The following is a 72,089-nucleotide window of genomic DNA, read 5'->3' on the forward strand; positions in this document are numbered from 1 at the left end:
GAACAACGTTGAGTCCATGGATTATACGCACTCTCACCTTTCCGCCATTGCTAGCCTCTCTAGTACCGCGCCACTTTTGCCGGTACCATAAACCCACCATATACCTTCCTCAAAACAGCCACCATACCTACCTAATATGGCATTTCCATAGCCATTCTAAGATATATTGCCATGCAACTTTCCATCGTTCCATTTATATGACACGTTCCATTATTGTCATATTGCTTTGCATGATCATGTAGTTCACATCGTATTTGTGGCAAAGCCGCCGTTCATAATTCTTTCATACATGTCACTCTTGATTCATTGCACATCCTGGTACACCACTGGAGGCATTCATATAGAGTCATATTTTGTTCTAAGTATTGAGTTGTAAGTAAATAAAAGTGTGATGATCTTCATTATTAGAGCATTGTCCCATGTGAGGAAATGATGATGGAGACTATGATTCCCCCACAAGTCGGGATGAGACTCCAGACGAGAAAAAAAGAGGCCAAAAAAATGAGAGAAGGCCCAAACAAAAAAAATGAGAGAAAAGAGAGAAGGGGCAATGCTACTATCCTTTTACCACACTTGTGCTTCAAAGTAGCACCATGATCTTCATGATAGAGTGTCTCCTATGAATCACTTTCATATACTAGTGGGAATAATCATTATAGAACCTGGCATGTATATTCCAATGATGGGCTTCCTCAAATTGCCCTAGGTCTTCGTGAGCAAGTGAGTTGGATGAACACCCACTTAGTTTTCGTTTTGAGCTTTCATAAACTTATAGCTCTAATGCATTCGTTGCATGACAATCCCTACTCACTCACATTGATATCTATTAATGGGCATCTCCATAGCCCGTTGATATGCCTAGTTGATGTGAGACTATCTCCTTCTTTTTGTCTTCTCCACAACCACCGTCTATTCCACCTATAGTGCTATGTCCATGGCTCACGCTCATGTATTGCGTGAACGTTGAAAAAGTTTGAGAACATCAAAAGTATGAAACAATTGCTTGGCTTGTCATCGGGGTTGTGCATGATTTGAATATTTTGTGTGATGAAGATGGAGCATAGCCAGACTATATGATTTTGTAGGGATAAGCTTTCTTTGGCCATGTTATTTTGAGAAGACATAATTATTTTGTTAGTATGCTTGAAGTATTGTTGTTTTTATATCAATATTAAACTTTTGTTTTGAATCATACAGATCTGAACATTCATGCCACAATAAAGAGAATTACATGGATAAACATGTTAGGTAGCTTTCCACATCAAAAATTCTGTTTTTATCATTTACCTACTCGAGGACGAGCAGAATTAAGCTTGGGGATGCTTGATATGTCTCCAACGTATCTATAATTTTTGATTGTTCCATGCTAATATATTATCTATTTTGGATGTTTTATATGCATTAATATGCTATTTTATATGATTTTTGGGACTAACCTATTAACCTAGAGCCCAGTGCCAGTTCCTGTTTTTTCCTTCTTTTAGAGTTTCACCGAAAAGGAATACCAAATGGAGTCCAAATGGAATAGTTTAGTCCTAGACGGGGCTTCTTCTGGTCCATAAAAAATCACCATAAATTTTCGGCTCATTTGGACTCTGTTTGATATTCCTTTTCTACGAAACTAAAAAACAAGGAAAAAACAGAAACTGACACTGGGCTCTAGGTTAATAGGTTAGTCCCAAAAATCATATAAAATAGCATATAAATGCATATAAAACATCCAAGATAGATAATATAATAGCATGGGACAATCAAAAATTATAGATGCGTTGGAGACGTATCAAGCATCCCCTGCCCATGGCTACGACAATGTTGTGTGTGCTTGTGTGGCGCCCCTACCCATGTATATATAGGTGGGAGGGGAGGAGGCAGACCCTAGGGCACCCCAAGAGACCTTGCGGTACCCTAGGGCTATTGCCTTGCCCTGCGCCCCCCTTTCCTTGTAAGAAGAAGGGGGGAGGAAATAGGGGGGAGAGGGAACGATCGGGGAGTCCTACTCCACGCTTTCCTTTCCCTCCCCTCTTTCCTTCTCCTTCTCATAGGGCCGGCCTGTATAGGGGTGAAGGAAATATGCCCTAGAGGCAATAATAAAGTTATTATCTATTTCCTTATTTCATGATAAATGTTTATTATTCATGCTAGAATTGTATTAACCGGAAACATAATAGATGTGTGAATACATAGACAAATAGAGTGTCACTAGTATGCCTCTACTTGACTAGCTCGTTTATCAAAGATGGTTAAGTTTCCTAACCATAGACATGAGTTGTCATTTGATAAACGGGATCACATTATTAGGAGAATGATGTGTTTGACTTGACCCATTCCGTTAGCTTAGCACTTGATCGTTTTAGTTTACTGCTATTGCTTTCTTCATGACTTATACATGTTCATATGACTATGAGATTATGCAACTCCCGATTACCGGAGGAACACTTTGTGTGCTACCAAACATCACAACGTAACTGGGTGATTATAAAGGTGCTCTACAGGTGTCTCCGATGGTACTTGTTGAGTTGGCATAGATCGAGATTAGGATTTTTCACTCCGATTGTCCGAGAGGTATCTCTCGGTAATGCACATCACTATAAGCCTTGCAAGCAATGTGACTAATGAGTTAGTTGGGGGATGATGCATTACGGAACGAGTAAAGAGACTTGCCGGTAACGATATTGAGCTAGGTATGAGGATACCGACGATCGAATCTCGGGCAAGTAACATACCGATGACAAAGGGAACAACGTATGTTGTTATGCGGTTTGACCGATAAAGATCTTCGTAGAATATGTAGGAACCAATATGAGCATCCAGGTTCCGCTATTGGTTATTGACCGGAGATGTGTCTCGGTCATGTCTACATAGTTCTCGAACCCGTAGCGTCCGCACGCTTAACGTTCGATATTATGAGTTTATGTGATTTGATGTACCGAAGGTAGTTCTGAGTCCCGGATGTGATCACGGACATGACGAGGAGTCTCGAAATAGTCAAGACATAAAGATTGATATATTGGACGGCTATATTCGGACACCGGAAGTGTTTCGGGTGGTTTCGGAGAAAACCAGAGTGCCAGAGGGGTTATCGGAACCCCCCGGGGAAGTATTGGCCTTAGTGGGCCTGAGGGGAGAGAGAGGGCAGCAGCCCAAGAGGTGGTGCACCCCTTCCCATGAGGAGTCCGAATTGGACTAGGGGAGGGGGGCGCGGCCCCTCTTTCCCTCTCCCTCTCCCTCTCTTTCCTTCCCCCTTCCCTCTTCCTAGTTGGACTAGGAAAGGGGAGTCCTACTCCTACTAGGAGGAGGACTGATATGTCCATCTTTCATCATGCTTTTATATCGATATTTATTGCATTATGGGCTGTTATTACACATTATGTCACAAATACTTATGCATATTCTCTCTTATTTTACAAGGTTTACATAAAGAGGGAGAATGCCAGCAGCTGGAATTCTGGGCTGGAAAAGGAGTAAATATTAGAGACATATTCTGCACAACTCCAAAAGTCCTGAAACTCCACGGAAGTTATTTTTGGAAATAATAAAAAATACTGAGCGAAGAAAATACCAGAGGTGGCCCACACCCTGGCCACGAGGGTGGGGGGCGCGCCCTACCCCCTGGGCGCGCCCCCTGCCTCGTGGGCCCCCTGGTGGCCCTCCGGTGCCCATCTACTGCTCTATGAAGTCTTTCGTCCGAGAAAAAATCATAAGCAAGCTTTCGGGACGAGACTCCGCCACCACGAGGCGGAACCTTGGCGGAACCAATCTAGGGCTCTGGCGGAGCTGTTCTGCCGGGGAAACTTCCCTCCGAGAGGGGGAAATCATCGCCATCGTCATCACCAATGCTCCTCTCATCGGGAGGGGGCCAATCTCCATCAACATCTTCACCAGCACCATCTCCTTTATAACCCTAGTTCATCTCTTGTATCCAATCTTTGTGCCAAAGCCTCGGATTGGTACCTGTGGGTTGCTAGTAGTGTTGATTACTCCTTGTAGTTGATGCTAGTTGGTTTATTTGGTGGAAGATCATATGTTCAGATCCATTATGCATATTAATACCCCTCTGATTATGAACATGAATATGCTTTGTGAGTAGTTACGTTTGTTCCCGAGGACATGGGAGAAGTCTTGCTATTAGTAGTCATGTGAATTTGGTATTCGTTCGATATTTTGATGAGATGTATGTTGTCTCTCCTCTAGTGGTGTCATGTGAACGTCGACTACATGACACTTCACCATTGTTTGGGCCTAGAGGAAGGCATTGGGAAGTAATAAGTAGATGATGGGTTGCTAGAGTGACAGAAGCTTAAACCCTAGTTTATGCGTTGCTTCGTAAGGGGCTGATTTGGATCCATATGTTTCATGCTATGGTTAGGTTTACCTTAATACTTCTTTTGTAGTTGCGGATGCTTGCAATAGGGGTTAATCATAAGTGGGATGTTTGTCCAAGTAAGCACAGGACCCAAGCACCAGTCCACCCACATATCAAATTATCAAAGTACCGAACGCGAATCATATGAACGTGATGAAAACTAGCTTGACGATAATTCCCATGTGTCCTCGGGAGCGCTTTTCTCTATATAAGAGTTTGTCCAGGCTTGTCCTTTGCAACAAAAAGGATTGGGCCATCTTGCTGCACTTTATTTACTTTTGTTACTTATTACCCGTTACAAATTACCTTATCACAAAACTATCTGTTACCGATAATTTCAGTGCTTGCAGAGAATACCTTGCTGAAAACCGCTTTTCATTTCCTTCTGCTCCTCGTTGGGTTCGACACTCTTACTTATCGAAAGGACTATGATAGATCCCCTATACTTGTGGGTCATCAAGGACTCCCCCCTCCTTGGCGTGCCCCAAGGGCCGGCCGGCCTTCCCCCTTGCTCCTTTATATACGGGGGCGGGGGGGCACCCTAGAACACACAAGTTGATTGTTCCAAGCCGTGTGTGGTGCCCCCTCCACCATAATCCACCTCGATCATATCGTAGCGATGCTTAGGCGAAGCCCTGCGTCGTTAGCAACATCATCACCGTCATCACACCGTCGTGCTGACGGAACTCTCCCGCAAAGCTCTGCTGGATCGGAGTTCGTGGGACTCATCGAGCTAAATGTGTGCTGAACTCGGAGGTGTCGTGCGTTCGGTACTTGGATTGGTCGGATCGTGAAGACGTACGACTACATCAACCGCGTTCTCATAATGCTTCCGCTTACGGTCTACGAGGGTACATGGACAACACTCTCCCCTCTCGTTGCTATGCATCACCATGATCTTGCGTGTGCGTAGGATTTTTTTTTGAAATTACTACGTTCCCCAACAGTGGCATCAGAGCCAGGTTTATGCGTAGATGTTATATGCATGAGTAGAACACAAGTGAGTTGTGGACGATACAAGTCATACTGCTTACCAGCATGTCATACTTTGATTCGGCGGTATTGTTGGATGAAGCGGCCCGGACCGACATTACGCGTACGCTTACGCGAGACTGGTTCTACCGACGTGCTTCGCACACAGGTGGCTGGCGGGTGTCAGTTTCTCCAACTTTAGTTGAATCGAGTGTGGCTACGCCCGGTCCTTGTGAAGGTTAAAACAACACTAACTTGATGAAATATCGTTGTGGTTTTGATGCGTAGGTAAGAATGGTTCTTGCTCAGCCCGTAGCAGCCACGTAAAACTTGCAACAACAAAGTAGAGGACGTCTAACTTGTTTTTACATGGCATGTTGTGATGTGATCTGGTCAAGACATGATGCTAAATTTTATTGTATGAGATGATCATGTTTTGTAACCAAGTTATCCGCAACTGGCAGGAGCCATATGGTTGTCGCTTTATTGTACGAAATGCAATCGCCATGTAATTGCTTTACTTTATCGCTAAGCGGTAGCGATAGTCGTAGAAGCAATAGTTGGCGAGACGACAACGATGCTACGATGGAGATCAAGGTGTCGCGCCGGTGATAATGGTGATCATGACGGTGCTTTGGACATGGAGATCAAAGGCACAAGATGATGATGGCCATATCATATCACTTATATTGATGCATGTGATGTTTATCTTTTATGCATCTTATTCTGCTTTGATTGACGGTAGCATTATAAGATGATCTCTCACTAAATTTCAAGGTACAAGTGTTCTCCCTAAGTATGCACTGTGGCCAAAGTTCGTCGTGCCGAGACACCACGTGATGATCGGGTGTGATAAGCTCTACGTTCATATACAACGGGTGCAAGCCAGTTTTGCACATGCAGAAATACTCGGGTTAAACTTGACGAGCCTAGCATATGCAGATATGGCCTCGGAACACTGCGACCGAAAGGTCGAGCGTGAATCATATAGTAGATATGATCAACATAATGATGTTCACCATTGAAAACTACTCCATCTCACGTGATGATCGGACCTGGTTTAGTTGATATGGATCACGTGATCACTTAGATGATTAGAGGGATGTCTATCTAAGTGGGAGTTCTTAAGTAATTTGATTAATTGAACTTTAATTTATCATGAACTTAGTACCCGATAGTATTTTGCATGTCTATGTTGTTGTAGATAGATGGCCCGTGCTGTTGTTCCGTTGAATTGTAATGCGTTCCTTGAGAAAGCAAAGTTGAAAGATGATGGTAGCAATTATACGGACTGGGTCCATAACTTGAGGATTATCCTCATTGCTGCACATAAGAATTACGTCCTGGAAGCACCGCTGGGTGCCAAGCCCACTGCAGGAGCAACGCCAGATGTTATGAACGTCTGGCAGAGCAAAGTTGATGACTACTCGATGGTTCAGTGTGCCATGCTTTACGGCTTAGAACCGGGACTTCAATGACGTTTTGAACATCATGGAGCATATGAGATGTTCCAGGAGTTGAAGTTAATATTTCAAGCAAATGCCCGGATTGAGAGATATGAAGTCTCCAATAAGTTCTATAGCTGCAAGATGGAGGAGAATAGTTCTGTCAGTGAACATATACTCAAAATGACTGGGTATAACAATCACTTGATTCAACTGGGAGTTAATCTTCTGGATGATAGTGTCATTGACAGAATTCTTCAATCACTGCCACCAAGCTAAAAGCTTCGTGATGAACTATAACATGCAAGGGATGGATAAGACAATTCCCGAGCTCTTCGCGATGCTAAAGGCTGCGGAGGTAGAAATCAAGAAGGAGCATCAAGTGTTGATGGTCAACAAGACCACCAGTTTCAAGAAAAAGGATAATGGAAGAAGAAGAAGAAGGGGAACTTCAAGAAGAACAGCAAACAAGTTGCTCCTCAGGAGAAGAAACCCAAGTCTGGACCCAAGCCTGAGACTCGCCACTGGAAGCGGAACTGCCCCAAGTATTTGGTGGATAAGAAGGATGGCAAGATGAACAAAGGTATATGTGATATACATGTTATTGATGTGTACCTTACTAAAGCTCGCAGTAGCACCTGGGTATTTGATACTGGTTCTGTTGCTAATATTTGCAACTCAAAACAGGGACTACAGATTAAGCGAAGATTGGCTAAGGACGAGGTGACGATGCGCGTGGGAAATGGTTCCAAAGTCGATGTGATCGCCGTCGGCACGCTACCTCTACATCTACCTTCGGGATTAGTTTTAGACCTAAATAATTGTTATTTGGTGCCAACGTTGAGCATGAACATTATATCTGGATCTTGTTTGATGCGAGACGGTTATTCATTTAAATCTGAGAATATTGGTTGTTGTATTTATATGAGTAATATCTTTTATGGTCATGCACCCTTGAAGAGTGGTCTATTTTTGATGAATCTCGATAGTAGTAATACACATATTCATAATGTTGAAGCCAAAAGATGCAGAGTTGATAATGATAGTGCAACTTATTTGTGGCACTGCCGTTTAGGTCATATTGGTGTAAAGCGCATGAAGAAACTCCATTCTGATGGACTTTTGGAATCACTTGATTATGAATCACTTGGTACTTGCGAACCATGCCTCATGGGCAAGATGACTAAAACGCCGTTCTCCGGAACAATGGAGCGAGCAACAGATTTGTTGGAAATCATACATACTAATGTATGTGGTCCGATGAATGTTGAAGCTCGCGGCGGGTATCGTTATTTTCTCACCTTCACAGATGATTTGAGCAGATATGGATATATCTACTTGATGAAACATAAGTCTGAAACATTTGAAAAGTTCAAAGAATTTCAGAGTGAAGTGGAAAATCATCGTAACAAGAAAATAAATTTTCTACGATCTGATCGTGGAGGAGAATATTTGAGTTACGAGTTTGGTCTTCATTTGAAACAATGTGGAATAGTTTCACAACTCACGCCACCCGGAACACCACAGCGTAATGGTGTGTCCGAACGTCGTAATCGTACTTTATTAGAAATGGTGCGATCTATGATGTCTCTTACTGATTTACCGCTATCGTTTTGGGGTTATGCTTTAGAGACGGCTGCATTCACGTTAAATAGGGCACCATCTAAATCCGTTGAGACGACACCTTATGAACTATGGTTTGGCAACAAACCAAAGTTGTCGTTTCTTAAAGTTTTGGGCTGCGATGCTTATGTGAAAAAGCTTCAACCTGATAAGCTCGAACCCAAATCGGAGAAATGTGTATTCATAGGATACCCAAAGGAGACTATTGGGTACACCTTCTATCACAGATCCGTAGACAAGACATTCGTTGCCAAGAATGGATCCTTTCTAGAGAAGGAGTTTCTCTCGAAAGAAGTGAGTGGGAGGAAAGTAGAACTTGATGAGGTAACTCTACCTGCTCCCTTATTGGAAAGTAGTTCATCACAGAAATTTGTTCCTGTGACTTCTACACCAATTAGTGAGGAAGCTAATGATGATGATCAGGTAACTACAGATCAAGTTAGTACCGAACCTCGTAGGTCAACCAGAGTAAGATCCGCACCAGAGTGGTACGGTAATCCTGTTCTGGAGGTCATGTTACTAGACCATAACGAACCTACGAACTATGAGGAAGCGATGATGAGCCCAGATTCCGCAAAATGGCTTGAGGCCATGAAATCTGAGATGGGATCCATGTATGAGAACAAAGTGTGGACTTTGGTTGACTTGCCCGATGATCGGCAAGCCATCGAGAATAAATGGATCTTCAAGAAAAAGACTGATGCTGACAGTAATGTTACTGTCTACAAAGCTCGACTTGTTGCAAAAGGTTTTCGACAAGTTCAAGGAGTTGACTATGATGAGACTTTCTCACCCGTAGCGATGCTTAAGTCTGTCCGAATCATGTTAGTAATTGCCGCATTTTATGATTATGAAATTTGGCAAATGGATGTAAAGACTGCGTTCCTGAATGGATTTCAGGAAGAAGAGTTGTATATGATGCAACCTGAAGGTTTTATCGATCGAAAGGATGCTAAAAAAGTGTGCAAGCTCCAGCGATCCATCTATGGACTGGTGCAAGCATCTCGGAGTTGGAATAAACGTTTTGATAGTGTGATCAAAGCATATGGTTTTATACAGACTTTTGGAGAAGCCTGTATTTACAAGAAAGTGAGTGGGAGCTCTGTAGCATTTCTGATATTATATGTGGATGACATATTGTTGATTGGAAATGATATAGAATTTCTGGATAGCATAAAAGGATACTTGAACAAGAGTTTTTCAATGAAAAACCTCGGTGAAGCTGCTTATATATTGGGCATCAAGATCTATAGAGATAGATCAAGACACTTAATTGGACTTTCATAAAGTACATACCTTGATAAAGTTTTGAAGAAGTTCAAAATGGATAAGGCTAAGAAAGGGTTCTTGCCTGTGTTACAAGGTGTGAAGTTGAGTCAGACTCAATGCCCGACCACTGCAGAAGATAGAGAGAAAATGAAGATGTTCCCTATGCTTCAGCCATAGGCTCTATCATGTATGCAATGCTGTGTACCAGACTTGATGTGTGCCTTGCTATTAGCTTAGCAGGGAGGTACCAAAGTAATCCAGGAGTGGATCACTGGACAGCGGTCAAGAACATCCTGAAATACGTGAAAAAGGACTAAGGATACATTTCTCGTTTATGGTGGTGACAAAGATCTCGTCATAAATGGTTACGTCGATACAAGCATTGACACTGATCTGGACGATTCTAAATCGCAAACCGGATACGTGTTTTTATTGAACGGTGGAGCTGTCAGTTGGTGCAGTTCTAAGCAAAGCGTCGTGGTGGGATCTACATGTAAAGTGGAGTACATAGCTGCTTCGGAAGCAGCAAATGAAGGAGTCTGGATGAAGGAGTTCATATCCGATCTAGGTGCCATACCTAGTGCATCGGGTCCAATGAAAATATTTTGTGACAATACTGGTGCAATTGCCTTGGCAAAAGAATCTAAATTTCATAAGAGAACCAAGCACATCAAGAGACGCTTCAATTCCATCCGCGATCAAGTCTAGGTGGGAGGCATAGAGATTTGCAAGATACATACGGATCTGAATGTTGCAGACCCGATGACTAAGCCTCTCTCACGAGCAAAACATGATCAGCATCAAGACTCGATGGGTGTTAGAATCATTACTGTGTAATCTAGATTATTGACTCTAGTGCAAGTGGGAGACTGAAGGAAATATGCCCTAGAGGCAATAATAAAGTTATTATTTATTTCCTTATTTCATGATAAATGTTTATTATTCATGCTAGAATTGTATTAACCGGAAACATAATACATGTGTGAATACAGAGACAAATAGAGTGTCACTAGTATGCCTCTACTTGACTAGCTCATTTATCAAAGATGGTTAAGTTTCCTAACCATAGACATGAGTTGTCATTTGATAAACGGGGTCACATTATTAGGAGAATGATGTGATTGACTTGACCCATTCCGTTAGCTTAGCACTTGATCGTTTTAGTTTACTGCTATTGCTTTCTTCATGACTTATACATGTTCCTATGGCTATGAGATTATGCAACTCCCGATTACTGGAGGAACACTTTGTGTGCTACCAAACGTCACAACGTAACTGGGTGATTATAAAGGTGATCTACAGGTGTCTCCGATGGTACTCGTTGAGTTGGCATAGATCGAGATTAGGATTTGTCACTCCGATTGTCGGAGAGGTATATCTCGGTAATGCACATCACTATAAGCCTTCCAAGCAATGTGACAAATGAGTTAGTTGCAGGATGATGCATTATGGAACGAGTAAAGAGACTTGCTGAAAGTGCAACTATCCCTGGGTGGTTTTGGTAATTCCTAACAACATATAGCTCATTGGGCTAATGCTATTTCAAGATAAATATTTCTGGAAAGCTCAATGATTGGCATGGCATGGATTAGAAAAGTGGACCCCTCAAAATGCCAAGGACAAAAGGATTGGCTCAAGCTCAAAGAACAAGACTCTACATTTTTCATTTTAGTGATCCAAGATCACATTGAGTCCATAGGAAAAGCCAATACTATCAAGAGGGGGTGAGGTGTTGCTTAAATAGTTTCTTGCTCAAAATGCTTAGTGATATGCTCCAAAAACCCTCAACTACTTTCTCATATCCACATATGTCTCAAACCAAAAGTCAAACTCGGCCCCACCAAAACTTTCTATCCGGCGCTACCGAGTTTTCTTGACATAGCCACTGCCAGAAACCCTAGTCTTTTCGGTCTCACCGATAGGGATCTCGGTCTCACCGAGATGGGATTGTAATCTCTCTGTTTCCCTTCATAACGTTTCGGTCAAATCGAGATGAGCGATCGGTCCCACCGAGATTGCAATGCAAACTCTCTGTTTCCCTTTTGTAACGTTTTGGTCCAACCGAGATGAGCGAATCGGTCCCACCGAGTTTGCCCGACCAACTCTCTGGTTAGTCTATTACCAAAATCGGTCTCACCGAGATTACGTTATGCCCTAACCCTAACGAAATCGGTCCCACTGAGTTGACATGTCGGTCCCACCGAAAATCCTAACGTTCACATTTTGAACTAAATTGGTCTGACCGAGTTTCATGATTCGGTCCCACCCAGTTTGGTAAATTGTGTGTGACGGTTAGATTTTGTGTGGAGGCTATATATACCCCTCCACCCACTCTTCATTCGTGGAGAGATGCATCAGAACATGCCTACACTTCCAACATACATTTTCTGAGAGAGAACCACCTACACTTGTGTTGAGGTCAAGATATTCCATTCCAACCACATAAATATTGATCTCTAGCCTTCCCCAAGTTGCTTTCCACTCAAATCTTCTTTCCACCAAATCCAAATCTTGTGAGAGAGAGTTGAGTGTTGGGGAGACTATCATTTGAAGCACAAGAGCAAGGAGTTCACCATCAACACACCATTTGTTACCTCTTGGAGAGTGTTGTCTCCTAGATTGGCTAGGTGTCACTTGGGAGCCTTCGTCAAGATTGTGGAGTTGAACCAAGGAGTTTGTAAGGGCAAGGAGATCGCCTACTTCGTGCAGATCTACCCGAGTGAGGCAAGTCCTTTGTGGGCGACGACCATGGTGGGATAGACAAGGTTGCTTCTTCGTGGACCCTTTGTGGGTGGAGCCCTTCGTGGACTCGCGCAACTGTTACCCTTCGTGGGTTGAAGTCTCCATCAACGTGGATGTACGATAGCACCACCTATCGGAACCACGGATAAAAATCTCCGTGTCAACATTGCGTTTGCTCCCTCAAACTCCTCCCTTTACCTTCATATGCAATTGTTTTACATTCCGCTACTATACTCTTAGAATTGCATGTGTAGGTTGATTGCTGGACTTGTGCAAAGTTGCTAAAATCTGCCAAGAACTAAAATTGGGAAAAGGCTAGATTCTTATTTGGTCAAGTAGTCTAATCACCCCCCTAGACATACTTTCGATCCTACAAGTGGTATCAAAGCTTTGGTCTCCATTTGCTTTGATTTCATAGCTTTTGGTGGTCACAGCCTTGGTTTCACAACCTAGGAGAGTATGGCGTCTAGCGAGGGAAATTACCACCGTAGATGTCCTTACTTTGATGGTACAAATTTTGCTAGTTGGAAGCATAAGATGAAAATGCATATTCTTGGACATAACCGTTTGGGCTATTGTGTGTATTGGCTTGCAAGGTGAATTCTTTGATGGGAGAGAACCAAACCGTGAAGCTACCGCGGAAGAGTTGAAGATGCTTCAATACAATGCTCAAGCTTGTGATATTCTCTTCAACGGATTGTGCCCCGAAGAGTTCAACAAAATCAGTCGTCTTGAGAATGCAAAGGAAATCTGGGATACTTTGATTGATATGCACGAAGGTACCGACTCCGTCAAGGAATCCAATTTGGATGTGCTTCAAAGTCAACTTGACAAGTTCAAAATTAAGGATGGTGAAGGCGTCGTTGAAATGTACGCTAGGCTTGCTCTCATCACAAATGAGATTGACGGCTTAGGAAGGGAAGAGATGACCGATAGATTCATCATCAAGAAGATCCTAAGAGCCTTGGATGGAAAATATGATACCGTGTGCACATTGATCCAAATGATGCCCAATTACAAAGATCTCAAGCCAACGGAAGTCATTGGAAGAATTGTTGCTCATGAGATGTCACTCAAGGATAAGGAAGAGCTCCACAACAAGTCAAGTGGTGCTTACAAAGCCTCATGTGAAGCTCCCACATTATCAAGTGAGAAGCAAACCTTAAATGAAGAATTGAGTCTAATGGTGAAGAAATTCAACAAATTCTACAATATAAGGAGCAAGGAAAGAAGCTCCAAGTCAAGATCCTACAATGACAAGAGATCTTCAAGTCGCAAAAGAAATTGCTACAATTGTGGAAGACCCGGACACTACTCCAATGAGTGTATGGCTCCCTACAAAAGAAGAGAAGATTCTCCCAAAAGAAGGAGTAGAAGAGAAGAATCACCACTAAGAGAAAGAAGGAGTAGAGATGATCGTTATGAATGAAGACCCTCTTGGAGAAGCAAGGATTCGGAAACGAAGGATAAGTCATCAAGGAGCTACACAAAAGGAAGACATCAAGCTCATGTTGGTGAATGGGTATCCGGTCCCGACTCCGACAATCACTCCGACTCCGAATATACTCAAGATGAAGGTGTTGCCGGACTAGCACTTGTGACAACCAACTCCTATGACATATTTGACTCACCAAATGAAGGAATTGGGAGATGCTTCATGGCTAAAGGTCCAAAGGTAACACACCCCGAGTATGTTGATTTCAATAGTGATGAAGATGATTTGCTAGGAGATGATGATTTACTTGTTGACAACTCTAGTTATGAAAACTATGATGAACTTGCTATTAATCATGCTAATCAAGATAAAACGAATGACGATGATAAGAAGGAGATTGAGCGTCTAACTAAAGAACTAAACACTCTTAAGTTAGCTCATGAAACTACCTTGGAAGATCATCGAGAACTTTTAGAGACTCATGATAAGCTACGCTTTGAAAAGCTCAACCTTGAGCAAGAACATGAGTTTTTAAAGGCAATCAATGATGATCTTCGTAAGAAAACTTCTTCTTACATTGCCAAGCGTTTACTCTTGTCTACTTACATGCCACAAGTTAAATCTAGCAACAAGGAAAGATTCTTCACCTAGTAGTAACAACAATCATGCTAAATCCAATGTTGTTGCTTCTAGTAGTTCTCTTGATTCCACTAATGATTCTCTTAGCCAAGTTACACTTGAGCAAGAAAATAGCTTATTGAAGGGAATTATAGAGAAAGGTGTTTACAAGAGCCTTGCCGGAAGTAAGCAATTTGAGCAAATTGTACGCAAGCAAGGAAGGCACCGGAAGAATCAAGGTGTTGGTTTTGAATGAAAGTTCAATGCCAATGGAGTTGAGTGGGAAGAAGATCAATACCCCAAGACGAAGTTTGTTCCTCAACAAGAGAAGTATGATCCTACTTCTTTCCAAGGAACACAAGCTCAAGATGATCTTCCACCACAAGACCACAAGCAAAAAAGGCAAGGACAAGCTTCAAGAGGAGATTGATGCATTTGAAGAAGCACCTAAGGCCTTGGTCAAGTGGGTTCCCAAGATTACATCAAGTTCCACTTCATCAAGTATGACTACAACTCCAAGGATTCCCATCAAGATGGTGTGGATCCCTAAGAAGAAGAACTAGAGAGTTCTTGAGGGTGACTCCGCCAACATACTTCACTCTTATCGTTTTGGCAAGGACAAGTGCAAACATCTTCCATATCTTGCACTAGTTCATGGAGTCACAAACCCTCTTGTTGGTAAGACAAGGGACAAGGTAACCTAATGCTTTCATGGACATCATCCTATGTGAACATCACTCTATGTCTATGGATATCCTTGTTTGTTCCTTGTGGGACTAACCCGTGTAGGTATTGAAAGTGCAACTCACTCCAATGGATTGCTCCGAATGATCTACATCAACATTGAGCATCCACATCTTCATTACCTACATGAAGTCATCATCGACAAAACCCAAGGTTAGTTCATCCCTCTTAGGGAGGATATCACATCTAGGGGGAGCTTTACTCTAAGAATTGAGCTAAAGAAACTCTAATGGTGTGAGCACAACCATGCTTTATGTAAAAGTGGTAACCCCACTTGTGCTTAAACGATGAGTATGACCTATGATCAAATGTTCTCATTTGACTCCTAAGTCAATATACTCATATATAGATGACCTAGTCATCGCCAATTGCTTGATAGATGCTAGAGTGTTTGTGCATGCTTTGTCACATATTTCATTTGCCATTTTATTGTGTGAGCATGCTGGATGCATATTTTTCTCATTCGAGGACATCCATTTGTTGCTTTGATTGTTTGGCTTTTTCTCTTTTGCCAAATGGATGGACAAGAATGCCTAAGAACTCCCTCTAGCTATCTATGCTTTCCTCGTCTCAAACTCTATTCATGCTACATCACAAAGTTTGATCTAGTCGGATTCGAACCACTCTGTGTGAGGAGCAATCGGAGTCCCCGATTCTTCATAGACTTAAACTTCCAAAACCTCTTTGTGATTTTCGGTCTGACCGATTCATCCTTTTCGGTCCTACCGATATCACTTAATTGATCTAGGTTTTCAATCTCGGTGCAACCGATTAGAACCTTTCGGTCACACCGAGCATCTCGGTGCCACCGAGTTGTTCCACTCGGTCACACCGACAGGGTCAGGTTATATATACTGACGAGTCAAATTTTGGAATTTTTTCCGAAACCCTTCAACCGTGTGTGACCTGCTCTGCCTCTTCAGGTCTCCGGATCGTCCTCTCGCCACCAGCGACCTCCCGCCACTGGTCTCTGCCGCCGTCAACGGCAATCTGCTCCGCCGTTGCCACCGTAGCGAACACTCGCCGCTCTAGGGTAAGTGTTCGACCCCTTGTGCTGTCTTTGTCACTCCGATTCCTAGCACAAGGACAATGTCGTGTTTCCTGCCATGATTGAAATTGATCCATCCAGCTAAAACTTCCTTAGGTCTAGATTGATTCGAAAATTTTAGGGTTAGCTCTCCGCAGAACTCATCTCGGACCGATCGAAATGTAAAAATCGGTCTCACCGATTCGGCCTTGGCCATTGCACATGCGCTTTTCGGTCTGACCAAAACGTGCAAATCGGTGTGACCGAGTTCAAGATTCTGTGAAACCCTAGCAATCTCGGTGCCACCAAACTGTGACTCGGCCCAACCGAGTTCACTAGTTTAGGTTCCAAGTGTTGCTTCGGTATCACTGAGTTTGTCAATTCAGTAGCTCCGAGATCACTTCTGTAGAGAACTAAAACTAAGCTTTTTGACTCAATTGTTTTGCAAAACCTCTGCACTTTGTGATGCTCATCTACTCTACCTCATCTACAACCTATTCACAGGGTCTGCTGATAGTTTGCCTGAAGATGTCTGATCAAAGTGACAGTCAGAACAAGTCTGAGGAACAGGTACAGTTGAGTGAGGGCACTAGTCCCTCCAGCAGCTATGATGAGGGCAGCAGGAGCACACCAAGTAACTTGCCAAAAGCAGCCACCAGGACAAGGAAGAAGAGAACCTCAGATTCTGAGGATGAGGATTATGTGGCTGTTGAGGATGAGGCCACTTCAAAGAAAAACGTGCTGAAAAAGGAATATGGCACAGCTGCTGCAAGTAAGCCAGGACTGAAAACAAAGGCTCTAGCAAGGAGAATGATAATGTCAAAGCCAAGGAAAGTTGCCACAGGTGAAACTATGAAGTTCACCATTGAATCTATAGAAGAGACAGCTGGTGAGGACAAGAAGAAGAACAGGGCAAGAACCACTACTGCCAGAGTTCTTGGCAAGCCCTCAATGAAGAGATATTCTGAAGGAGAAGAGGAAGAAGAAGAGGATGCTGCACCAGCACCCAAAGCTCAGAAGCTTATGGGAGATGCAATCAGATCAGGGGCTGCTCCATCTAAGCCCAAGTCTGCTCCCAAAGCTCCAGCTCAAAAGTCTGCACCCAAGAGAAGCACCAGGAACATCCCTGTTGAGGAGAAGAACAAGGCCCCAGTGCCTCAAGTTGAAGAAGAAGATGATGAAGCCCAAGTGCTAAGGAAGCTCAAGCCCAAGATCCCTGACCACAATGATGCACATCCTGTTGCGGAAAATATGAAGATCAGGAAGGATTCAGGACTGAGATTGTGGAGACAGTCTGATCCGTATGCTGTCAGGAGGAGAACTGTTGTGGATTACAGGTTCCAGACAAAGGAACAACAAGACTTTTATGAGACTATCCTGCTTGACAAGAAGCACATAGTGTGTGACATGAGATGGGTTGATTGGGAATACATCAAGGAGAATGAAGATCACTTCCCAGGAGTTTATGACAGCTTCAAATCATGTGGAGTTGATAAATTTGTGGCTCGGAAGGTCACCAAGTGGAATGATGAGCTGATCATGCAGTTTTACTCCACTGCCCACTTCTACCCAGATGGGAAGATCATTTGGATGTCAGAAGGTACTTGGTACCAATCCTCTATGGAAGAATGGGCTCAGTTGATCAATGCCCCAGAAGAACATGAGGATGACTTGGATGTCTATGCCAAGAAGAAGAAGGATCACAACTCAATGGCACACATGTACAAGGAGATTCCTGATGCAGACCTAGAGTGTCATCAATTTGGTTCTGTAAAGCACTTACTGTTAGGCCTGCCTACAATCAATTGGATTCTAAGGCACACTTTGCTACCAAAGTCAGGAGATCACATAATGATCAGAGGACATTCCATCAACTTGCTGCATATATTTGATGTTCCTCAAAAGTTCAAAGTCATGAGTCTGATTGTGGAAACAATCAAGAGGATAGCTGCAGATCAGAAGAGATCTTGTGGGTATGCCCCACAAATTCAGGAGCTCATCAACTCCAAGATGGGCACAGGCAGATATCTATTGGACAAAGAGCATTTACCCCTCAGGCCAGACTTTGAGGACAACACTATTGTCATGACTGAGGAATATCCATCATCAGTGCAAGCACATGAGAAGAGAGAGAAGGCAAGGGCAGAGAAAGCTGCAAAGATGTCAACTGCTGAAGAGGCATCTCAAGTGTTCTTGAAGAGTAAGCAAGACCAGCTTGCCTATCTGATCCAATCCACTTTGAGGATTGAGAAGGGCTTGGCCACCCTGACTCAAAACCAGGAGAGCTTGGAGAGGATTATTGAGCAGAAATTCTATGACCTTGATGTCAAGGTAACTGAGATTCAAACAACAGTTGAGCAGCTTCAGGAGGAAGCAGAGGAGAAGAAGGGCAAGTCTACTACAGATGCTTTTGCTAGAGTGCCCAGAGGACAGAGATCAGCTGCAGTGCCAGTCATAGATACTAGAGCTACAGCATCAGCACCAGCAGCTACAGCTCCAGTGCCACCTCCAGCAGCCACTCCACCAGCTCCACCTACATCAACAGATGCCTTCGTCCTTGGAGTTCTCTCTACACCACCTCCCGAAGATCAAGCCTGAGAGACGTTTAGCAATATGCATTTTTGAACTTTTTGGTAACTTGTTGCCAAAGGGGGAGAAAAATGTATAGATCATAGGCTTCGAGAGAGAGAGTGTTGCTTTTTATCTCTCTTGTTTTTGGTTGAACTTCTTGATTGTGTCCTTGTGAGATATTTGTTTGATCATGTGTTTGATCATATGCTACCTTAATGCTTGTTGGATGATAGTATCTTTCATATCTTTATATGATCATTCACTTGCTTGGTGATGAGTGCATGCTTTCAATTTCTATCATTTTGAGCGCTCCACCAAGATGTATGTGACATGGAAGAGTAACCCATGATCCTAATCGATTGTGCATTTGCATTCAAAAGAAAATTTTAAATAATGCAGAAATTTAGGGGGAGCTCTTGTTTATCACATATTTCTCAAAGTGACGATGTTTTTCAATCTTATTATCATTTGTCAAAGCTTTGATCTATATGCTGTCATCAATTGCCAAAAAGGGGGAGATTGAAAGTGCAACTATCCCTGGGTGGTTTTGGTAATTCCTAACAACATATAGCTCATTGAGCTAATGCTATTTCAAGATAAATATTTCAGGAAAGCTCAATGATTGGCATGGCATGTATTAGAAAAGTGGACCCCTCAAAATGCCAAGGACAAAAGGATTGGCTCAAGCTCAAAGCACAAGACTCTACATTTTTCATTTTAGTGATCCAAGATCACATTGAGTCCATAGGAAAAGCCAATACTATCAAGAGGGGGTGAGGTGTTGCTTAATGAGTTTCTTGCTCAAAATGCTTAGTGATATGCTCCAAAAACCCTCAACTACTTTATCATATCCACATATGTCTCAAACCAAAAGTCAAACTCGGCCCCACCGAAACTTTCTATCCGGCGCCACCGAGTTCACTTGACATAGCCACTGCCAGAAACCCTAGTCTTTTCGGTCTCACCGATAGGGATCTCGGTCTCACCGAGATGGGATTGTAATCTCTCTGTTTCCCTTCGTAACTTTTCGGTCAAACCGAGATGAGCGATCGGTCCCACCGAGATTGCAATGCAAACTCTCTGTTTCCCTTTCGTAACGTTTTGGTCCAACCGAGATGAGCGAATCGGTCCCACCAAGTTTGCCTGACCAACTCTCTGGTTAGTCTATTACCAAAATCGGTCTCACTGAGATTACGTTATGACCTAACACTAACGAAATCGGTCCCATCGAGTTGACATGTCGGTCCCACCGGAAATCCTAACGTTCACATTTTGAACTAAATCGGTCCGACCGAGTTTCATGATTCGGTCCCACCCAGTTTGATAAATTGTGTGTAACGGTTAGATTTTGTGTGGAGGCTATATATACCCCTCCACCCACTCTTCATTCGTGGAGAGAGCCATCAGAATATGCCTACACTTCCAACATACATTTTCTGAGAGCGAACCACCTACACTTGTGTTAAGGTCAAGATATTCCATTCCAACCACATAAATCTTGATCTCTAGCCTTCCCCAAGTTGCTTTCCACTCAAATCTTCTTTCCACCAAATCCAAATCCTGTGAGAGAGAGTTGAATGTTGGGGAGACTATCATTTGAAGCACAAGAGCAAGGAGTTCATCATCAACACACCATTTGTTACCTCTTGGAGAGTGGTGTCTCCTAGATTGGCTAGGTGTCACTTGGGAGCCTCCGTCAAGATTGTGGAGTTGAACCAAGGATTTTGTAAGGGCAAGGAGATCGCCTACTTCATGAAGATCTAACCGAGTGAGGCAAGTCCTCCGTGGGTGACGGCCATGGTGGGATAGACAAGGTTGCTTCTTCGTGCACCCTTCGTGGGTGGAGCCCTCCGTGGACTCGCGCAACCGTTACCCTTCGTGGGTTGAAGTCTCCATCAACGTGGATGTACGATAGCACCACCTATCGGAACCACGGATAAAAATCTCTTTGTCAACATTGCGTTTGCTCCCTCAAACTCCTCCCTTTACCTTCATATGCAATTGTTTTACATTCTGCTGCTATACTCTTAGAATTGCATGTGTAGGTTGATTGCTTGACTTGTGCAAAGTTGCTAAAATCTGCCAAGAACTAAAATTGGGAGAAGGCTAGATTCTTATCTGGTCAAGTTGTCTAATCACCCCCCCTCTAGACATACTTTCGATCCTACACTTGCCAGCAACGAGATTGAGCTAGGTATGAGGATACCGAAGATCGAATCTCGGGCAAGTAACATACTGATGACAAAGGGAGCAACGTATGTTGTTATGCGGTTTGACCGATAAAGATCTTCGTAGAATATGTAGGAACCAATATGAGCATCCAGGTTCTGCTATTGGTTATTGACCGGAGACGTGTCTCGGTCATGTCTACATAGTTCTCGAACCTGTAGGGTCCGCACGCTTAACGTTCGGTGACGATCAGTATTATGAGTTTATGTGATTTGATGTACTGAAGGTAGTTCGGAGTCCCGGATGTGATCACGGACATGACGAGGAGTCTCAAAATAGTCGAGACATAAAGATTGATATATTGGATGGCTATATTCGGATGCCGGAAGTGTTCCGGGTGGTTTCGGAGAAAACCGGAGTGCCGGAGGGGTTACCAAAACCCCCCGGGGAAGTATTGGGCCTTAGTGGGCCTGAGGGGAGAGAGAGGGCAGTAGCCCAGGAGGTGGCGCGCCCCCTCCCATGAGGAGTCCGAATTGGACTAGGGGAGGGGGGCGCGGCCCCTCTTTCCCTCTCCCTCTCTTTCCTTCCCCCTTCCCTCTTCCTAATTGGACTAGGAAAGGGGAGTCCTACTCCTACTAGGAGGAGGACTCCCCCCTCCTTGGCGCGCCCCAAGGGCCGGCCGGCCTCCCCCCTGTTGGGGATCGTAGCAGAATTTTAAAATTTTCCTATGCTCACCAAGATCCATCTATGGAGTATACTAGCAACGAGGGGAAAGGAGTGCATCTACATACCCTTGTAGATCGCGAGCGGAAGCGTTCCAATGAACGTGGATGACGGAGTCGTACTCGCCGTGATTCAAATCACCGATGACCGAGTGCCGAACGGACTGCACCTCCGCGTTCAACACACGTACGTTGCAGCGACGTCTCCTCCTTCTTGATCCAGCAAGGGGGAAGGAGAGGTTGATGGAGATCCAGCAGCACGACGGCGTGGTGATGGACGTAGCGGGTCTCGGCAGGGCTTCGCCGAGCTTCTGCGAGAGGGAGAGGTGTAGCAGGGGAGGAGGGAGGCGCCCAAGGCTGTTATATTACTGCCCTCCCTCCCCTCCTTTATATAGGCCCCCTGGGAGGGGGGGCGCCGGCCAGGGGGGTGACTTGCCCCCCAAGGCAAGTGGGGCGCCCCACCACCCTAGGGTTTCCAACCCTAGGCGCAGGGGGAAGGCCCATGGGGGGCGCCCCAGCCCACTAGGGGCTGGTTCCCTTCCCACTTCAGCCCATGGGGCCCTCCGGGATAGGTGGCCCCACCCGGTGGACCCCCGGGACCCTTCCGGTGGTCCCGGTACAATACCGGTGACCCCCGAAACTTTCCCGGTGGCCGAAACTTGACTTCCTATATATAATTCTTCACCTCCGGACCATTTCGGAACTCCTCGTGACGTCCGGGATCTCATCCAGGACTCTGAACAACTTTCGGGTTTCCGCATATTCATATCTCTACAACCCTATCGTCACCGAACCTTAAGTGTGTAGACCCTACGGGTTCGGGAGACATGCAGACATGACCGAGACGCCTCTCCGGTCAATAACCAACAGCGGGATCTGGATACCCATGTTGGCTCCCACATGTTCCACGATGATCTCATCGGATGAACCACGACGTCGAGGATTCAATCAATCCCATATACAATTCCCTTTGTCAATCGGTATGTTACTTGCCCGAGATTCGATCGTCGGTATCCCAATACCTTGTTCAATCTCGTTACCGGCAAGTCTCTTTACTCGTACCGCAATGCATGATCCCGTGACTAACGCCTTAGTCACATTGAGCTCATTATGATGATGCATTACCGAGTGGGCCCAGAGATACCTCTCCGTCACACGGAGTGACAAATCCCAGTCTCGATCCGTGCCAACCCAACAGACACTTTCGGAGATACCCGCAGTGTACCTTTATAGTCACCCAGTTACGTTGTGACGTTTGGCACACCCAAAGCACTCATACGGTATCCGGGAGTTGCACGATCTCATGGTCTAAGGAATAGATACCTGACATTGGAAAAGCTCTGGCAAACGAAACTACACGATCTTTTATGCTATGCTTAGGATTGGGTCTTGTCCATCACATCATTCTCCTAATGATGTGATCCCGTTATCAATGACATCCAATGTCCATAGTCAGGAAACCGTGACTATCTGTTGATCAACGAGCTAGTCAACTAGAGGCTTACTAGGGACACGTTGTGGTCTATGTATTCACACATGTATTACAATTTCCGGATAATACAATTATAGCATGAACAATAGACAATTATCATGAACAAAGAAATATAATAATAACCATTTATTATTGCCTCTAGGGCATATTTCCAACAGTCTCCCACTTGCACTAGAGTCAATAATCTAGTTACATTGTGATGAATCGAACACCCATTGCGTCCTGGTGTTGATCATGTTTTGCTCTAGGGAGAGGTTTAGTCAACGGATTTGCTACATTCAGGTCCGTATGTACTTTACAAATATCTATGTCTCTATTTTGAACACTTTCACGAATGGAGTTGAAGCGACGCTTGATATGCCTGGTCTTCCTGTGAAACCTGGGCTCCTTCGCAAGGGCAATAGCTCCAATGTTGTCACAGAAGAGAGTCATCGGGCCCGACACATTGGGAATCACCCCTAGGTCGGTAATGAACTCCTTCATCCAGACTGCTTCCTGTGCTGCCTCCAAGGCTGCCATGTACTCCGCTTCACATGTAGATCCCGCCACGACGCTTTGCTTGCAACTGCACCAGCTTACTGCTCCTCCATTCAAAATATACACGTATCCGGTTTGTGACTTCGAGTCATCCAGATCTGTGTCGAAGCTAGCGTCGACGTAACCCTTTACGACGAGCTCTTCGTCACCTCCATAAACGAGAAACATATCCTTAGTCCTCTTCAGGTACTTCAGGATATTCTTGACCGTTGTCCAGTGTTCCATGCCGGGATTACTTTGGTACCTTCCTACCAAACTTACGGCAAAGTTTACATCAGGTCTGGTACACAGCATGGCATACATAATAGACCCTATGGCCGAGGCATAGGGGATGACACTCATCTTTTCTCTATCTTCTGCCGTGGTCGGGCATTGAGCCGTGCTCAACTGCACACCTTGCAATACAGGCAAGAACCCCTTCTTGGACTGATCCATATTGAACTTCTTCAATATCTTGTCAAGGTATGTACTCTGTGAAAGACCAATGAGGCGTCTTGATCTATCTCTATAGATCTTGATGCCTAATATATAAGCAGCTTCTCCAAGGTCCTTCATTGAAAAACACTTATTCAAATAGGCCTTTATACTTTCCAAGAATTCTATATCATTTCCCATCAATAGTATGTCATCCACATATAATATGAGAAATGCTACAGAGCTCCCACTCACTTTCTTGTAAACACAGGCTTCTCCATAAGTCTGTGTAAACCCAAACGCTTTGATCATCTCATGAAAGCGAATGTTCCAACTCCGAGATGCTTGCACCAGCCCATAGATTGAGCGCTGGAGCTTGCATACTTTGTTAGCATTCTTAGGATCGACAAAACCTTCCGGCTGCATCATATACAACTCTTCCTTAAGGAAGCCGTTAAGGAATGTCGTTTTGACGTCCATCAGCCATATCTCATAATCATAGTATGCGGCAATTGCTAACATGATTCGGACGGACTTCAGCTTTGCTACAGGTGAGAAAGTCTCATCGTAGTCAACCCCTTGAACTTGTCGATAACCCTTAGCGATAAGTCGAGCTTTGTAGATGGTCACATTACCATCCGCGTTCGTCTTCTTCTTAAAGATCCATTTGTTTTCTATGGCTCGCCGATCATCGGGCAAGTCAGTCAAAGTCCATACTTCGTTTTCATACATGGATCCTATCTCGGATTTCATGGCTTCTAGCCATTTGTTGGAATCCGGGCCCGCCATCGCTTCTTCATAGTTCGAAGGTTCACCGTTGTCTAACAACATGATTTCCAGGACAGGGTTGCCGTACCACTCTGGTGCGGAACGTGTCCTTGTGGACCTACGAAGTTCAGTAGTAACTTGATCCGAAGCTTCATGATCATCATCATTAACTTCCTCCCCAGTCGGTGTAGGCACCACAGGAACATCTTCCCGCGCTGCGCTACTTTCCGGTTCGGAAGGGGTGACTATCACCTCATCAAGTTCCACTTTCCTCCCACTCAATTTTTTCGAGAGAAACTCCTTCTCCAGAAAGGACCCGTTCTTGGCAACGAAGATCTTGCCTTCGGATCTGAGGTAGAAGGTATACCCAATAGTTTCCTTAGGGTATCCTATGAAGACGCATTTTTCCGACTTGGGTTCGAGCTTTTCAGGTTGAAGTTTCTTGACATAAGCATCGCATCCCCAAACTTTTAGAAACGACAGCTTAGGTTTCTTCCCAAACCATAATTCATACAGTGTCGTCTCAACGGATTTCGACGGAGCCCTATTTAAAGTGAATGCGGCAGTCTCTAAAGCATAGCCCCAAAATGAGAGCGGTAAATCGGTAAGAGACATCATAGATCGCACCATATCCAATAGAGTGCGATTACGACGTTCGGACACACCGTTTCGCTGAGGTGTTCCAGGCGGCGTGAGTTGTGAAACGATTCCACATTTCCTTAAGTGCGCACCAAATTCGTGACTTAAATATTCTCCACCACGATCTGATCGTAAGAATTTTATTCTCCTGTCACGTTGATTCTCAACCTCACTCTGAAATTCCTTGAACTTTTCAAAGGTTTCAGACTTGTGTTTCATTAGGTAGACATACCCATATCTACTTAAGTCATCAGTGAGAGTGAGAACATAACGATATCCTCCGCGAGCCTCAACACTCATTGGACCGCACACATCGGTATGTATGATTTCCAATAAGTTGGTTGCTCGCTCCATTGTTCCGGAGAACGGAGTCTTGGTCATCTTACCCATGAGGCATGGTTCGCACGTGTCAAATGATTCATAATCAAGAGACTCCAAAAGTCCATCTGCATGGAGCTTCTTCATGCGCTTGACACTAATGTGACCAAGGCGGCAGTGCCACAAGTATGTGGGACTATCGTTATCAACTTTACATCTTTTGGTATTCACACTATGAATATGTGTAACATCACGTTCGAGATTCATCAAGAATAAACCATTAACCAGCGGGGCATGACCATAAAACATATCTCTCATATAAATAGAACAACCATTATTCTCGGATTTAAATGAGTAGCCATCTCGAATTAAACGAGATCCAGATACAATGTTCATGCTCAAAGCTGGCACTAAATAACAATTATTGAGGTTTAAAACTAATCCCGTAGGTAGATGCAGAGGTAGCGTGCCGACAGCGATCACATCGACCTTGGAACCATTCCCGACGCGCATCGTCACCTCGTCCTTTGCCAGTCTCCACTTATTCCACAGTTCCTGTTTTGAGTTACAAATATGAGCAACCGCACCGGTATCAAATACCCAGGAGCTACTACGAGTACTGGTAAGGTACACATCAATTACATGTATATCACATATACCTTTGGTGTTGCCGGCCTTCTTGTCCGCTAAGTATTTGGGGCAGTTCCGCTTCCAGTGACCACTTCCCTTGCAATAAAAGCACTCAGTCTCAGGCTTGGGTCCATTCCTTGACTTCTTCCCGGCAACTGGCTTACCGGGCGCGGCAACTCCCTTGCCGTCCTTCTTGAAGTTCTTCTTACCCTTGCCCTTCTTGAACTTAGTGGTTTTATTCACCATCAACACTTGATGTTCTTTTCTGATCTCCACCTCCGCTGATTTCAGCATTGAATATACCTCGGGAATGGTCTTTTCCATCCCCTGCATATTGAAGTTCATCACAAAGCTCTTGTAGCTTGGTGGAAGCGACTGAAGGATTCTGTCAATGACTGCGTCATCCGGGAGATTAACTCCCAGCTGGGATAAGCGGTTGTGCAACCAAGACATTCTGAGTATGTGCTCACTTACAGAACTATTCTCCTCCATTTTACAGCTGAAGAACTTGTCGGAGACTTCATATCTCTCGACCCGGGCAGGAGCTTGGAAAACCATTTTCAGCTCTTCGAACATCTCATATGCTCCATGCTTCTCAAAACGCTTTTGGAGCCCCGGTTCTAAGCTGTAAAGCATGCCACACTGAACGAGGGAGTAATCATCAGCACGTGATTGCCAAGCGTTCATAACGTCTTGGTTCTCTGGGATTGGTGCTTCACCTAGTGGTGCTTCTAAGACATAATCTTTCTTGGCTGCTATGAGGATGATCCTCAGGTTCCGGACCCAGTCCGTATAGTTGCTACCATCATCTTTCAGCTTGGTTTTCTCTAGGAACGCGTTGAAATTGAGGACAACGTGGGCCATTTGATCTACAAGACATAGTGTAAAGATTTTAGACTAAGTTCATGATAATTAAGTTCATCTAATCAAATTACTCAATGAAATCCCACTCAGATAGACATCCCTCTAGTCATCTAAGTGAAACATGATCTGAGTTAACTAGGCCGTATCTGATCATCACGTGAGACGGACTAATCAAGATCGGTGAACATCTCCATGTTGATCGTATCTTCTATACGACTCATGCTCGACCTTTCGGTCCTCTGTGTTCCGAGGCCATGTCTGTACATGCTAGGCTCGTCAAGTCAACCTAAGTGTATTGCGTGTGTTCCGAGGCCATGTCTGTACATGCTAGGCTCGTCAACACCCGTTGTATGCGAATGTTAGAATCTATCACACCCGATCATCACGTAGTGCTTCGAGACAACGAACCTTCGCAACGGTGCACAGTTAGGGGGAACACTTTCTTGAAATTATCATAAGGGATCATCTTACTTACTACCGTCGTTCTAAGCAAATAAGATGCAAAAACATGATAAACATCACATGCAATCAAATAGTGACATGATATGGCCAATATCATTATGCTCCTTTGATCTCCATCTTCGGGGCACCATGATCATCTTCGTCACCGGCATGACACCATGATCTCCATCATTGTGTCTTCATGAAGTCATCACGCCAACGATTACTTCTACTTCTATGGCTAACGCGTTTAGCAACAAAGTAAAGTAATTTACATGGCGTTATTCAATGACACGCAGGTCATACAAAATAATAAAGACAACTCCTACGGCTCCTGCCGGTTGTCAAACTCATAGACACGCAAGTCGTGATTCCTATTACAAGAATATGATCAATCTCATACATCACATATATCATTCATCACATCTTCTGGCCATATCACATCACAAAGCACTTGCTGCAAAAACAAGTTAGACGTCCTCTAATTGTTGTTGCAAGTTTTTACGTGGCTTGTATAGGTTTCTAGCAAGAACGTTTCTTACCTACGTAAAACCATAACGTGATTTGCCAATTTCTATTTACCCTTCATAAGGACCCTTTTCATCGAATCCGTTCCGACTAAAGTAGGAGACAAACACCCGCTAGCCACCTTATGCAACTAGTGCATGTCAGTCGGTGGAACCTGTCTCACGTAAGTGTACGTGTAAGGTCGGTCCGGGCCGCTTCATCCCACAATACCGCCGAAACAAGATAAGACTAGTAGCGGCAAGAAGAATTGGCAACATCAACGCCCACAACTGCTTTGTGTTCTACTCATGCATAGTAACTACGCATAGGCCTGGCTCATGATGCCACTGTTGGGGATCGTAGCAGAATTTAAAAAATTTCCTACGCTCACCAAGATCCATCTATGGAGTATACTAGCAACGAGGGGAAAGGAGTGCATCTACATACCCTTGTAGATCGCGAGCGGAAGCGTTCCAATGAACGTGGATGACGGAGTCGTACTCGCCGTGATTCAAATCACCGATGACCGAGTGCCGAACGGACGGCACCTCCGCGTTCAACACACGTACGGTGCAGCGACGTCTCCTCCTTCTTGATCTAGCAAGGGGGAAGGAGAGGTTGATGGAGATCCAGCAACACGACGGCGTGGTGATGGACGTAGCGGGTCTCGGCAGGGCTTCGCCGAGCTTCTGCGAGAGGGAGAGGTGTAGCAGGGGAGGAGGGAGGCGCCCAAGGCTGTTATATTACTGCCCTCCCTCCCCCCCCTTATATAGGCCCCCTGGGAGGGGGGCGCTAGCCAGGAACCCATCTGGATGGGGGGGCGGCGGCCGGGGGGGTGACTTGCCCCCCAAGGCAAGTGGGGCGCCCCCCCACCCTAGGGTTTCCAACCCTAGGCGCAGGGGGAAGGCCCATGGGGGGCGCCCCAGCCCACTAGGGGCTGGTTCCCTTCCCACTTCAGCCCATGGGGCCCTCCGGGATAGGTGGCCCCACCCGGTGGACCCCCGGGACCCTTCCGGTGGTCCCGGTACAATACCGGTGACCCCCGAAACTTTCCCGGTGGCCGAAACTTGACTTCCTATATATAATTCTTCACCTCTGGACCATTCCGGAACTCCTCGTGATGTCCGGGATCTCATCCGGGACTCCGAACAACTTTCGGGTTTCCGCATACTCATATCTCTACAACCCTAGTGTCACCGAACCTTAAGTGTGTAGACCCTACGGGTTCGGGAGACATGCAGACATGACCGAGACGCCTCTCCGGTTAATAACCAACAGCGGGATCTGGATACCCATGTTGGCTCCCACATGTTCCACGATGATCTCATCGGATGAACCACGATGTCGAGGATTCAATCAATCCCGTATACAATTCCCTTTGTCAATCGGTATGTTACTTGCCCGAGATTCGATCGTCGGTATCCCAATACCTTGTTCAATCTCGTTACCGGCAAGTCTCTTTACTCGTACCGCAATGCATGATCCCGTGACTAACGCCTTAGTCACATTGAGCTCATTATGATGATGCATTACCGAGTGGGCCCAGAGATACCTCTCAGTCACACGGAGTGACAAATCCCAGTCTCGATCCGTGCCAACCCAACAGACACTTTCGGAGATACCCGCAGTGTACCTTTATAGTTACCCAGTTACGTTGTGACGTTTGGCACACCCAAAGCACTCCTACGGTAACCGGGAGTTGCACGATCTCATGGTCTAAGGAATAGATACCTGACATTGGAAAAGCTCTAGCAAACGAAACTACACGATCTTTTATGCTATGCTTAGGATTGGGTCTTGTCCATCACATCATTCTCCTAATGATGTGATCCCGTTATCAATGACATCCAATGTCCATAGTCAGGAAACCGTGACTATCTGTTGATCAACGAGCTAGTCAACTAGAGGCTTACTAGGGACACGTTGTGGTCTATGTATTCACACATGTATTACGATTTCCGGATAATACAATTATAGCATGAACAATAGACAATTATCATGAACAAAGAAATATAATAATAACCATTTATTATTGCCTCTAGGGCATATTTCCAACACCCCCATGCTCCTTTATATACGGGGGCGGGGGCACCCTAGAACACACAAGTTGATTGTTCCAAGCCGTGTGCGGTGCCCCCTCCACCATAATCCACCTCGATCATATCGTAGCGGTGCTTAGGCGAAGCCCTCCGTCGGTAGCAACATCATCACCGTCATCACGCCGTCGTGCTGACGGAACTCTCCCGCAAAGCTCTGCTGGATCGGAGTTCGTGGGACGTCATCGAGCTGAACGTGTGCTGAAGTCAGAGGTGTCGTGCGTTCGGTACTTCGATCGATCGGATCGTGAAGACGTACGACTACATCAACCGTGTTCTCATAACGCTTCCGCTTACGGTCTACGAGGGTACGTGGACAACACTCTCCCCTCTCGTTGCTATGCATCACCATGATCTTGCGTGTACGTAGGATTTTTTTTGAAATTACTACGTTCCCCAACAAGGGGCGCACCAGCCCCTTGTGGGCTGGTGTGTTCCCTCTCTTGGCCCATAAGGCCCATATCTTTGCCGGGGGTGCCCGAAACTCCTTTCCGGTGACCCAATAAGTACCCGGTACCCTCCGAAACACTTTTGGTGTCCGAATACCATCGTCCTATATATCAATCTTTACCTATCGACCATTTCGAGACTCCTCGTCATGTCGTGATCTCATCCGGGACTCCGAACAACATTCAGTCACCAAATCACATAACTCATATAATACTATATCATCAACGAACGTTAAGTGTGCGGACCCTACGGGTTCGAGAACTATGTAGACACCTCTCCGGTCAATAACCAATAGCGGAACCTGGATGCCCATATTGACTCCTACATATTCTACTAAGATCTTTATCGGTCGAACCGTTATGACAACATACGTTATTTTTTGTCTATTGGTATGTTACTTGCCCAAGATTCGATCGTCGGTACCTTCATACCTAGTTCAATCTTGTTACCGGCAAGTCTCTTTACTCGTTCCGTAATACATCACCTCGTGACTAACTCCTTAGTCGTTTGGTTGCAAGCTTATGATGTGTATTACCAAGAGGGCCCAGAGATACCTCTCCGATACTCGGAGTGATAAATCCTAATCTCTATCTATGCCAACTCAACAAACACCTTCGGAGATACCTGTAGAGCATCTTTATAATCACCCAGTTACGTTGTGATGTTTGATAGCATACAAGGCATTCCTCCGGTATCCGGGAGTTGCATAATCTCATAGTCGAAGGAATATGTATTTGACATGAAGAAAGCAATAGCAATAAAACTGAACGATCATTATGCTAACATAACGGATGGGTTGTGTCCATCACATCATTCTCCTAATGATGTGATCCCCTTATCAAATGACAACACATGTCTATGGTTAGGAAACCTTAACCATCTTTGATCAACGAGCTAGTCTAGTAGAGGCTTACTAGGGACATGGTATTTGTTTATGTATTCACACATGTATTTAGGTTTCTGATCAATACAATTCTAGCATGAATAATAAACCTTCATCATGAATAAGGAAATATAAAATAACAACTTTATTATTGCCTCTAGGGCATATTTCCTTTAGTATTAGTGGCAGATCGGCGCGGAGATTATTGATCTTACCTTTAGCGCATTGTGGGTTCGACACTCCATACTTACCACTTTCATCTTTGGAAAGTTCTATGATGATTCCTTGCACTTGGGGATTATCAAGCTCTTTGGCGCCATTGTCCGGGTGCAACAGCGTAGGGCGAATATTTTCTTGTATGCTTGTTTACTTATGTCACTGAGTAGATTTTATTTTCTTGTTATTTTACTTTTAGTTGTGGGTTGAAAGTAAAAAATTAAAAAAAATGTAAAATACAAAAAATGCACTTTCTGCCTAACTTAATGGCTTTAAAAAAAGTGCGGCATGGGAGACAACCTGGAAGTTTTTGAGAGTCTTTTTCTTATTTTGTGTGCTTTTAAACTTTTCAAAACAAAAAAATATAAGAGCATCTCTAACCGATCCCTTGTGATTTAGCCCCTCAAACGACATCTTATCCTTTAACTCCTTATATTTGGTCCGCTAAATAAAAGCGATTCCTAGCCGATCCCCTAAAATTATCTCCCTATTATTTTTTTGCCAAATCATCCTAGTTTTAGTTTACATAGTACTTTTTAGCTACATATTTTCACACATATTAAATCCAAAAATAATAATTGAGGTTCACATAATTCATGAATATTACAAATTCAAAGTTTACAAACCAAATTATTCAAAGTCAAACATAGAAAAGTGTTCAAATGAAGTAAATAGCATGATAAAAGCACAACTATGAAGTACCATGAGTTGTTATTGATGCTCAATAAGATGATCTTGGAGATGAGTATGGACTTCTAGGTTCTCGATGCTTTGATGCGCTACGAGGAATCTCTATATCCTATTTGCATCGTACTCCGACTCAACAAGATCCCCATTGGATATGTACCGAAAATTCTTTTGCACCCCCTCTCATCTTCAAGGATCATATTATGCAAGATGATGCAACATGTCATTATTTGCCATAGGACATTGGGGTTCCAATACTCGGCAGGGCCCCGAATAATGGCAAAGCGCTTCTAAAGCACACCGAAAGCTCTCTCCACATCCTTCTTTGTCCACTCTTGACGCATTGCAAAGTGAGATCTCTTGTTCCCTTGAGGATGTTGCATTGTCTTGACAAATGTGGCCCACGGAGGAAAGATGCCATCTGAAAGGTGGTAACCCATCGTTTACTGATGATCATTGATAACATAGTTGCAAGGAGGAGTTTCTTTGGCAACAAGCCTTGGAAACAACGGCGATCTCGAAAGCACATTCAGGTTATTATGAGAGCCAGACAATCCAAAAAAGGAATGCCAAATTCACATATCCTCCGATGCAACAACCTCAAGAATGATTTTAAAACCTTGCAGTGGCCTTTGTACCGACTTTTCTATCCTGCAGGACAATTCTTCCATGTCCAGTGCATGCAATCAATTGATCCAAGCATCCCAGGCCATCCTTGTTCTTCACTCAATCCCAAGAGCCTCTCGGTGTCTTCATCGGTGGGTGCCCTCAAGTACTCTGGCCCAAAGATCTCAATCACGAGTTTTGTGTACCTTTGAACCGCATCCAAGACTGTATCTTCTTCAGTGCGGACATAGTCGTCAGCGACATCGGCTGAACAACCATACACAAGCACTCGAATAGCTGTGATACATTTCATCAATGGGCTTGCACTTATCTCCCCGATGCATTCCTCCTTAACTTAAACCAATCATCATGCTTCTCCACAACTTTTGCAATGGCGAGGAAGAGACTTCTATGCATCCAAAGTCACCGGTGAAAATACTTCTCAAGATAGGTTGTATTGGGGTTGAAGTAATCTCTCATAATCTTGGTCTGACCCTCTGCTCTATCTCGATTGATGTGCATACGACTAAATTGTGATCCTACTCTTGGCCTCCGAAAATCCTCATTGAATATTATGGCAACAACCATTTCCAAGTCATCACCGTCTTCTTCCTCCCCCTCCGACGAAGAGTCGTCGAAGATCATCTCCCTGAGCCTCTTCATCTACACTAGAAATGACCAGGTTCAACTCGATTGCCAAAAAGAAAATGAGATGAAAAATCACAAAGAAATTCACCTAAGCAATCTGTTGAACACTTGAAGGACGAAGGAGGTGTCACGGTCGGTCGGTGGCGTTGAGCCAGTGCCCAAGATGCTAGTGATAGGCGGGGCTCTGAGATGGCCGACAGTCAATGAAGGGGCACAGAGGGAGAAGATGCGGTGTGTGCTTCCGACGATGGGATTGACGGCGACGACGGCGATATAGCTTTATTTTGGCGACAACAACAACCAGTGAGCGTCTCGAAGTGGGGCCAGGCGGGCAACGGAGGCAGCGGGGTATCGATTGAGGCAAACGATGATCATGGAGGCAACACCTACGACGATGTGGCGCGGGGTGGGGAGGGTGCCAACATGGGATGGGGGGGATACTTTTACTCCACGGGTGGGCAGTCGAGTATATTTGATAGTCGGGGCGGCCGAGGAGTAATTTTTTACTGCTCTAACAACGGTAAGGGATCGACTATGTGCGGTTCAGAAGACCAAAACCAATTTTTTACTCTTCTAACATCTTTTATGTAATCCGCGTTAGAGATGCCTTAGGCCCTGCTTGGATCCTCATTTTCCTCCACTTACACCCGTAAAAATTACAGATCTCTGTCCGTCGTTTTGGTTTCCAGCTGGGAATAACTCTTGGCATGTAAATTACACCCGGAAATTTAATACACGTGTATTAAATTACATCCATACCAAGCGTAGCCTTAAGGACGGAGTGAGTAATAGAAAATGTTTGGCGGACCTGACGGCGCCCGCAGATCGTATCGGCGGGGCGCACCGGAGTTCCGCCGGACGGGGGATGGTGACACCCTCCGGGAGCGGCGGCGGGGAGACGGGGGCGACGATGTCGCTCGAGACTGCTAGGGCGCGCCTGGAGGAACAACTTGGTAAACTTGACATCTCTGAGGAAGAGGCGACGCCCCTGGTGCTCGATGATCGCGTTGAAGGGGCACCAGAGAAGTGGATGGTAGCAGGGAAGATCTTGCACCGCAACACACTGCATATCCAGACCATCACGAACGCACTTCGACCCGCATGGGGTAACCCTAAGGGTCTATCCTTTCGCATGGTAGGGGAAAACACGTTCGTTGCCGAGTTTGCAACGAAGCGAGATAGAGATCGCGTATGGGACGGATCCCCATGGCATATCAGCAAGAATGCGGTTCTGTTGTCAGAATTTGATGAGTGCATGTGCCTGTCGGAACTCAAATTCGACAAACTGAAAGTTTGGGCTCGTGTTGTCAACCTTCCTTTCAATCTGCGTGATGATGCATGGTGCAAAGCAATTGCGAAGCAGATAGACAAGGAGGCTAGTTCGATTCTCTTTGCTCATGGGGGAGGCTACCTGCGAGCTCGTGTCACACTTGACGTAGCCAAACCATTGAGAAGGTGGATTTTGATCAATTCTGCAAGGAGGGGCAGTACAGATCCATATGACATTCAATATGAAAACATACCCCACTTTTGCTTTTCGTGTGGCCGATTGGGCCACTCTGATCTGGTCTGTCCGACACCGGGAACGAGAGATGAAAACGGTGACTTGCCCTTTGGCAAAGGTCTGCGGCCGTCGGATGAGAAGAAGAAAGCTGCATCTTCCGAGGGTTCCTCACGAACTCAGCCAGCAAAATCCAGCAGGAATGAGACCAAAAACTCTAGTAATGCAGCAGAGGTAGATGCCGAGGTGAACTCCCCTGTCAAGCGCAACACTGCTCCAAAACGCAAGGGGGGGGGGGGCGCCCAACCAAGTTTACCGCAGAATTGAGCTTCCCCTCCTCACAAACCACGCCGCAAATGATGAGGTTGGGACGGAGCACACAGCTGCTGGTACCGCAAAGGAGGGAGAGGGTTCCGAGGATGAGGGCACAGTTCGGGAACCAAAAAAGAAGAAACCCACGCCCACCAACTCGAGTACTTCAGCAGAGGCTGCTATGCAGCCCTGCCCAGCCCAATGATCTGCCTAAGCTGGAACTGCCGGGGGCTTGGGAACCCCGAGGCAGTTCGCGAGCTTCGCAATATCGTGAAGCAAGAAGGGCCCGCTCTAGTTTTTGTCATGGAAACGAAGATTAGAGGGAAACGTGTTAAGAGATTGCAACAAACCTTAGGGTTTGCGGGTTGCTTTGCTGTCAACAGCGATGGATTAAGCGGAGGTATTGGTCTCTTCTGGTCCAAAGACATGACAGTAGAGCTCAAGAATTACAGCTCGGCCCACATTGATGTAGTGGTGCGCGATGCTGCGGACACTTCGGTGAACTGGAGATTCACCGGCTTCTATGGAGCGCCAAGAGCAGAAAACAGGCATCATAGCTGGCGCTTTCTCCGTACCCTACATACACTACCGCACTCTGCGTGGTTATGTATGGGTGATTTTAATGAGATCCTATATGGGGAAGAGCACTTCAGTTGGACGGCTCGACCAGAATGGCAGATGAGAGCTTTTCGCGAGATCACTGATGAGTGTGCATTCCAGGATCTAGGTTGGACGGGAGTACCTTACACATGGGACAACCGACAATCCGGCTATGCAAATGTTAAAGCCCGGCTAGACCGAGCCTTTGCTAACGAGGAATTTAGACAGATTTTTGAGTATGTTAAAGTACGTCACATCTGCTCGGTGGAGTCAGATCACTGTTTTGTTTTAACTGAGCTTTGGCACCAATCTCCGAGCAATAGATCACATATGTCGAAACCGTTTCGCTATGAGAACATCTGGCAGTCTCATAGTGATTACGAACAACTTGTCACTGAAACTTGGCGAGCACAAGCCATACAACCAGGTTTGCGTGGTATTATGAACTCCCTCGATGCACTACAACGCAGTTTGGTGCCGTGGGGGGGGGGGGTTCGAGAATTCGGCTGTCTCTCCAGGACGGTTCGACAACTACAAAAGCGCCTTGACAGATTGCATAGTCAGTCTGTTGGCCGGGGCCCTTCAGAAGAAGAGAAAGCCACCATGCTCAAGCTTCGAGAAGCACTAAAACTGGAGGAGATCTGGCTGAAGCAGTGCTCTCGAGTACCGTGGTTGCGGGAGGGGGATCGCAACACTTCTTATTTCCAAGCGCAGGCAAAGCAACGTCAGCGCATCAACAAGATCGCCAACCTGCAGCGTGCGGATGGCTCTGTTTGTGCCTCGGGAGATGAAGACAAGGAAGAAATCCTTGCATTCTACAAAGCCCTATACACATCTCAAGGCTACAGTAACAGCGAGGAACTATTATCGCATGTACCAAATCGGGTTACACCGGCTATGAACGACCTGTTATGCCGTCCATTTGAAGCTCAAGAGGTACATGATGCATTATTCCAAATGGCACCGCCTAAGGCGCCGGGGGTGGACGGATTTATAGCAGGGTTTTATCAACGTCACTGGGAACTTTTGAAGCATGATCTAAGTCCAGCGGTGCTTGATTTTCTCAATGGTGGTGAGCTACCTGCGGGTCTAAATGACACTTCAATCACATTAATCCCCAAGGTACGCCATCCACAGAACATCTCCCCACATCGACCCATTGCATTATGCCCAGTACTTTATAAGATCGCTGTTAAAGTGATCACCAACCGGTTACGGCCTTGCATGGATGAGATAATGAGTGAGGAGCAAAGTGCTTTCATCCCAGGTCGACTAATCACCGACAACGTCCTTGTGGCTTTTGAAAGTGTTCATACGATGAAGAGGCGAAAGAAAGGGAAGAATTTCTCATGTGCAATTAAGCTGGACATGATGAAGGCTTACGATCGAGTGGAATGGCACTTCCTTGAAGCTATGATGCTGAGGCTCGGGTTTACGGGCAACACAGTCAGATTAATCATGAAGTGCGTCACTTCGGTTCGTTTCTCTGTTCGTGTCAACGGAGAGCTGCTGCCTTTTTCACACCATTAAGAGGCCTTCGGCAAGGTTGCCCCATATCCCCATATCTATTCTTGCTCTGTGCCGAAGGATTCTCCTCTTTGCTGAAATATTATGGCAACTACGTGGATCGGGGCATACGCGTGAATTTTCGGGCCCCATGGGTGAGTCACCTATTATTCGCTGATGATAGCTTGATCTTCATCAAGGCGAGCACGGATAGTGCAAATCGACTGAATGATATTCTAAGAATATACGGGGAGGCCTCCGGTCAGTGCGTAAACAGAGCCAAAAGTGCTATCTACTTCAGTCCAAACACACCGGCAGCGCTCAAAGAATCCCTCAAACAGTTGCTCAACGTCCACTCGGAAGCTTTTTCAGAGCGGTATCTTGGTTTGCCCACCGCTGTTGGGAGAATCACAAGTGGTACCTTCGAACACATTGGAGATCGAGCAAGGGGGAAAATGCAGGGTTGGTCTGAACGGTTCTTCGCTTGTGGAGGAAGGGAAACATTGATCAAATCTATTTCTCAGGCTATACCAACTTTTAGTATGTCCTGTTTTCTGCTTACCAAAAAAGTCTGCAAAAACTTGACTTCAAACATGACAAAGTTCTGGTGGGGGAGTTCGGTTGATAGGCGTTCTTTGCACTGGATCGCCTGGGACAAACTTGCTACACCTAAGATTAAAGGAGGGATGGGCTTCGTGATCTCCGACAGTTTAATCTAGCGCTCCTCGGGAAGCATGGCTGGAGGTTCATGACAAAGCCAGATGCTCTTTGTACAAAAGTAATGAAAGGAAGATACTTTCCTAACTGTGATTTTATGCAGGCAACAACACCCAAATCATCATCTGCCATATGGAGGGCCACAGTTGCTGGTTGCGAAGCTCTCAATGTTGGCCTGCTAAAACGCATCGGTGATGGTGCATCTACCTCCGTTTGGGAGGATCGATGGATCCCGTCTACCGCCACCATGCGGCCACTATTCAGATCACCGGCTTCGGTGGTTGCAACGGTTAGTGACCTGATCGATGAGGTCAACTGGACCTGGAAACATGACCTTGTCCGCGCTACCTTTATTGCGCCGGATGTGGAGGCCATATTGAACATTCCACTCCGTCAGGGCGGTGGAGATGATTTCTTTGCATGGGCACATGAGAGGTCTGGTATCTACTCTGTTAAATCAGCCTATCGAGCTCTAATGAACCAAAAAGAGCGTTTAGCTCTTGAAGAGGGGCAGATAGCGACGCCATCAATGAGTGAACAGCAGATGTGGAGCCAACTATGGAAACTCAAAGTTGTCCCAAGAGTACGGGTATTCTGGTGGCGGGTACTTAAGGGGATCATCCCCGATGAGTGCACTCTCCACCACCGACATATCAAAGATACCAGCTTATGCAAATTGTGTCTTGCTATGGACGAAGACTTGATGCATGCACTAGTGCACTGTTCCCATGCACGAAGCTTCTGGGAGGAGGCAAGGTTACTATTTGAGATCAGCTTGCCTCGGCTCCACCCCAATACTTGGGCGTGCGACATCCTCTGTGAATCACGATTTACTGACAAGGATCGTGCTACGATCATCACAGTCATGTGGGCAATCTGGATGTCCACAACACAAGGACGCACGACCAAGAAACCATTGATCCTGCTAGCTCGGTTCGTCGCATCCGCGAAGACCTAGCGCTGCTTAACATACCCCGTCAGAGTTTCATACCATTACCGGGTCATGGATGGCGACCCCCCGAAGATTCTCATATCAAAATTAACATGGATGCGGCAATACAGTTTGATGCTGGTTCAGCCGGATTAGGGGGTGTTGCTCGTTCCTCCTCGGCCTTCCTGGGTGCATGGTGCAAACCCCAATTGGGGACTACGGATCCTTTCATTGCTGAGGTGCTCGCGCTACGCGAAGGAGTCATCTTTGCCAAGCTTCGAGGCTTTTTGCATGTGCAACTGGAATCCGACTGTCTTGAGGCAGTAAACCTCTGGAACCTTGACTACATCGATCGGTCGATAGTAGCACCAATAGTTGCTGAAATTAGAGAGCTCTCTGCTAGCTTTTTGTCTTTTAATATTTCTCATGTAATAAGAGCCGCTAACGGTCCTGCACACTTGTGTGCTAAGCGTGCATGTACGTTTACTGTGACTGAAAGCTGGCTGGACTCCACCCCTAGCTTCTTGGTCAGCAGCCTCCTGGCTGCCCAGCGAATGCCTTCACTTAATAAAGCTCTTTGAAGTTCCCTGAAAAAAAATAGAAAATGTTTAGGAACATTGCTTCTTTGAAGAAGGAAAAAGATGATCGAATGTGTACAATGAGCCGAAAGTTCGTACTCGGCCTAGTCTAGAAGTCGGGCCAGCCCATTTCCGGGCGTGCACACCCGCACGCATTTTCCGTGTGTAGTGGAAATTCACGACGTGACCAGCGCCTAAACCCCACAATTTTTCCGCTTCTAAAATCTCCGGCGAGCTCTGCCTTCCGCTGCTTCTTCCTCCGCAAGCCACCGCGCAACCGCCTGCCATGATGGGGAGCAGGGTTGCCGCGTCGCTGCTCCGCCGGGGCAGGGACCAGGCGTCCGCCCTGATGACGATCCCTCGCCTCCCGAGGAGCGCTCCAGCTCCGCCCCCCGCTCCTTCTAGGGTTGGATCCGGCTCCTGCGGCGGCGGCGGCCGCCACCTCCCTCCTCCTCCACCCCCGCAATCGGCTGGTGGCTTATTCGCCGCCTCCCGAGTTGCCTCGTACCACGCCTTCCGCTCTTTCGGCCCCAAGGTGAGCGTTTCTCTTCCTTCCCCTCTTCCTCTGCTTGCGTGGTTCCTCTTGATTATGCCATCATTTTCGAGGCGCGTGAGTCGTAGAACAATTTTACATGATTCGAATGTCGAGTGGAATGAGCCGTCGATGACCATTTTGTGAGGAGACATTAGTGTCGGATTCTATGTGAGACATTCTGGTTTAGAATTTAACAATTTTATTACGTTGCAGTGGAAAATGCTATCTGATTGCTGTAATAAACTTGTAGTTGTAGCCCCAATAATGCTTGGCCGTGGTCATCCTTAAATTTTTTGCACTCAGAGGAATATCACATGCTACTAACCTGATAATGGTGTCTTAGTCGGCTGCAATTACTCAACTTAAAAGAGTTGATTGTTTTCCTTGGATATGTTGATGCCAAGGAGTGACACTTGTTTTATGTGTGGAATGCATGCTCTAACTATACAATCAATTATCTTTACTTATAGGGAATACACTATGTAGCTCATCACAATCACCTGTTTAAATTTCAATTTTCTGTTACAAAATGCTACACTTGTTGAAATTAATTTCCCAAAATTTACTGGTGCTTCATTTGCATCATGTCAGAGTTTTATGGGCCAATGCACACGGAAAATGTCTACTACTGCAGCTACACTGAATTCAAATATGGCAAACGCAACAGCAAATTCAGGACTGAAGCTGCTAGTTACCAAAGGGCCTCAAGCACAGAAGGCAGTTGGTATATGGCTCTTTGGATGTGCTGCCTGGGTATTCAGCATGGTCATACTTGGTGGAGTCACTCGGCTCACACGTTCGGGGCTATCAATGACTGACTGGAAGTTCGCCGGGGGCTTGCCTCCAATGTCAGAAGAAGAGTGGCTACTGGAATTTCAGAAATACAAGCAGTCACCTGAGTACATGAGGTAAGAATGCAATTGCTGCATTCATTATTTGTCGCTTTGCTCCAGTCTTTAATTTTTACTGTCCTCTCAGACGATCGTAGCATTTCAAGGAAGTCCCTATCTCGTAGCGTTGGTGCTAGTGCTACAGATATTCACGCCCCTTTTGCCTCGATCCTTAACAAATCCCCTTGTCAGTTTACGTATCTGAGAACAAGTGTTTACAGCTTTAAGCAAAACATAGCTTAGATATTTAAATTGCTTGAAACAGAATAAATGATATTTCATTTCCTTAGATTAGATGCTCTGTAAGGATTGATTAATTGTCATCACTGGCCCCGTTAGAACATGCCTGTGAGATCACGTTCTAACTTGATAATATTTAACACTAGCAGCCTATATGAAGGTGCTGATAGAAGTTGTGAGAAAGTTTTGGCTGGGCTTTATTCTCTGTTCCAGTTACTCTTTTAGAGAACTTTGATATGGTTTTGCTAGTTACGTGGTAAAGTAACTCCACACATTTTGTAGGAAGAAAGCATTATTGAGAGATCTTTCGTTTCTCTCATCTGTAGTCTCTAGCTCTTTTCTCCTTCCACGTTTCAGCTAATGTGACAGCAGCATTCCATTAACATTTCTAGGGTGAACAAAGGAATGAACCTTGAAGATTTCAAATTTATATACTGGATGGAGTATGCACACAGAATGTGGGGAAGAGCTTTGGGCTTTGTATTTGCTGTTCCTTTTGCATACTTCGTTGCAAAAGGCTATGTTACCCGCCAACTTGGCGTCAGGCTCTCTGCTCTTTTTGCACTTGGTGGTGCGCAAGGACTGATTGGCTGGTGGATGGTGAAAAGTGGTCTTGAGGTATTAATACAACGCCCTTGTTGAACTAGTAAGTTTGTGGCTTAGAGGTTCACCACTTGTTTTTTCTCATAATAGGAACCAGCATCTGAGTATGTTGAACCAAGGGTTAGCCCATACAGGCTGGCAGCTCATCTGACCTCTGCATTTGTTATATATTGTGGTATATTGTGGACTGCTCTGTCAGTAGTAATGCCAGACCCTCCGGCTGAATCAATGAAATGGGTAAAAGGGGCAGCAAAATTTAGAAAGCTGGCAATTCCTGCCAGTGCTGTTGTAGGCATTACTGCCATATCTGGAGCGTTCGTTGCAGGGAATGATGCAGTATGTCAACACTTCTCTTGCTCTCATAAAAACTATGCTTAGCTTCTGTTTGCCCTGTATGCCTAATTATTTGTTATGACCAGGGGCGTGCATACAATACATTTCCGAAGATGGGTGACAGTTGGATTCCAGAAGATGTGTTCAGTATGGAGCCTTTTATACGTAATTTCTTTGAAAATACATCTACTGTGCAGGTAACATTTTGTCCGCAATCATGATAGGAGTTTATAGCTCTGAAAATTATGCCGTGTTAAACTTCTGTTGTTAATTGGTTTGCACATTCATTCTCTTAGCTCCTTAATGTTTGAGTTATTCATTTTTTCTATGAAGGGTAACCTGGCTAGAATCAAAAACTTTTTTTATATTAATCGATAGCTCCTTCGGAAAAAAGCATCGACCAATATTGAGAAGAGTCTTATAAGTACTAATTTCTTGGGACCAGTTCACTGATTCTTGTAGCACATAACCACCATCTTTTCACGCGGCGGAGAACTTGTTGCAGGTTAACATGTTGTTTTTTACATTCTTGTAGCTTAATCACCGAATTCTTGCTACAAGCACCTTATTGTCTGTGAGTGCCCTATGGCTGGCTGCAAGGAAAGTAGATATGCATCCAGCGGTCAAGTCTCTGGTTGGAAGCACACTTGGGATGGCTGCTCTTCAGGTATAGTTCACAAATTGATTTATTTGGCTCTTTTGTTGACATTGTGTTAATAATGTTTCAACTATCCATGCAGTTCTGACTCATAAACTGATTAAAACTTAATGACCTCTGTATAGCTGATGCATGATTTTATCGCATCAAACAATATGCCAAACCTAACATTTCGAACTGCAGCATTGAACGATTTCGTTACCCATACTAATACATGCAGTACTATTAACTGTGCTACCTATTTTGTTTCAGGTTACATTGGGAATATCTACACTTTTGATGTATGTTCCTACCTCATTAGGCTCAGCTCACCAAGCTGGGGCATTGACACTACTGTCACTGATGATCCTTCTCACTCACACATTAAGAAGACCATCACCAGCTCTCTTGAAGTCACTTGCATCTGCTGTGAAGTCAACCTGATAGCGCACCATTAATCAGTTACAATGGCTATTATATATTTTTTGCCCTTCTAACATGCACTGGCCCCCTCGTTTCTTTGACTGCTAAAGTATTTGTTAAAAAAAAATCAATTCTTGGGTAAAGGCTGCTTCATTGTTTTCTGGCGCCAAATACTACAAACCCTTCTGAAAGTTCCTTTGATATATGAGTAGTATTGCATGCAGAATCTCATTCCGGGGGTGCTGTTCAAAAGTGTGTGCTCTGATAGATCTTGTCTGTCGAACTTACTCTGTATGTACCGAAAGGCTGCCAAGGTTTGCTTCATCTATAGTAATGTATAAGTAACTTCCAAGAACTGCTGATGGCCCGCTCTAGTTATTCTCATGTGAGCTTGTTATGTTTTGATCAACGGTATAGCATGTACGTCTTCATACACCTGAAAGTGCACATTCTGCATGCGTGGTAGTACCCCATCGTTTTACTTAGAAGTAGTAACAGTTTTATGTTGCGATTTGTGGCCATTAAGGTGCTACTGAGATGGGAATACAAGGAATTTTGGATAACCTGTTCCTGATTATAGCAAAATTCCCTTGTGTTCCAAACATGCCTTTTGAAGTTAAAAGTGTTGTCGGACAGGTCTGCGAAGTCAAGCAACAAAGGTTGGTGCCGTGAGGACAATGGAAATGTTTGTTTTTATTTCATAAACAATGGGAGTGGATTTAAGGGTGGTAGTTGGTTGTGGCAAAATGACAGGATCATACTACGTCGGATCTCTAAAGTCTGAACCCATCTGGGAGATGGAAGCAGAGAGCAAATTTGGAGGCACCCCCTCAAGTCTCCAACACGTACAGTCATTGACGCACGCCACTGCCATCGTCACTGCCATGTGGCGATCCTCCCCTGCGATGCCAATATGCCACCGCCGTCGTAGGGGCTGCACACGTACACTATCCATCTAGTACGTGCCCGTCTAGCTCTATCTATCTGTCTGCCCACCGACGCCGACGGCCGCACCGAATCTTCGTGTCGGCCGTCCTGATCCATGCATGAGCACACGAAAAATAACGCATGATTTTGTCTAAGCCGTTCATATTTTTGGCAAGCCATGACCATGGGCTATATGGTTCGCGAGCGACGGTAGACCGAAGTACTTTCGCCTCCCGCGTACGTACGTCTACAGCCTCCGGGAGAACGTTATTCTGCACCACACCATTATGCAAACCAAAACGAAGGGCTGATTAATTATGGCAGTGACGAACTGTTTCCTGAGCCATTCGTCACCCTAAGCTCCACTGTAAATATCAGAATTGAACCACACTGGCCGGGATGGAACCGGATCCTCTAACATCCTCAAGAGATTAATTAATTTGCAAATTACAAATCTACCGTATACATTTACAAAAATTACATACAAACCAAATTATGGTGCAATAAAATTATTTTTTGATTTATTTTTATACATACCACAGTAACCCGCACAGTAGTTGCTACAGTACCCTGACATCCATTCTTCGCTTTATACACGCATTTCACTGTAGCTTCGTGACATCCCTTGAGGATGTTAGAGGATCCGCTTCCACCGGGGATGGGTCATGCACTAGTAGAAAACGGGGCTTTGGTCCAGGCCGGTCCAGCCCATTAGTCCCGGTTCAGTCACGAACCGGGACCCATGAAGGCATAGGTCCCGGTTCGTGAGCCCAGGGGGCCGGCCGGGCCTCGTGGGGCATTGGTCCCGGTTCGTCTGGACCCTTTGGTCCCGGTTCTAGACATGAACCGGGACCAATATGCCTCGCTCCTGGCCCACAACCACCTTTGGTCCTGGTTCCAGCCATGAACCGGGACCAATGAGATGCCTATATATACCCTACGCCTGCGAGCAGAGCACTCCACTGCTCTGTTTTTCTGGCCGGCCGTTGGAGAGCTTTGTGGTGCTCTAGCTCACCTCCTATGCACATGAGGTGTTCGATGAAATGCCCCAGCCACACTTAAGCTTTCTCCTCTCGAAGCTCCTTGTCCAAGCTCCATTTTCCTCGAGATTTGCCTAGATTTGGCGGTCCGTGATCCTGTCCGTCCCCGTCCTCACTGTCGTCGATCGCCCGCGCCGATCTCGTCGCCGGCACCACCGTGGTGAGCCTCTTGATCTTATCTTCTTTCTAAAAGAAAAAAGTTCTTACTTGTATGATTTAGATAGATACTTGTGTAATTTTCTTACTTTTATTATTGTTTGTTATTATATAGTGCGATGGTTTTGGTATCCGCCTCCGTCGGCCCTTGTCCTGTCTATGATTCAGATGTGGTATATATTATCTTTTATAACTATTTGGTTCATTTATTGTTTATGACAATTATGCCGACCAACGTGACATAGATTTTTTTTATCTAGGAGGTATGTGAACCAGAAATTCCAACCGACCCTATTGTCGAGAGGTTAAATTTAGTTGAAGAAGAAAATAATTACTTGAAGGGAAAATTAAAAAAAATTGAGGAAGAGAAGATGATATTGGAGTTGCATGTTGCGGATGTCGTCGATGATCACAAGATCAAGATGGATGCAATGCGCTTGAAGATTAGAAAATATGCCATTCATACCGAGGCTTGGTATCATTATGTCATTGGATCAATTGTTATCATGGTTGCGATTATGATCGCATTTGTTGTTGCATTGAAATGTTTTACATAGTTTCAATGTATGGTCTAATTAGATGCTTTGGAGAACTATGTATGTACTTTGGTTTTAATGTGATGATGAACTTCTATTAATTTGGTCACTTATCTATTCATGATGTTCTGTAATGGTTTTTGACACACTTAATTATATATAATGCACGCAGATGAACCGGCAATGGATGTACGGTAATAGACGCACCTCCGAGTACATTGAGGGCCTGCATAATTTTCTCGCAGTGGCTGAGGCAAACAAGTAGAATGGTTTTATGTGTTTTCCATGCCCTAGCTGTGAGAATACGAGGTCTTACTCTGACTCGAAAACCCTTCACACCCACCTGCTTTATAAGGGTTTTATGCCACACTATAATGTTTGGACCAAGCACGGAGAAAGAGGGGTTATGATGGAAGACAACGAAGAAGAAGAGGATGATGACAACTATGTGCCCCCTGAATACGGTAATGCTGCAACGGGGGAAGCTGAAGATCAAGAGGAACCAGACAATGTGCCCGATGATGATCTCCGCCGGGTCATTGTTGATGCAAAGAGACAGTGCGGAAGTGAAAAGGAGAAGCCGAAGTTCGATCGCATGTTAGAGGATCACAAAAAAGGGTTGTACCGCAATTACGAAGATGGCAACACAAAGATTGGTACCGTACTGGAATTGCTGCAGTGGAAGGCAGAGAATTGTGTGCATGACAAAGGATTTGTGATACGTCTCCAACGTATCTATAATTTTTGATTGTTCCATGTTGTTATATTATCAATCTTGGATGTTTTATAATCATTTTATAGTCATTTATATCATTTTTTGGTAATAACCTATTGACATAGTGCCAAGTGCCAGTTGCTGTTTTTTCCATGTTTTTTACATCGCAGAAAATCAATACCAGACGGAGTCCAAATGCCACGAAACTCCATGATGATTTTTTATGGGCCAGAAGGAACACAACGGGCCTGGCTGCGCCTAGGGGGTGCCCCGAGGGAGGCACAACCCACCAGGGCGCGCCAGGAGGCCCAGGCGCGCCCTGGTGGGTTGTTCCCACCTCGGGTGCCCCCCGGACCGCCTCTTTGCTCTATAAATACCCCAGTATTCCAGAAACCCTAGGAGCATCGACGAACTATTCATCCAGCCGCCGCAGAGTCCAGAACCACCAGATCCAATCTAGACACCATCTCGGATGGGGTTCACCACCTCCATTGGCGCCTCTCCGATGATGCGTGAGTAGTTCTTTGTAGACCTTCGGGTCCGTAGTTAGTAGCTAGATGGCTTTCTCTCTCGCTGAATTCTCAATACAATGGTCTCTTGGAGATCCATATGATGTAACTCTTTTGTGGTGTGTTTGTTGGGATATGATGAACTTCGAGTTTATGATCAGTTATATCTTTTTATATCCATAAAAGTTATTTGAGTTTCTTTGATCTCTTATATGCATGATCTATTATAGCCTCGTATTTCTGCTCCAATATTTGGGTTTTGTTTGGCTAACTTGATATATTTATCTTGCAATGGGAAGAGGTGCTCTGTAGTGGGTTCGATCTTATGGTGCTTGATCCCAGTGACAGAAAGGGAAACTGCACGTATGTATCGTTGCTACTAAGGATAAATCGATGGGGTCTATCTCTACATAGATAGATCTTGTCTACATCATGTCATCGTTCTTATTGCATTACTCCGTTTTTCCATGAACTTAATACACTAGATGCATGCTGGATAGCGGTCGATGTGTGGAGTAATAGTAGTAGATGCAGGGAGGAGTCGGTCTACTCAGGATGGGAATGGGCCGACTCGGCCCTGGCCTTGGACCCGGCTGAGGGAGTCCTGGATTAGGAGGTCCTCGGACTGCCGGACTATATACTTTGGCCGGACTGTTGGACTATGAAGATACAAGATCGAAGACTTCGTCCCGTGTCCGGATGGGACTCTCCTTTGCGTGGAAGGCAAGTTTGGCAAATAGGATATGTAGATCTCCTCCCTTGTAACCGACTCTGTGTAACCCTAGCCCCCTCTGGTGTCTATATAAACCGGAGGGTTTAGTCCATAGGACAACAACAATCATAATCATAGGCTAGCTTGTAGGGTTTAGCCTCTACGATCTCGTGGTAGATCAACTCTTGTAATACTCATATCATCAAGATCAATCAAGCAGGAAGTAGGGTATTACCTCCATCGAGAGGGCCCAAACCTGGGTAAACATTGTGTCCCCCGCCTCCTGTTACCATCCGCCTTAGACGCACAGTTCGGTACCCCCTACCCGAGATCCGCTGGTTTTGACACCGACATTGGTGCTTTCATTGAGAGTTCCACTGTGCCGTCACGATAAAGGCTTGATGGCTCCTTCGATCATCGGTAACAATGCGATCCAGGGTGAGGTTTTTCTCCCCGGACAGATCTTCGTATTCGGCGGCTTCGTACTGCGGGCCAACTCGCTTGGCCATCTGGAGCAGATCGAAAGCTACGCACCTGGCCATCAGGTTAGGTTTGGAAGCTTAAACTATACTGCCGACATCCGCGGAGACTTGATCTTCGACGGATTCGAGCCCATGTCAGGTGCGCCGCACAGTCACGATGAGCATGACTTAGCTCTGTCGTCGGATGGTGTTCGGGAGATCACACCTGTACCTACTCCGGCCCTCAAGCCGGAGCAGATCGCGCCGTCCGAGGACGGGTGGATGGACCCCGCCACGGAGGCCACACACTCAGCGGCGATAGGGCCGAATACTGACTTCACGTCCTATGAAACCTGTGTCGCCGGACACTTGGATTCGTCCCCGGCCACGGGCTCCGAACCGCCTGCGTCCGTGCCTATCGAATCTAATTGGGCACCGATCATGGAGTTTTTCTCCGCGGATATCTTTCAGCACTCGCCCCTGGGCGACGTGCTAAATTCATTAAGGCCTCTCTCCTTGTCAGGAGACCCTTGGCCGAACTATGTTCGGCTCGAGTGGGAAGCGGACGACGAAGAAATTCGTTCCCCACCCACCACCCACTTAATAGCCACTGTCGACGATTTAACCGACATACTTGATTTCGACTCCGAAGACATCGACGGTATGGACGACGATGCAGGAGAGGAACAGGAACCACCGCCCACAGGGCGCTGGACTGCCACCTCATCATACGATATATACATGGTGGACACCCCCAAAGAAAACAACGACGAGGAACGGGAAGAAGCAGCGAAGGATAGTTCCCTCGAGAAGCAACCAAAGCGACGACGTAGGCGCCGCTCAAAATCCCGCCTCGGCAAAAACAGCGATAACAGCGCAAGAAAGAATAATACCCCGTTCGACTCCAAAGGAAACGACGACCACATGGACCCAGCGACAGAGCAGGATGAGCCAGCAGACGGCGAACATAGTACGGAGCCGCTATCCGATCACGGCGACGCCGAGGATAAAGCTCATCAACCTGTCTCCGGAGAGGAGAACAGTCCGGACGACGATGCACACATCATCCCGGAAAAACACTTGGAGCAAGAGAACCTCCATAGAAGGCTTATTGCCACCGCGAGGAGTCTGAAGAAGCAGAAGCAAAGGCTTAAAGCCGCGCAAAATACACTCAACAGTAGATGGAACAAAGTGCTCGACACTGCAGAAAAGTACGGTGGCAGTCGCCACACAAAGAGCTATCCAAAGCGCAAGCTGCTGCCTGAATTCGATGACGAGGCTTTAGAGCCCATACAGCCGGATCGACCACCCTGTGGCCGCGACAGGGCGGCTAACGATGTCGCACATAAGTCAGCACATGATTTACAAGAGGACTTGCACCAAAAAGCCGGTATAACCAGGTCCATCTACGGATCTAGGAAGCGCGCTCCGACACGGAATCAAAACCGAATACTACAACCGTCAGAACGCCATGACACATCCAAATACAGGGGTGCCGCGCACCCCCTATGCTTCATCGATGAAGTGCTGGATCACGAATTTCCAGAGGGATTCAAACCCGTGAACATAGAGGCATACGACGGAACGACAGACCCTGGGGTCTGGATTGAGGACTTTATCCTTCATATCCACATGGCTCGCGGAGATGATCTCCACGCCATCAAATACTTGCCCCTCAAGCTGAAAGGACCAGCTCGGCACTGGCTGAAGAGCCTCCCCGAAAACTCAATTGGAAGTTGGGAAGAGCTTGAGGATGCTTTTAGGGCTAATTTCCAAGGGACCTATGTCCGACCTCTGGATGCAGACGATTTAAGTCATATAATTCAACAGCCCGGAGAGTCAGCCCGCAAGCTTTGGAACAGATTCCTCACTAAGAAGAATCAAATTGTCGACTGCCCGGACGCCGAATCCTTAGCGGCTTTCAAACACAGTGTCCGGGACGAATGGCTCGCCAGACACCTCGGCCAGGAAAAACCGAGGACAATGGCAACCCTAACAAGCCTTATGACCCGCTTTTGCGCGGGCAAAGATAGTTGGCTGGCCCGTAGCGGCACCAGCGACCCAGGCACATCCGAAGTTAGGGATGGTAATGGGAAACCGCGACGCAATAAAAGCAAGCGTCGAAGCAATGAAGACAGCCCAGACAACACAGTGGTAAACGCCGGATTCAGGGGCTCTCAACCCGGTCAACGGAAAAAGCCATTTAAAGGCAGCAGAGATGGACCGTCCAGCCTAAATAAGATTCTAGACAGATTATGTCAGATTCATGGCACCTTCGACAAACCTGCAAATCACACCAACAGAGAATGCTGGGTCTTCAAGCAGGCCGGCAAGCTAAACGCCAAACACAAGTGGAGGGAGACACCAAGTGAAGACGAGGATGAGCCTCGCCAGCAAAACACTAGGGGACAGAAAAATTCCCACCAGAGGTCAAAACAGTGAACATGATTCAAGTAACGAAGAGGAGGAGCGCACTCCGAGACGTGCACCGTAGAACCCGTCACCCCCAAGTTCAACCCTTGGTCGGCCTGCCTGATCACTTTTGATCGCAGGGATCACCCGACTAGTATCCGGCACGGAGGATCGACTGCCTTGGTGCTAGACCCAATAATTGACGGATACCATCTCACCCGAGTCCTTATGGATGGCGGCAGTAGTCTTAATCTGATATATCAGGACACCGTCCGCAAAATGGGAATAGACCCGACAAGAATCAGCCAAAGCAATACTACCTTTAAAGGAGTAATACCAGGCTTAGAGGCCCGCTGCGCGGGCTCCCTAGTACTAGAGGTTGTATTCGGTTCTCCCGACAACTTCCGAAGCGAAAAGTTAACCTTCGACATCACTCCATTCCGAAGCGGCTATCACGCACTACTCGGAAGAACGGTCTTCGCTTGTTTTAATGCAGTACCGCATTACGCCTATCTTAAGCTTAAGATGCCCGGTCCACGTGGCTTCATCACAGTTAGCGGAAACACAGAGCGTTCCTTATGTGCGGAAGAATGTGTGGCGGCTCTAGCAGCCGAACACTGAACGGCCTCTCCAACCAGAATAAATGATCGGTCGTCAAGACCGCGGACACGGCTAGACGAGTCCGGCACACCACTAGCTGTAACAACTCAGATAAACCTGAGATTGGGTCGATGGATATACCCCTATAGGTGGTGCTAGGGGCTTCCCGCATGTAAAAAGGACTATAGTTCGGCTTGACCTTATTTAGATTGAATTTTAATGGTTCATCACGAATAATCAATTTTTCGCACGAAGACTTTCACCTGGGTTTTTTCTTTTACAGATGATCATCGTGCTACACCCTTCCAGGATACGGCACAACGGAGACACAAGCGCAAACGTGCAGCAGGGCCCCGCTCAAAGGTTTCTTTTTAGATTAAGACCCTGTGTAAACCTTTCTTACTGTCTCTTGTTGCTGTACACCCTCCGGATACTCAACACAACCGAGAGGGATGCTGGCGTTATTGGCATTTCGCCACGTCAGACTAATGCACGTACCTGGAAATTCAGGGTTCATTATCAAGGGCGTTACTCAGCCCGGTATATGTTGTAAAGTCCGAATACCTTAGGGAGTGTTCGGCGTCGCGAGTTTGGCCTTATATGCATCAGCTCCGAATCATGTCTTTGGTCAATAGTTGGGTTTGCCCGGCTCCCGTGTTTTGCTACCTTACGTTCCGCTCTATCGGCTAAGGTGGCACCGGGAGAACTACTGCGATTGTGCCCTGGTTCATCTGGATGAGCACCTCAGTAGAGAAAGTCGAAAACTGACTGTCATGATAAAGCGCGAGACTGGTCAACCACTCGATGACCCAGCGGAATCTTCGCGATTCCTCCGCATTAACGAAGGGCCGGTTTCCCGGTCATGTATGTACGCGCCCCGTATTCGGATGAGCGCGGAAGTACCAGGGGCTGTATAGTAGCCCCACCGTCAAACTCCTATGGCTAAGTGAAAGTGTTAAAGCTATATAGTCTGATTGCCTTGTTCGCCACGCTATCACCTCCTTAATGGACCAAGACGTTGGATCAAGTGTGAATACGCGCTTTTTCGAACACCCCCGCATTATATGCATGGGGGCTGAAGCCGACGACTGCCAACTTTCAGGTTATATACATACATAAACGGCCGCACAGGAGGCATCATAATACTTTCAGGCAAAAGTATAAACATAGCCTTTAATCCAAATAGCATTGTTTTTACAATTGGGATACATGTCACTCGAACATGATATTCTTCGAGCACTGAGCCTCTATTAAACGAGCACCTTCTAGGACCTCTTCAAAATAGTGCTCGGCTGAGACCTGGCCTACGGCCGGATCCTGGGTTGCAATAGCGGTGGCCTCCATCTCCGCCCAGTATGTCTTAACACGGGCAAGATCCATCCACGCACCCTCTATGCACGCCGACCTCTTTACAGCGTCGATATGCGGCACATCACCAAGGAATCGTTGAACTAAACCAAAATAACTATTCGGCCTCGGTCCCTCCGGCCAAAGATGATCCATGACAGACCTCATGGGAAGTCCGGACAATCTATGGAGCTTAGCCCACTCGGCCATTTGTTCATTTAACAGCAGCGGACACGTGGGAGCACTGAACTGCGACCAGAACAATCTTTCCACTTCATGATCTTTCTGATCTTTGAAAAACTCAGTTGCATCAGCAGCACTCGTTGCCAAGTCCAAGTACGCGTCTGCAGCACTCCATAATTGATCCAGAGGGGCATACTTCAGATCTCCGAACTTCGTCCGCAACAAAAAGGGCTTCCCAGCTGTGATATCTTCGGCTTGACGAAGCTCCTCCTTCGCCGCTCTAATTTTAGAGCGGGTTTCCTTGGCTGCTACCATGGCTTTCTTCAGGTCTGCCGCTTTCGCTTGGCTTTCCTTTTCAAGAAGCTCATACCGGTCGGCGGCATCCTTCAGCTCAATAGCCATCTGGGCTATTTTATCTTCGCTTTGGCGATGAGCAGCCTGTTCGGCTCTTAACTCTTCGGCCGCCTTTAGGGCGGCCGCATCACTTCTCCTGGCTTGTTCCTTGGCTCGGGCAAGCTCCGCCCGAAGGGTCTCCACGGCAGCAGCTCCATCTGCAGTCACAGCATATTATAGATACTAGCATCATGCTCCTCTTAATATCTGTTGACCACCGGAAAATACATACCCTGTGCCTCGTCAAGCCGCTTGTTTACAAGCACGATGTCGGCATCTGCCGCGTCAAGCTGCCGCCTCAGTTCGGCAAACTCACTAGTCTGGCCAGCCACCGGACACTCATCCGCCTGCACATGAAAGCAGCATGATCATTGCCTGGGACTATGATCCTCTGTTTGCCGCCTCTGGACAGTAACCAGAGTCTCAGGGGCTACTATCTGTATAGGGCACACCTAGCGTGTGCGGTATCGTCAAAAATACATATATTACTTTGTGTACCTCAAAGCCTCTTAGCAGGCTTATAAAAGCTTCACGCAACCCGCTTTTTGCGGTCGAAATCCTCTCAACCACCGCACCCATTAAAGTACGATACGCCTCTGAGATAGCTGCTTGCTCCAGAAGACCCATCAGTGCGTCCGGTCATGCACCGGACAATCCCGGACTCTTTCTGTTGCTCTCCTTAGGAGCCGAATACTCCGGACTTCGGGTGGCCGAAGGGTTACCTGCTGGCCTTGACGGATCAGGAGAAATCCTCCGCGACGACACCTCAGGGTCGTCCGCCTCATGAGGCGGGGAGACAGGGGGAGGCGTTTCGCTCTCCATCATCTCCGGAAGAAGATCCCCGAAGACGAACTCTGTCGAGAAGGGCTACGATCCGAACTGCAAGACATACGTCTCGGTTATTGTCCTCGGAGATGAAGCAGGATATATTTACCAAAAGTACTTTCGTTCACTTACAGCTCGGTGGAGGGCTGATCCCCTTGCGGGCACTGTGCGGTGAGGATGCCCTCCGGGGCAGGACCCCCTGGCAAAGGTTTCTTCCCTCGTTTGGAAACCCTTGTTTCCAAGTCTTCAGAGGCGGTCCTCTTCCTTCCTTGGGGAGAGGGAATTTTAGATTCTTCTCCCCGGTTATCATCCTTCGCGGAGACACTAATTCCCCCGATTTGGATGAGTAATGAGTGAGGCCTGCTTTCGGCTTCTTTATTCCTCCCTTTACCTTCCCCTGATGGCGCTTGATAAGGTGCGAGCTCAAGCATCCTGGCTAGTGCAGGATCCGGTAGCCTTCGGGAAGGGGGGCCGAGCACCTGATCATCTTCGCCTTTTTTACCCAGTCCTGTTCAAAGAGCGATTTTTTCAGAATGATGTTGTGACAAATGAAAAGACAGCATGGTTCGGCCGCAGAATTACTTACGTGGGTATCTGGACGATTGCAGTTCAGACCTGCATCCTCGATGGTGTCCGGACACTTTATTCGTGATCCGAAGAACAATCCATACATCTCTTCGAGCGTCACGCCGAAGAATTGCTGAATAGTTCGCGGTCCTTCCGGGTTGAACTCCCACATACGGAGAGGTCGACGTTGGCATGGCAGGACCCGACGAACTAGCATGACTTGCACTACCTTGACAAGGCTGGCATCTCTCTTGAGGAGATCTCGGATGCGACTCTGCAATGTCGGCACGTCATTAACCGGCCCCTAGTCCAGCCCCTTGTTGACCCATGACGCCAGTTGTGGCGGGGGGGCCCGAACGGAAGGCGGGGGCAGCTGCTCACTTAGTACTTCGGGGAGCCGTGATGTAAAACCACTCCCGCTGCCATAAGTTGGACATCTCCGGGAAGGAACCCTTTGGCCATGGAGCATCGGCGCCTTTGCTTATTATGGCACCTCCGCATTCTGCGTGTCGCCCATCGATCATCTTCGGCTTCACATTGTAGGTGTTGAGCCATAAGCCGAAGTGTGGGGTGATGCGGAGGAAGGCCTCACACACGACGATGAACGACGAGATGTGAAGGATGGAATCTGGAGCCAAATCATGGAAATCGAGCCCGTAATAGAACATAAGCCCTCTAACAAAGGGATCAAGACTAAAGCCTAGCCCTCGGAGGAAGTGGGAAACAAATACGACACTCTTGTTGGGTTTGGGAGTGGGGATGACCTGCCCTTGAGCAGGCAGCCTGTGCGAGATTTCGGCGGTCAGATACCTGGCTTCTCTTAGCTTCTTGATGTCCTCCTCTGTGATAGAGGAGGCCATCCACCGGCCTTGAAGGTTGGATCCGGACATGATTGAAGGTCCGAAGCGCTTAGCCTGAGCCATGGGTGTTGGAATTCGAGGTGGGGGAGGATCGAGCGCGAGAAGAAAAGGACAGGCCTTGGCCCCTTTATAAAGAGGGTGAATATCAAGCGTCCTCCGCGTGGCCATTTGGAACTTGCCTAAAATCGAGCAGTCATACTGGCGGGCACGATTGGGTTACCCACACCCGTATTGATGAGAATCCCATGATAAGGGGAACACGATCTCTGCTTCGACAAGACGTGCCAATAAAACCGGCTCGCAACACGTGCAGTGGCAGGCTGGGAAAAACGGCTCATAATGACCGGACCACGGCAGGACGTCACGCTATGAAAAGTTGTCAGCAGATTAGATTTGTGTAAATATTTTACTCTCTACGGTGGTATGTGGAATTTGTTTTGCAGAGCCGGACACGATCCTTGTGTTCAAAATCTTCTATGGAGTATTCGGAGGAAGAACCCGCCTTGCAATGCCGAAGACAATCTGCGCGCCGGACTCATCGTCATTGAAGCCTGGTTCAGGGGCTACTGAGGGAGTCCTGGATTAGGGGGTCCTCGGACTGCCGGACTATATACTTTGGCCGGACTGTTGGACTATGAAGATACAAGATTGAAGACTTCGTCCCGTGTCCGGATGGGACTCTCCTTTGCGTGGAAGGCAAGCTTGGCAAATCGGATATGTAGATCTCCTCCCTTGTAACCGACTCTGTGTAACCCTAGCCCCCTCCGGTGTCTATATAAACCGGAGGGTTTAGTCCGTAGGACAACAACAATCATAATCATAGGCTAGCTTCTAGGGTTTAGTCTCTATGATCTCGTGTTAGATCAACTCTTGTAATACTCATATCATCAAGATCAATCAAGCAGGAAGTAGGGTATTACCTCCATCGAGAGGGCCCGAACCTGGGTAAACATTGTGTCCCCCCGCCTCCTGTTACCATCCGCCTTAGATGCACAGTTCGGGACCCCCTACCCGAGATCCGCCGGTTTTGACACCGACACCGGCCCCTGTGGCCCCAAGGCCAATTTGAGAGGCCACAGGTCGACCCATATAAAGAATAGTCAATGACCTCGTTGGCCCGACGGGTATTTTGGGTCAACCCAATTTTTTTGTTTTAATTATATTGCTTGTTGAGTGGATAAACAGGTGTTAAAATTAAGTAGGGTTTATAATGGAATCCGACTAGTAAGATTACTAATACGTTGTTAACATAAATGATAGAAGCAGAGCTAAGAATGCATCACACACTATAGTCCTCTACTTGGGGTTACAAATAGAGAGAGGAATACGCAGTCACAGCCAGCACCAGTTATCCGACTCAAGGCGGTGCAACTGGTACAGTACACGCCCTGCCTGATACACGCCCTGCATGCTAGCTAGCAGGGAGGCGGCACAACAGATGTCTAACAAGAAAAAAATCAAACCATCTACTTGTGGTTCTACACATGCGCATCTTGCTGAAACATATCAAGACTCTTTTTGTGGGGATATCAAAACATTTTTGCTGTTGATATACACGGGCGTTCACCGGAAATTATACGGTCGCAAAATCAGGTCCTACGGCAACATCGACATGAGGAAGATTGCAGCTGATGTGAAATACAAGACTATAGGATGGGCCGACCCGGCTGACCCAGTGGGTCACCCTGTACCGGCCCTGTTGACCCAAATCTCGTTTGAGGCCGACCCACATGACCCATTGGCCTTGAATTTTTGGGTCGGGTCGTTGACCCGGCGGGCTGACCCAGCTGATACGTCTCTGTCGTATCTATAATTTTTTATTGTTCCATGCCAATATTATACAACTTTCATATACTTTTGGCAACTTTTTATACTATTTTTGGGACTAACATATTGATCCAGTGCCCAGTGCCAGTTCCTGTTTGTTGCATGTTTTATGTTTCACAGAAACCCCATATCAAACGGAGTCCAAACAGGATAAAAACAGACGGAGAATATTTTTGGAATATTTGTGAAATATGGGAAGAAGAATCAACGCAAGAAGGTGCCCGAGGGGGCCACGAGGCAGGGGGGCGTGCCTGCCCCCCTGGGCGCGCCCCTGGCCCTCATGGGCCCCCCGTAAGGCGGTTGCTGCTCTTCTTTGGCCGCAAGAAAGCTAATTTTCGGAGAAAAATATGGGTGAAGGTTTCAATCCAATCGGAGTTACGGATCTCCGGATATATAAGAAACAGTGAAAGGGCAGAATCCAAGAACGCAGAAACAGAGAGAGACAGAGAGATAGATCCAATCTCGGAGGGGCTCTCGCCCCTCCCATGCCATGGAGACCAAGGACCAGAGGGGAAACTGTTCTCCCATCTAGGGAGAAGGTCAAGGAAGAAGAAGGGGGGGGGCTCTCTCCCCCTCTCTTCCGGTGGCACCGGAACACCGCCGGGGCCATCATCATCACCGCCATCTACACCAACAACTTCACCGCCATCATCACCAACTCTTCCCCCCTCTATGCAGAGGTGTAACCCCTCTTTTACCCGCTATAATCTCTACTTAAACATGGTGCTCAACGCTATATATTATTTCCCGATGATGTATGGCTATCCTATGATGTTTGAGTAGATCCGTTTTGTCCTATGGGTTAATTGATGATCATAATTGGTTTGAGTTGCATGTTTTATTATTGGTGTTGTCCTATGGTGCTCTCCGTGTCGCGCAAGCGTGAGGGATCCCCGCTGTAGGGTTTGCAATATGTTCATGATTTGCTTATGGTGGGTGGCGTGAGTGACAGAAGCACATGCCCGAGTAAGTAGGTTGTTTGCGTATGGGAATAAAGAGGACTTGATACTTTAATGCTATGGTTGGGTTTTACCTTAATGATCTTTAGTAGTTGCGGACGCTTGCTAGAGTTCCAATCGTAAGTGCATATGATCCAAGTAGAGAAAGTATGTTAGCTTATGCCTCTCCCTCATATAAAATTGCAATAACGATTACTGGTCTAGTTATCGATTGCCTAGGGACAAATAACTTTCTCGTGACAAAAAGCTCTTTACTAAAACTAATTTAGTTGTGTCTTTATCTAAACAGCCCCTACTTTTTATTTCCGTGCTCTTTATTATCTTGCAAACCTATCCAACAACACCTACAAAGTACTTCTAGTTTCATACTTGTTCTAGGTAAAGCAAACATTAAGTGTGCGTAGAGTTGTATCGGTGGTCTATAGAACTTGAGGGAATATTTGTTCTACCTTTAGCTCCTCATTGGGTTCGACACTCTTACTTATCTAAAGAGGCTACAATTGATCCCCTATACTTGTGGGTTATCAAGACCTTTTTCTGGCGTCGTTGCCGGGGAGCAATAGCGTGGGGTGAATATTCTCGTGTGTGCTTGTTTGTTTTATCTCTAAGTAATTTTTATTTGCTGTTCTTAGTTGTTTTCTATCTTTAGTTATGGGTAGGAAACGCAAAATACCAAAAAAATTAGTTGTACCTACTGAACCAATGGTTGAAGAATCACTCAAAATCAATCACACTCCTGAAGCTTTTTACTTGGATCATCTTCGATCCCTTTGTGCTCGTGCTGAAACCCCAACTAGCTTAGTTGAGGGCAAATCTTTATATGAGCATGCTTGTTATGTGCAACACCGCTTATCTAAAAAAGGGGAACTTTTACTGGATCAAATTCATCGTTTGCAGTGCTATGCTTGGAATTTATGTGAAATATATGATGTTACTTGTTGTTCTGAAAACCCTAAGAAACACCTTCCCTACCAATGTGAGTTTAGCAATAATGGAATCGTATCTTCGTATGCTAAGGGTGTTTATAATTACTATGATGTCCAACAAATTGAAGAATTTGTTGCTTTTAAGGGTGCTTATGAAATTGCTTCTTTGATTGAAAAGTATGATGCTAGTCTTTACAAATCTGAAAATTTTGCCATACTTAAATATTGCTATGATAATCATGCTTCTAATGCCTATGTTAAACCATATATTGAGGACTCCTCCGCTGTCCAAGAAGAGACTAATATTTTGCAGGAGTCTATGGAAGAAGAAATTGATGAAACTGTGAGATCATTGGATGAAAAAGATGATGAGGAGAGCGAAGGATAGAAGGAGGAAGATCGGATTGATCACCCGTGCCCACCTTCTAATGAGAGTAACTCTTCAACTCATACATTGTTTAATTTCCCTTCGTGCTTACCGAAGGATGAATGCTATGATGATTGTTATGATCCCGTTGATTCTTTTGAAATATCCCTTTTTGATGATGCTTGCTATGCTTGTGGCCAAGATGCCAATATGAATTATTCTTATGGAGATGAACTTGCTATAGTTCCTTATGTTAAACATGAAATTGTTGCTATTGCACCCACACATGATAGTCCTATTATCTTTTTGAATTCTCCCGACTACACTATATCGGAGAAGTTTGCCCTCATTAAGGATTATATTGATGGGTTGCGTTTTACTATTACACATGATGATTTTGATGAATATAATATGCATGTGCTTGCTGCTCCTACTTGCAATTATTATGATAGAGGAACTATATCTCCACCTCTCTATGTTTCCCACATGATAAAATTGCAAGAAACTGTTTATACTATGCATTGGCCTTTACAATGTGTGCGTGAATTGTTCTTATATGACATGCCGATGCATAGGAAAAGAGTTAGACTTCGTCATTGCTTGATATATGTTGCTTTGTGCTCACTACTAAATTCTAAATCATGTTGATTCTAATTGGCTTTGATATACCTTGGGATCCGGGTGGATCCATTACTTGAGCACTTTATGCCTTGCTTAATGGCTATAAAGAAAGCGCTGCCAGGGAGACAACCCGGAAGTTTTAGAGAGTCATTTATTTCTGTTGAGTGCTTTTATATAGTTTAAAAAAATAAAAATAAAGGGGGGAACCTAAAACTTTTTCAAAAAGGAAAGTGAAAGTGAGAGAGACAAGCATGGTTGAAGTGGGGGAGCTCCTTGAACTTTGTTCATGCTCACGGAAACTTTGTGAATCTTGATTACAGAAACTTTTCAACAAAAATAATTATCCCCTTGTACAATTCCATTGTATAATAAAAATAATGTGCCAAGGTTTTCCTTTAGGATGTTTACAATGCTGGTTGGTTTGTGCGGTGCAGGACATAAACTTTGGCTGTAGTGCACGATTTTACATTTTTTACTGGAATGTCAAATGATTCTGAAACTTTTTGAAATGTCTTTATATACAAATTGTTTATTTTCCTAATTTTGGTAGAATTTTTGGAGTACCAGAGGTATGGTGAATGTTCAGATTATTACAGACTGTTCTGTTTTAGACAGATTCTGTTTTTGATGCATAGTTTGCTTGTTTTGATGAAACTATCGATTTATATCAGTGGATTAAGCCATTGAAAAGTTATATTACAGTAGCTACAATGCAAAAACAAAATATGAATTGGTTTGCAACAGTACTTAGAGTAGTGATTTGCTTTATTATACTAACGGATCTTACCGAGCTTTCTGTTGAGTTTTGTGTGGATGAAGTGTTCGAAGATCGAGGAGGTCTCGATGTGAGGAGAAGGAGGAGAGGCAAGAGCTCAAGCTTGGGGATGCCCAAGGCACCCCAAGTAAATATTCAAGGAGATTCAAGCGTCTAAGCTTGGGGATGCCCCGGAAGGCATCCCATCTTTCTTCAACAAGTATCGGTATGTTTTCGGATTCGTTTCGTTCATGCGATATGTGCAAATCTTGGAGCGTCTTTTGCATTTAGTTTTCATTTTTCTTTTATGCACCATGCTGGTATGAGATAGTCCTTGGTTGATTTATAGAATGCTCTTTGCACTTCACTTAAATCTTTTGAGTATGGCTTTATAGAATGCTTCATGTGCTTTGCTTATATCATTTGAAGTTTGGATTGCCTGTTTCTCTTCACATAGAAAACTGCCATTTGTAGAATGCTCTTTTGCTTCACTTATATTTGTAGAGCGTGGGCATATCTTTTGTAGAAAGAATTAAACTCTCTTGCTTCACTTATATCTATTTAGAGAGATGACAGGAACTGGTCATTCACATGGTTAGTCATAAAATCCTACATAAAACTTGTAGATCACTGAATATGATATGTTTGATTCCTTGCAATAGTTTTGCGATATAAAGGTGGTGATATTAGAGTAGTGCTAGTTGAGTAATTGTGAAATTGAGAAATACTTGTGTTGAGGTTTGCAAGTCCCGTAGCATGCACGTATGGTAAACGTTGTGTGACAAATTTGAAGCATGGGGTGTTCTTTGATTGCTTTCCTTATGAGTGGCGGTCACAGATGAGTGATGGTCTTTTCCCACCATTCTATCCCCCTAGGGGCATGCGTAGTAGTACTTTGCTTCGAGGGCTAATAAACTTTTGCAATAAGTATATGAGTTCTTTATGACTAATGTTGAGTCCATGGATTATACGCACTCTCACCCTTCCATCATTGCTAGCCTCTTCGGTACCGTGCATTGCCCTTTCTCACCTCGAGAGTTGGTGCAAACCTCGCCGGTGCATCCAAACCCCGTGATATTATATGCTCTATCACACATAAGCCTCATTATATCTTCCTCAAAATAGCCACCATACCTACCTATCATGGCATTTCCATAGCCATTCCGAGATATATTGCCATGCAACTTCCATCATCATCATATACATGACTTGAGCATTTATCGTCATATTGCTTTGCATGATCGTAAGACAGCTAGCATGATGTTTTCATGGCTTGTCCGTTTTTTGATGTCATTGCTACGCTAGATCATTGCACATCCCGGTACACCGCCGGAGGCATTCATATAGAGTCATATCTTTGTTCTAGTACCGAGTTGTAATATTGAGTTGTAAGTAAATAAAAGTGTGATGATCTTCATTATTAGAACATTGTCCCATGTGAGGTTATCAAAATAAAAGAGGCCAAAGAAGCCCACCAAAAAAAGAAAAAAACAAAGAAAAAAAAGAGAAAAAAAGAGAGAAGGGGCAATGTTACTATCCTTTTACCACACTTGTGCTTCAGAGTAGCACCATGTTCTTCGTATAGAGAGTCTCTTGAGTTATCACTTTCATATACTAGTGGGAATTTTCGTTATAGAACTTGGCTTGTATATTCCGATGATGGGCTTCCTCAAATGCCCGAGGTCTTCATGAGCAAGCAAGTTGGATGCACACCCACTTAGTTTCCAGTTTGAGCTTTCATACACTTATAGCTCTTAGTGCATCCATTGCATGGCAATCCCTACTCCTCACATTGACATCAATTGATGGGCATCTCCATAGCCCGTTGATTAGCCGCATCGATGTGAGACTTTCTCCTTTTTGTCTTCTCCACACAACCTCCATCATCATATTCTATTCCACCCATAGTGCTATATCCATGGCTTGCGCTCATGTATTGCGTGAGGGTTGAAAAGGCTGAAGCGGTTAAAAAGTATGAACCAATTGCTCGGCTTGTCATCGGGGTTGTGCATGATGGGAGCATTTTGTGTGACAAAAATGAAGCATGGCCAAACTATATGATTTTGTAGGGATAAGATTTCTTTGGCTATGTTATTTTGATAAGACATAATTGCTTGGTTAGTATCCTTGAAGTATTATTGTCTTAATGTCAAATGATAGACTATTGCTTTGAATCACTCGTATCTTAATATTATGCCATGATTAGATTACATGATCAAGATTATGCTAGGTAGCATTCCACATCAAAAATTATCTTTTTTATCATTTACCTACTCGAGGACGAGCAGGAATTAAGCTTGGGGATGCTGATAGGTCTCCGTCATATCTATAATTTTTGATTGTTCCATGCCAATATTATACAACTTTCATATACTTTTGGCAACTTTTTATACTATTTTTGGGACTAACATATTGATCCAGTGCCCAGTGCCAGTTCCTGTTTGTTGCATGTTTTATGTTTCGTAGAAACCCCAAATCAAACAGGATAAAAACCGGACGGAGAATATTTTTGGAATATTTGTGAAATATGGGAAGAAGAATCAACACGAGAAGGTGCCTGAGGGGGCCACGAGGCAGGGGGTGCGCCCCTGACCCTCGTGGGCCCCCGTAAGGCGGTTGCTGCTCTTGTTTGACCGCAAGAAAGCTAATTTTCGAAGAAAAATCTGGGCGAAGGTTTCAATCCAATCGGAGTTACGGATCTCCGGATATATAAGAAACGGTAAAAGGGCAGAATCCAAGAACGCAGAAACAGAGAGAGACAGAGAGACGGATCCAATCTCGGAGGGGTTCTCGCCCCTCCCATGCCATGGAGACCAAGGTCCAGAGGGGAAACCCTTCTCCCATCTAGGGAGAAGGTCAAGGAAGAAGAAGAAGAAGGGGGGCTCTCTCCCCCTCTCTTCCGGTGGCGCCGGAACGCCACCGGGGCCATCATCATCACCGCCATCTACACCAACAACTTCACCGCCATCATCACCAACTCTTCCCCCCTCTATGCAGCGGTGTAACCCCTCTTTTACCTGCTGTAATCTCTACTTAAACATGGTGCTCAATGCTATATATTATTTCCCGATGATGTATGGCTATCCAATGATGTTTGAGTAGATCCGTTTTGTCCTATGGGTTAATTGATGATCATGATTGGTTTGAGTTGCATGTTTTATTATTGGTGCTGTCCTATGGTGCTCTCCGTGTCGCGCAAGCGTGAGGGATCCCCACCGTAGGGTTTGCAATATGTTCATGATTTGCTTATGGTGGGTGGCGTGAGTGACAGAAGCACATACCCGAGTAAGTAGGTTGTTTGCGTATGGGAATAAAGAGGACTTGATACTTTAATGCTATGGTTGGGTTTTACCTTAATGATCTTTAGTAGTTGCGGATGCTTGCTAGAGTTCCAATCATAAGTGCATATGATCCAAGTAGAGAAAGTATGTTAGCTTATGCCTCTCCCTCATATAAAATTGCAATAACGATTACCGGTCTAGTTATCGATTGCCTAGGGACAAATAACTTTCTCGTGACAAAAAGCTCTTTACTAAAACTAATTTAGTTGTGTCTTTATCTAAACAGCCCCTACTTTTTATTTCCGTGCTCTTTATTATCTTGCAAACCTATCCAACAACACCTACAAAGTACTTCTAGTTTCATACTTGTTCTAGGTAAAGCAAACGTTAAGTGTGCGTAGAGTTGTATCGGTGGTTGATAGAACTTGAGGGAATATTTTTTCTACCTTTAGCTCCTCGTTGGGTTCGACACTCTTATTTATCGAAAGAGGCTACAATTGATCCCCTATACTTGTGGGTTATCACCGGCCCATTCCCATCCTGACGGTCTATTAATCTTGGACGTGATGCCTATATAATGATCATTTCCTGGATATCATCATAATTATTTGAAGTTCTATCAATTTCCCAACAGTAATTTGTTCACCCATCGTTTGCTATTTTTCTCGAGAGAAGCCACTAGTGAAATCTACGGCCCCCGGGTCTCTTTCTCATATTTGCCTTTGCGATCTACTTTTCTTTTGCATTTATTTTCATATCTATTAAACCAAAAATACAAAAATACCTTGCTGCGTTTTGTTTCTATTTATTTTATTTGGCGTTCGATCTATCAAATTATTACAACTTAATCCCGTCTGCACGCCGTCTCTGGCGCCGTTACCCGAAAGGGATTGACAACCCCTTTAACACGTCGGGTTGTGAGGATTTGTTATCTGTGTGCAGGGGCTGTTTGCATTGTGTTGCTTGGTTCTCCTACTGGTTCGATAACCTTGGTTTCATATCTGAGGGAAATACCTACCGCTGTTGTGCTGCATAATCCCTTCCTCTTTGGGGAAATACCGACGTAGCTTCAAGAGAGATCAAAAGGAATTTCTGGCGCCGTTGCCGGGGAGGATCTTCAACATATACCAGATTCCTAATCACAAATCTCATCTCCTCGCAATTTATATTATCTGCCATTTGCCTCTCGTTTTCCTCTCCCCCACTTCACAAAAATTTGCCGTTTTATTCGCCCTCTTTTTCGTTCGCCTTTTTCTCGTCCGATCTTTTGTTTGCTTATTTGCCATGTGCCTTCTATATGCTTGCATCTTTGCTTGCTAAAAATCTATTGATATGGATCCCCATCCACTTGCTATTCTTTTTAAAAGATCCAATCATGATGAACCAATTGCTAGTGAGTTGAGTTCACTAGATTATCTTTATGAAATTTTGCTTGAGAATCGTGAATCTGAAAATTGTGATGAAGAAATTTATGAAGTGATTCATGATAGCTCCTTGAATGAAAAGCATGATTGCAATAATTTCACTATAAATTCCATTAATGTCAATTGTGCTAATAATATGCAAAACCCCAAGCTTGGGGATGCTTGTTTTGTCATGTCCACTACTTATTGCAATGATCATGATTGGGGTGATAATGTTTCTTATGATCTTGAAAATTTATTTAAGCTTCATGATGAATATGTTTGCGATAATATTGAAATTGGGTTTGGAAGAGTGTCAACTTTAGCTAAAAATAATCCCACATATTTGGAGAGTGTTCAATCTTATGAAATTTTTGACAAAAGTGGGTTCGGAGTGGTCATGACTTTATTTGATGATAATCCCACTTTTTTTGGAAGAGTGTCAACTTTGCATGCATGTGGATCATGAAGAGAATATTTTACATGATAGCTATATTTTTGAATTTGAGTATGATCCTACATGTACTTATTATGAGAGAGGAAAATATGGTTGTGGAAATTTTCATGTTACTAAGTTACCTCTCGTTATGTTGAGATTTTCAATGTTTTATTCCTCTCCTTTGCGTATGCTAGATATTTGTTGTCTTGACAATTTGTTTTCCTATAAAATTCCTATGCATAAGAAGTATGTTAAACTTAAATATGTTTGTCACATGTTTCATGATGCTCTTTTTGTGTTTCAATTATTATCTTTCGTGTGAGCATCGTTGAAATCTTATGCCTAGCTAGGGGCGTAAAACTATAGCGCTTGTTGGGAGGCAACCCAATGAATAAATTTTACTTTTGCTTTTTGCTTTCTGTTCGTGAGTGTTAGCAGAATTATGCTACTGTTATGATTGTGTTTTTTGTGTTTTAGTTAGTGTTTGTGCCAAGTAGAACCAATAGAATCTTCTTGGGTGATAGTTGTTTGATCTTGCTGAAAAAGACAGAAACTTTGTGCTCACAAAAAAAATTCTCATTTTTTTTATCAAAAAGAGATTTTGCCCTGATTCTTTTTTGCATAAGATTAATATACAAATTATCTAGGCCGTCCTAGTTTTTCAGAAATTTTGGAGTTCCAGAAGTATTCGAACAAATCAGATTGCTACACACTGTTCTGTTTTGACAGATTCTGTTTTCTTTGTGTTGTGTGCTTATTTTGATGGCTCTATGGTTTTCTTTGATGAGTTTTTGCCATAGAAAAGTTGGAATACAGTAGATATAATACAAAAACAAAATAAGAATTGGTTTGATACAACACTTATAGTAGTTATTTATTTTTCTTACACTAACGGATCTCACGAAGGTTTTGTTGAGTTTTGTATGATTGAAGTTTTCATGTTTTGGGTTATCTTACGATGGATGAAGGAAGGATAGAAGAGCCTAAGCTTGTGGATGCCCCGGTATCCCAAGCTATTATCCAAAAATGAGCAACCAACTAAGCTTGGGGATGCCCCCGAGTGGCATCCCCGCTTTCTTCCAACAACTATTGGTATTTTACTCGAAACTATATTTTTATTCGTCACATGATATGTGTTTTGCTTGGAGTGTCTTGTATGATACGAGTCTTTGCTTGTTTTATTTTGTGTTTTAAGTCATCAATACTTGCTGGACACACCTATTTGAGAGAGCCAAAATTATGGCATGACTTGTTAGAATTGCTCTCTTTGCTTCACTTCAATTTTTTATGAGCAATAGGACTTGCTCTAGTGCTTCACTTATATCTTTTTGACATGGTGTGCTTAGTATTTTTGAAGAAATGCTCTCTTGCTTCACTTAGATTTATCTGAGAGTTAGTAAATTTTCAAGAAATTCTCTCTTGCTTCACTTAAATTATTTTGAGAGAAAGAAGAAAAATTATGCTCTTGATCTTCACTTATATTTGTTTGAGCTTATGAAAAGCAACACATGAAAATTAGTCCCAAAGTGATAGATATCCAAGAAGGATATATTAAAAAACTTTCATGAAGATCATTGGACAAAATAAACTTGATTCTTAGTAATAGTTTTGAGATATGATGATATGATATGTGAGTTATGTTGATGAGTAATTATGCTTTAGTAAGAATATTGGTGTTAAGGTTTGTGATTCCCTATGCAAGTACGAAAGTCAATAGGCATGCAATGAAAATTATATTGTGGTGCATTATTCAGTGTTATTTATGCTTAATGCTTGCTTATGAGATTATCCATTTCTTGGTTGGTCGCTTCCCAATCTTTTGCTAGCCTTCACTTTGCACCAAGTATGATCTCTACTTGTGCATCCAAAACCCTTTAAACCAGTTTTGCCAGATGTGTCCACCATATCTACCTATATGCGGTATTCTTTTGCCGCTCTAAGCAAATTTGCATGTGCCATCTCTAATTTTCAAAATAAATTTCTCTTTTGTGTGTTTGTTTTGCTCGCGAAACTGTAACGGGTGGCTAATATTTTCCATGTTGGATGTGTTATTTTCACGATGAGTGTTTATTCACTTGTCATTGCACGAGAGTAAGGCAAAGGTCTTAGGGATGCCCAGTCCCGAAATGTAAAAATAAATTTACTTTATGTTGTCAAATAATAAATTCCTTGGAAAGTGTTGGTATTGAGGGCACTCGTGGATACAGTTAGCCATGGAAAGTGAAAGTATGGTGGAAAAGGGAATAAACTTTATTTTCTGTTTGGGAACCGCCTATGGCATATCTAGCATGGAAAGTGTTGGGAACTCTAAGTCGTTTTCGTTGGTGGGATGGATACACCTCCCAAAATGTTTTTATCTCTAATTTTTTTGCTTTGAGCTCTGGCACCTCTACAAATCCCTACTTCCCTCTGCGAAGGGCCTTTCTTTTACTTTATGCAATTTTTATTTTGAGTCTCCATCTTCTCTTATAAAAAGCACCAACTAGGAGGCAATATGATCGTACTTAAGTATTGGGTGTAGCTAATATTCGAGTGTGTTTCATGAATGGATCAATGTTTGAGCATGATGGGCTAGGGATAACTTATTTTAGCATTGATATTTTGAAATACTTAGTTGCTTGTTGATATGCTTCAGTATCTAAATTATCATGTCAAAACTAGACTATTGCTTTGAATCACATAAAAAGTCCAATTGTCCATGCTATAAAGAAAAGAATATGATATGACATGATAGGCAGCATTCCACATCAAATTTTTTGTTTTTATCACTTACCTACTCGAGGACGAGTAGAAGTTAAGCTTGGGGATGCTGATACGTCTCCAACGTATCTATAATTTTTGATTGTTCCATGCTGTTATATTATCAATCTTGGATGTTTTATAATCATTTTATAGTCATTTTATATCATTTTTTGTACTAACCTATTGACATAGTGCCAAGTGCCAGTTGCTGTTTTTTCCATGTTTTTTACATCACAGAAAATCAATACCAGACGGAGTCCAAATACCACGAAACTCCACGATGATATTTTATGGGCCAGAGGGAACACAACGGGACCTGACTGCGCCTAGGGGGTGCCCCGAGGGAGGCACAACCCACCAGGGCGCACCAGGAGGCCCAGGCGCTCCCTGGTGGGTTGTGCCCACCTCGGGTGCCCCCCAGACCGCCTCTTTGCTCTATAAATACCCCAATATTCCAGAAACCCTAGGAGCATCGACGAAATATTCATCCAGCCGCCACAGAGTCCAGAACCACCAGATCCAATCTCGACACCATCTCGGATGGGGTTCACCACCTCCATTGGTGCCTCTCCGATGATTCGTGAGTAGTTCTTTGTAGACCTTCGGGTCCGTAGTTAGTAGCTAGATGGCTTTCTCTCTCTCGCTGAATTGTCAATACAATGGTATCTTGGAGATCCATATGATGTAACTCTTTTGCGGTCTGATGAACTTCGAGTATATGATCAGTTATATCTTTTTATATCCATGAAAGTTATTTGAGTTTCTTTGATCTCTTATATTCATGATCTCTTATAGCCTCGTATTTCTTCTCCGATATTTGGGTTTTGTTTGGCCAACTTGATCTATTTATCTTGCAATGGGAAGAGGTGCTTTGTAGTGGGTTCGATCTTACGGTTCTTGATCCCAGTGACAGAAAGGGAAACGACACATATGTATCTTTGCTACTAAGTATAAAACGTTGGGGTCTATCTCTACATAGATAGATCTTATCTACATCATGTCATCGTTCTTATTGCATTACTCTGTTTTTCCATGAACTTAATACACTAGATGCATGCTGGATAGCGGTCGATGTGTGGAGTAATAGTAGTAGATGCATGCAGGAGTCGATCTACTAATCTTGGACGTGATGCCTATATAATGATCATTGCCTGGATATCGTCATAATTATTTGAAGTTCTATCAATTTCCCAACAGTAATTTGTTCACCCACCGTTTGCTATTTTTCTCGAGAGAAGCCACTAGTGAAATCTACGGCCCCCGGGCCTCTTTCTCATATATTTGCCTTTGCGATCTACTTTTCTTTTGCATTTATTTTCAGATCTATTAAACCAAAAATATAAAAATACCTTGCTGCGTTTTATTTCTATTTATTTCATTTGGCATTCGATCTATCAAATCATTACAACTTATTCCTGTCCGCACGTCGTCTCTGGCGCCGTTACCCGAAAGGGATTGACAACCCCTTTAACACGTCGGGTTGCGAGGATTAGTTATCTGTGTGCAGGGGCTGTTTACGTTGTATTGCTTGGTTCTCCTACTGGTTTGATAACCTTGGTTTCGTATCTGAGGGAAACACCTACCGCCGCTGTGCTGTATCATCCCTTCCTCTTTGGGGAAATACCGACGTAGCTTCAAGCGACATCAATTTGAGAAGCTACTGAAAATATTGAAGAAGAAGCTTCCAAAGGATAACGAATTGCCCGACAGTATGTACACAGCAAAGAAGGTTGTATGCCCTCTAGGATTGGAGGTGCAGAAGATACATGCATGCCCTAATGACTGCATCCTCTACCGCGGTGCGTACGAGGATTTGAACGCATGCCCGGTATGTGGTGCATTGCGGTATAAGATCAGACGAGATGACCCTGGTGATGTTGACGGCGAGCGCCCCAGGAAGAGGGTTCCTGCCAAGGTGATGTGGTATGCTCCTATAATACCATGGTTGAAACGTCTATTTAGAAACAAAGAGAATGCCAAGTTGATGCGATGCATAGAGAGGACCGTAAGAAAGACACGAAGTTGAGAGCACCCGCTAACGGGTCGTAGTGGAGAAAAATTGAGAGAAAGTATTTGGAGGAGTTTGCAGGTGACGCAAGGAATGTATGGTTTGGTTTAAGCGCGGATGGCATTAATCCTTTTGGAGAGCAGAGCAGCAATCATAGCACTTGGCCCGTGACTCTATGTATCTATAACCTTCCTCCTTGGCTGTGCATGAAGCGGAAGTTCATTATGATGCCAGTTCTCATCCAAGGCCCTAAGCAACCCGGCAACGACATTGATGTGTACCTAAGGCCATTAGTTGAAGAACTTTTACAGCTGTGGAATGGAAACGGTGTACGTGTGTGGGATGAGCACAAACATGAGGAATTTGACCTGCATGCGTTGCTGTTTGTAACCATCAATGATTGGCCTGCTCTCAGTAACCTTTCAGGACAGACAAACAAGGGATACCATGCATGCACGCACTGTTTAGATGACACCGAAAGTATACACCTGGACAAATATAGGAAGAATGTGTACCCGGGGCATCGTCGATTTCTTCCGACCAACCATCAATGTCGAAAGAAAGGCAAGCATTTCAAAGGCGAGGCAGATCACCGGAAGAATCCCACCATCCGTACCGGTGATCACGTACTTGCTATGGTCAATGATTTAGAAGTAATCTTTGGAAAGGTTCCCGACACACTATCTGTTCCGAATGACGCTGAGGGATGCGCACCCATGTGGAAGAAGAAATCTATATTTTGGGATCTACCCTACTGGAAAGACCTAGAGGTCCGCTCTTCAATCGACGTGATGCACGTGACGAAGAACCTTTGCGT

General features: G+C 44.9%; 1 protein-coding gene across 1 annotated transcript; it reads left to right on the forward strand.

Annotated features, from left to right (window-relative positions):
* The first annotated feature begins 40,191 nt into the window (after positions 1-40,191).
* On the forward strand, positions 40,192-43,933 carry LOC109772083 (heme A synthase COX15). Its single transcript, XM_020330780.4, has 7 exons — positions 40,192-40,576; positions 41,168-41,484; positions 42,099-42,324; positions 42,400-42,645; positions 42,729-42,839; positions 43,178-43,309; positions 43,553-43,933. The coding sequence occupies exons 1-7, from the start codon at positions 40,328-40,330 to the stop codon at positions 43,721-43,723; spliced, it is 1,452 nt and encodes a 483-aa protein (XP_020186369.1). The 5' UTR covers positions 40,192-40,327; the 3' UTR covers positions 43,724-43,933.
* Positions 43,934-72,089: the final 28,156 nt, after the last annotated feature.

The sequence above is a fragment of the Aegilops tauschii genome, chromosome 7 (genome assembly GCF_002575655.3).
Source record: "Aegilops tauschii subsp. strangulata cultivar AL8/78 chromosome 7, Aet v6.0, whole genome shotgun sequence".
Classification (NCBI taxonomy): Eukaryota; Viridiplantae; Streptophyta; class Magnoliopsida; order Poales; family Poaceae; genus Aegilops; species Aegilops tauschii.

Coding starts and splice junctions, on each gene's coding strand:
- LOC109772083 (XM_020330780.4), top strand. CDS start 40,328: ATGATGGGGAGCAGGGTTGCCGCGTCGCTGCTCCGCCGGGGCAGGGAC. Junction 40,577..41,167: donor TCCGCTCTTTCGGCCCCAAG/GTGAGCGTTTCT, acceptor GCATCATGTCAG/AGTTTTATGGGCCAATGCAC. Junction 42,646..42,728: donor TCGTTGCAGGGAATGATGCA/GTATGTCAACAC, acceptor TGTTATGACCAG/GGGCGTGCATACAATACATT.